The sequence below is a fragment of the Marmota marmota genome, unplaced genomic scaffold (assembly GCF_001458135.2).
Source record: "Marmota marmota marmota unplaced genomic scaffold, marMar, whole genome shotgun sequence".
NCBI classification, from domain to species: Eukaryota; Metazoa; Chordata; class Mammalia; order Rodentia; family Sciuridae; genus Marmota; species Marmota marmota.
Window position 1 is genome coordinate 26550286 of NW_026000221.1, and position 72089 is coordinate 26622374.

Consider the following 72089-nt stretch of genomic DNA (forward strand, 5'->3'; position numbering starts at 1 on the left):
TCACCTGGGCACTGGTGACTCCTTGATGCTCCGGGACAGAGTGCTTTCACTTTAGTGAACGGACCCACTGCAACCCTCCAGGGTGCTTCAAACAACACCTGTTACCCACACAGTGGGGTCAACTGTTCTGAAAATCTGCTGCCCTCTGCAGAAGCAATATTCCCAGCAGGCGAAGGGAGCCAGGAAACCTGGGAACCAACCCGGGGCCCCCAGTTGACACAAGGATTCACAGAACTAGGGCTGTCACCCAAACACTGGGATATTTCTGCACCAGCTGGGAGATGACTGCAGCCATGATTCTGTGTGCCTCTGCCTTCCCTTCTGCCCTAATCCCTCCTCGGGAACACCCACGATGTTTCCATGAGCAGAAACTCAAGACTTAATACCTGGAACCGGAGGGGCCCCTTAGGATCTGGCTGTAACAGTGGGCAGTGTCCATCCTGACCAGCCAATACCCACACTGTCCTCCAAAGCTGTGACATCACTGTGACGGCTGCTCTTGACCAGGCAGGTGGCTGTGAGTCACACATAAGTCAACAGGATTGGTACCTCGGATGGCAATAGATGCCTCCTGCATTACAGTCTGGTCTTTGTCAGACCCCCAGGCCCACACCGTCTGTCCCCCACCCCGGCCACCTCACTCTGGGGCTCAGCTGCTTAAAACATTTGGTACTACACGCAAAAGATCTAAGCTTTGGAATATGCTTCTCAAGGGCCTGTGAAAATATCTGAGACCTGAAAAAAAAATATTTCTGGCTCAAAAATACGAAAAGGAACCCACAAAATTAAAATTAATATAGGTTGAAATATCCACAAGCCCTAGCATTACGTCAGCTACTCAAACCCAAGCCAGCTCCGCTTGTATATGGTGATATAACAGCACGTCTCATGTGGACCCTGAGCGGGTTTTCATTTGCCTGGTGTGATGGGGTGAGGCTTTCTGAAGTCAGGGTCCCCGGGGTCGACAGAGGTGCTAAGTGGCCTTGTGCCCAGTACTAAGATACCGTTCCAGCGCTGGTACCCAGGGCAGAATTCTGTGGGGCTGACCCCCCTTGATGGATAAACCTTCTCTTCCGGCCCCAGCCCCTCTGTCCTCGGTGCTCCTGCTTGGCTATTTTTTGGACATTCGATATTTAACCACGAGTGTTTGCCCAGGGCCCATCTGCCCCTCTGCTCCTCCACCCTCACACTCTCACTTTGCAAGATCATCTGTCCCAACAGTGTCAACTGTCACCTCCCTGTGGCCGGCTTCCAAATCTGAGTCCCCAGATCCATCCTCCAGCCGAGCACCAGACCCATATCTCCAAGTGCAGACTGAAGGCTTTCTCTCGGTGCCCCACACATGCCCCCAGCTCAGCGCATCCCAAGCCACCTCGCCTTCACCCCAATGGCTGCCCCCCATGTTCTACCGCATCCTGCTGTGCCCAACTGCAACAGCACCCGACACATTCTCTTAGCCACCTTAGAGCTCTGCCATCTCCAACATCTTCTCATCCTTTCTTCCATGAGCCCACTTTGTACCACTCACTCCTTCCTCCTTCTCTTCTGCAGGCTCACACCTGTCCTTCCCTCTCATGCCCAGTCCCACCCAGCCCAGGACAAGGGAAGTAAGTAGGTTTCCTCTGCACCCCCAACTCTGACCCCCTGGCTGAAGCCACCTGATGCACGGGGGGAAGACGGGCAGGATTGATTAGTGATGTCTGCCATGCACACAGAGACAGGGGAAGGCACAGAGTTTGCCATCCCCAGTCTAAGCCTGGTCAAATTGGCTTCTGACCCGAGGCAGTGGGGACCTGCCTGCCCTCTCGAAATTCCACCTCTCCCTCCCTTCACGTAGTCCTATATGTTAGGAAAACATCATGGGGATCCATATTGCAGTCAGCAAGTTCCCAGACCCCACCCCATTTCTAATTTTTGCCTAGTGTGTGACCAAGCCCTGGCTCCCAGACTGGCAGTGACATCCCATTCGGTTCCACCCCAGCTTCCTTCTACTGTTGATGTCCTGCCTGCCCACATCTTCTACCTTGACCTTCTAGTGTCAAGGCTTCATTTAATGATAGTCAATTTATTGAATCGTCACTCTGCAACAAGAGATTCACCCAGATGAACACATTTGATCCCTGGGATAGGGCTGCGAGGGAAGTATCTAGGATGTATTTACATTTTACAGACGAGGAAACTGAGGCACAGAGAGGTTAAATAACCTGCTTAAGGTCACACAGCTTACAAGGAACAAAGCTGGAGAGAGAACCCGGGAAATCTGGCTCCAGGATGGGATCCTTCCTTGTCACATGACCTGGGCCCTGAATTCTCACTTCTTCCAGATCAACCTTCCAGCCTCCAGCCCTTCCCCCCCGGCATTGATGGCCTGTGCCACCTGATTTGTACCACATGCTGCCTTTGGTCCCCTCTGTGTTGTCAGGTATCTCTGGGGACAAGAACACAGCAACCCCCTGGGCTGGCAGTAACAGTACTTAGAATGGAAGCACTCACCCGGCAAGTCCTTCCTGTGCTAGGAAGTGTGAAGGTGCCTTAAATACACATTATCTTACTTAGTTTTTATTTGAAGAGTTGGGAGGATATGATCATCCCTACTTTATATGTACAGAAATTGAAACCAGAAAAGTTAAGCAAATGGCCAGGATCACATAGCAATGAGCCGTGTCCCCGATCTTCACCCGATTCTGGGCCTACATGGCTGAGCAGCAGGAGTGGGCACAAACGGTGGGCTTCTCCTCTCCATCCATGGCCCATACGACATGTGCCTATGGACAGACCCAAAGTCCAGGGGCTGTCACCTGGAGAAGAGGGACAAGGCAGCCAGGGTCTTGGCTTAGATTCTCCTTTTCTTTTTCCTTCTCCTTCCTCTGGGGTTCCTTCCACCTCCTCTTTGTCCCCTCATCTCACCACGTCTTCTCACTGACCACTCCAGGTGTCTGGGGATCACGCCTGCCAAGCCCTGTCCACGGGACCCACAGGCCCACGGCCACCCCGAGCCAGCACACTTGGGGCAGAAGGCTCTCAGTGCTTTGGGGCACCCTGTGTGCTCCGGGGATCGCCCCGAGAAGGGTCATCTCACAGCAGAGCCAAGGTCGACCTCACTTCCACAGTGGAAATCGCACGTTGTGTTTTTGAGAAGGTGACGAAGAAAAGGAAAAAAAACCCTGTTCCTCCATCCCCGCCATTGACACCAGAGCACTCCGTTCACAAAGTGCGTCCCTGACCTTGCAGACCTGAGGTGGTTTGTGTTACCTGAGTTCCTCCTGAGGTCCTAAGGAGTGCAATTGCCAGCTTCTAAATTTGGGCGTCTGTGGGCGCCTATTGGCACAGAGAAGAAAGACTGTGTTGTGAGCTGTGGTCGGCCCTGAAACCAAGTCAAGCCCCACATTCTAGACACAAAGCTGCTGTCTGCCCAGAATCTGAGCCGGGAAGGTGCCTATCAATGGCTCTTCCCTCCCCACCTCCCCCCACCCCTTCTCTTTTTCCCTCTTTCTCTCTCTCTCTCTCTCTCTCTCTTTTTTTTCTTCATTACTAAAGTGCCAAGAAAGCTCACTGTGAATGAAAATCGGGATGAGTGCAAATTCAAGCCTTCGTTATCTGCCACAGACGATCAGGGATGCGGGGCGGGACCGTGGGCGAGCCATCCGGGCAGACCTGCCCCAGCGCCACTGTTGACCGAAGAAAGGAAAAAATAGAAATTGATCTATGGCGTTGGTACAGGGGCCGGGTCAGGCCGGGCAGAGGATTCGGTTGCCGCTCTTTCAGCCACGCGAAATGCCAGCTGATCTCTATCAGCCCCAAACTGGGGTATCTGGAAGGTAAATCTCGTGTTCCACACTCGAAGCCAGGTCTCTACTTTCCGATGCCCCGGCAGAGAAGGTCCACCACTGAATCTGCCCCGATCGGGTGACATCTCCGGTACGCCAGCAAAGCGGGCGCTCTGACACCCACCTCCCGCATGGGTCTTTTGGCCCCCTGTGGAGGAAGGTATCCAGATTTGTCCTCAACTGTCTCCATCAAGCTGTGTCCTATGGCAGGGGACAAAATCCCCGTGGGGCTGGGTCTTCTCCTTTGAGATGCCCCTCGAGAAAATCACCAGGAGGGGTCCTTGTCCAGGTAGGAGCACCCTGAAATCTAGGGGAGGTCCGCTGAGCACCTGTCTTCACCAGGCACCTCAACGGCGACTCTTTTCATCCTCCCCCGGAGGTGACGGCCGGCGGTCTCCCATTTTACAGATGAGAAGGCTGAGCTGCAGACGACTCAATAGCAAGGAAACCCGGAGCTGGGCGAAAGTCCACCTGCCTTGAAAGCCTGTTTCTTTTCCCCGCCGCCTACCGGCTCTCATCAATGTCAATATTTCTTTATAGTCACCTACATTTTATTCCTGGATGTCTAAATTTATCAACGGGTGCCACCTTGAGCCTTAGCCTCCCCGCCGGGACAATGAGGCTATTGGGACAAAGGCAGCTCTGGCATGTTCTTCCCTGGCTCTGACATTTCTGAAATCCTGTGTCCACGGACACATTCAGCTGCTTTCAGGCAATAAATCACGTTGTTTGGAAATTAAAAATAAGCAGGGGAAGAGGGACTCACAGTGGCTGGGGCCTCGAAGCCGTGATCTATAAAAATAAAAACTGGCTCAAGAGGCTTACCCTTGGCAGGGGAGGTGGCCAGCTCGGTGGCCAGCTCGCCCCGCGTCCCTGGGGCCAGGCTCCCTAGCACGGCTGGACAGATGGAGCTCACTGTGTACGTCGGGCCCCTGGTCCAAGGTGCGCCCTCATCAGGCCGGGGGCCAGGGTGAAACCTGACTTCCTGTGGGATGGCGGGACAGGGGGTTGAGGGCCGCGTGGGGGGTGGCAGTATGCCGCGGGCGGACTTGGCAGGCCTCGGGGTGTTTTCTTAGCACAGAGAGCTCCTTGGGGCTGGCTTTGCAATCCTGAGCTCCAGTCTATGACCCTAACCTTCCCTCTCCCATCCCGCCCCCCTCCCGCTCTCATTGAGTGTGGCGGGAACCTGGCCAACGCTGGGAGAAAATGAAGACATTTCTCAAATGGCATGTTCCAGTGGCTGAGCGCTGGCAGGCAGAGCCTGCGGGGAAGTGGAGCCGATTCCCTGTCCATCCCCTAAATATCCTAAGTATGCTCCCTCCTTGGCCGCAAAACCACAGTAATGTCTCCCTGCCTTCCCCTCCTCCCTCGGACCCCAGGTCTGCAAGGAGATCAGCCCGCCACAAGGTCCCAGAGGCGCCACCACTGCCAAGGGAGAGGCCACGGCCAGCCTGGCGCTTGGCGGGCTTCCGGGTTGGCACTGGTCATCCACGGCGTGTCCTGCCCAGCTTCTGGCCGCCATGGCCAGATCTGCTTCCCAGGGGTAAGTGGGTCTAGGTCACAGGGAAGGCCTTCCAGTCCCCTTGGCACTCCTTTGGGGTCAGGGGACTTCCTCTTCCTTCCCTTCCTAACTCAGACCCCTGGGCCTGCTGGGCACAGGACTGACCTACTGGGCATTCGCTCCCAGGTCCGGACTTATTTTTGGCACTGACTATTTGTGTGATCCGCCGGAAAGCCACTTCCGTCACTCCGTTGGCGCATGAAAACTTGGGGAAGATGAGTGGTTTCAGAACTTTCTTGTGGTAGTTTGGTAGGAAGGGCTCAGACAGGGTGGGAGTGGACTACCAGGGGGACCAGGCCCCCAACTCTCAGGGCCACCCCAGCCTTCTCCTATTTTAATACATCTGCTCCAAGAGCCTGCTTTCCTACACTGGGACCCCAGGTCTGCAAGGAGATCAGCCCGCCACAAGGTCCCATGTCAAGGCCACTGACATCATGGGGCCTCGGGTGTGACCAGGAATAGAACTGAGACCAACAGGGACAATCAGCTGTTGGGTCTAAGGAGGAAGAGGTGGGGGGTCCTGCAGTCACCTGGAAGGAGATGAGCCGTGGGCGGAGTGACTGTTCCTCTCTGTCCTTCCTCTCCAGGTTTGCTAGTGTCTCCTGGAGTCAGAAAGTTCTCCTGAGTTCTTTCCTTTGGATAGGTCTCTCCTGCCCCTCTTTGTTGGGAGAACCTTCCACATTCCAGTCCTCCCAGGCTCTGCCTTTGCCTCCTTGCTCTGTTCTCTCAGCTTTGGTGGGTTTGGTTCCTCTGTGGCTCCCAACCCCCCTTCCCTTGAGTCTCCGGAATCTTATTTTCAGCCCAGTCCATGTGCAAGATCTAGACCTGCAAAAGCAGCTCCTACTCACCCGACCCTGGGCAGCTCTCCCTAGGCCCTTCTCAAACCTCTTGCTCAACATGGCTCCATAATCTACTGTCATCTTGCTCCCAAGACAGCTCTGCCCCGAATGCCCCCATTAGAGGCCACCATACCCCATTAGAGGTACCTCCACGCCCTAAGGCTACCCATGCTCAAGTCTTGGACTTGACTTTGGATGTGCGTGACCCCCCACCACTCCTACTTGGCAGCCCGTCTATACCTCTTTGCTATACTGCTTCCTTCTTCCTGTCCCATCCATTGATACCTCTGCCACTTAATTCATGGCCTAGGCTGTGTCTGGACGCGGGAAGTAGTCATCGTTTGAGCTTCTCCTCAGTTCATTCAGGAAAATGTTTTCTTTCTGCTAAACTGTGCCCTGGATCCACTTCCCGGAGCAGATACTGTTTTTATTTCCCTGCTTCTAAGTCTTGGCTCCTAGGTGTAATGGAACCCAGATGTGGCAGACAAGGATCGTACTCCTGTCCCACATACTCTTCCAGAACCCGTCACTCTCCCATCAAGATGTGAAGCCTTACATCCTCCCCGCCCACCCTGAACCTTGGGAGGAGGGATCACTTCCTGACTACCTTGACAGACAAAGCACAGAAGTGTCCTCAATGACCCCACTAGATTAGGCTAGGTCCTAAAAGGCCATGCCATTTCCACCAGACATTCTTTCTTGGGACGTGTGGTTCTGGAGCCTAGATTTACCATTAAAAAGTTCAGGTACATTGAAGCCACCACGCTAGAGAGGTCACGTGTGGAGAGAGAAAGAGGCCTGAGGAGTCCTCAGCGTTCCAACCCCATCTGTGTGAGTCTTCTCAGTGCAGAAGCCACCACTGTCCTTTGTGACTGAGGTTCTTCAGATGACTCCATCACCACCACCTGGTGGCAACCGCTAAAGAGAGCCAGTGAGAACCGCTTAGTGGACCCCGGTCAGCTCTCACCTCCTAGACCGTGAAATAATAAATGGTGATTGTTCTTAAGAGTCACCAATTTTATGGTGGTTCATCCCATGGAAGTAGGTGAGTGGCACATCAGGCCCTGGTCTCTTAGGCGAGCCCAAGACGAACAGCCGTGGCCAGGTCGCACATCTTTCAGAACTCCCCGAGGTTCTCCATCTTCAAAATGGGAGCCACGACACCTGCACAGTAGGCTTGCCTTGGGGTTCCCAGATGATATGGGAGATGTCCAGGGCCACATCTCTGACCTAGCTGGCTCCTGATGAATGACAGCTGGTAGTGTGACCCCCACTTAGTAGTTCCTCTGAGGTGTCTCCAATATATCAGGCTCCGTTTAGCCAAATTCTGCCCTGCTCGAAGCCTTCCCCCATGAGGATGCTTCCCCAGCCTTTCTGGCTGTGAGGAAACTATCTCATCACAGAGCTACTGGATGTCATCGAATGACACTTAACACCTGGCTTGTCCTATGGGTATCTGGCATATGGGAATAAGCCTTTGGTTTGCCTCACCTCCCAGGGAATCGCTGTGAGCCGGGGCCACAGGTCATGACTGGCTCTCTGGCATCCTCTGGACGTTTCCCTGCAGAGACACCACGGATTGAAATCACTGTCTCTTCACCGTCACCAGGGTGAAGGGACAGCAGGGCGTTTCCTTCCGGCAGCTGCTATTCCCTTCTGACCTGAGACCCTTGTGCTTCGGAGTCTTAGCTGCTTCCCCTGGTGCCCTCCCAGCCCTTGCTGCAGTGACCCCCCCGTACTCCACAAGGCATCTCACACGATGCCACAATCCACCCCTGAGCAACACCAGCCGCCAGTCAGCACCTCCATCAGGCAGGACATGCGTGATGAGAGAGGCGCAGATGTTCCCGAAGTGTGACGGACCCATGGTTCAGACTGAGGCTGCACCAGGCAGGCACTGAGAAAGATGTCATCTCAGAACAGGGAGCAGTCTGCCCCGGGAGTGAGCGGAACTTGGCCAAGAAGGAGATGCAGTTCAGAGGTCGGGGTCTCTGGGACCTTGACATCCCTCCATGGACATCATCCTTCTATTAGGTGGACAGGAATGGAGGGTCAGTCACGGACGTCAACACCTTGCTGGGCCAAAGACATCCTGCCCACTTCTCCCCACCAAGTCCATCCATCCATCCGTCCGTCCTTCCTTCCTTCTTTCCTTCATCAGCCAACATTGGCCTCAGGCCCACATAGGGTCAAGTGTGTGCTTGGGACACAATAATGATCAAGGTACAGGTCCTGCCTTGAAAGAGCTGCAGTCCAGTTCCTGTGTGGGTGGGGGCACAGGTAATTCAACAAGTGGATGTCACACCAGGTGGGTAAGTGCCAGGCACACAGAAAAAGCTGCCACTGTACCTGGGGACCCAGAACAAGCTTGCCCAGGAGACGGCAGCTGGACTGAGCCATGCGCAACTGGAGAGAGATCAGAGTGCAGAGTGGGCGCTGGGCAAGGGCACAGCAAGCCACAGCGACAGCAGGTACGAAGGCTGGGGGTGACAGAGGGCCTGGTGTGTATGTGGGACTCACAGCCACCAAAGGCTGACCTAGTGCGGGTGGGAGAGGCGGTGGAGAGGAGCTCCAGACTGGCCTCACCGGGGGCCACGGGGGGCGTGGGAGCCAGCTTAGCTTCATCCCGGACTCCGGGGGCCCTTGCTCCTGCAGGTCACTTCTGCATGTTAGAAAGACCCCCAACAGGGTGGAGAATGGACCGGTGGACCATGACAGGTGCACGCCCATAATTAGGAGTAAGGGTGGTCACTCCAGCAAGCATCTGAAGTGGTCGGACCAGAGACGGCTCAGGGTTAGAGGGGAGGCCAGCCCTTGCCCAGGGAGGTAGAGGAGACCGAGCACACGTGGGAAGTTGTCGTGCAAACAGTGTGAGAACGAAGAGGGGGAAATCCAAAGAGGAGGCAACAGGCATCCCAAGGAAGGGAGGGGTGACATTCCACTGGAGCCTTCAATGGTAAGGACCTGTCTTCTTCGTCCCCTGTTTCTAACTGTGTGACTGTCAGGAGACACAGGGGTGAGGTCCTGGAGGAAGCAAGAGACCTGGATCCACCCCCACCTCCAGTCCTCCTGTGTCCAGGCTGGGGACTCTGCCAACACCCATGCGCCGAGGCAGGACAGCTGGCACTGGCCCCCTAGGGTAAAGGGGCCCTCCAGGAGCAGGCAGTGTGGAGGGGAGGAAAGGACCTTCTAATGGCGCTCCCTGTGTCACGTGGCTTAGAGTCTAGAAATGAGAGGAAGATGAGCGGATGGCTCAGAGGTCAAAGAGGGATTTGAGGTTGTGCCTAATGGTTCAGCGATTCTAGGTGGTTGCAGGCCCCCGAATGTTCTGACTCCTTGCTCAGCAGTGGGGCCTCCACAGGTCAGGGGTGCTGGCGGGGCCGGGTGGCCCTTGCTCCCAGGGCTGCTGCCTTCCCCTTACCTAATGGACTCCAGGGAGAGAAGCGGCAGGCTGAGGGCTGCTGCGTGTTCAGAAAGTGCTGCCAGAGGCCTGAGCCGGGAGGCACCTGCCCCAGGGAGCCAACAGGAGTGTCCACATGGGTGTGTGGCATGTGTCGCATCTCAGCTTGTCCCTAGGCTGTATAGTAGGTGTACACGCGTGTTCATGTGCTATTATGTACATATGTGCTGTGCGTATGTGTGTATGGCCACCAACGTGTGTGTGAACTTACTTTTCTGTGCTTTTGTATACAAACAAGTACAGGCAATGTATGGGGGCCCACGTGCAGCACCCATGTATGTTTCTGGAAGACACAGCTCCTGTCAGCTCATGCTGTGTCACAAGTCATCCTGAAACTTAGCAGCTTAGAGCCACACACACGTATAATTTCTTACAATTCTGAGGGCTGGGGAGGTTCTTCTGGTGCAGACCAACTGAACTCTGCTGAGCCTATTCATGTGTCCCTGGCAGCTGGTGGCTCTGCTAGGGGCAGCGGGGGGCTACAGGAGCAGCAACAGTTGACATGATGTCATGGAATGACTTTGCTACATGGTCTCACCCTCCAACAAGCTAGCCAGGGCTTCTTCATGTGGTGGCCACGGGGTTCCAAGCACAGAAAGAGCAAACCTCTATGTGCAAACCTTTTTCAATCTATGATACATTTTCTATTGTCCCACTGGCCAAATAAAATGAGTTGGGATGGGGAGAGATTACCAAGGGCATAAATACAGGGAAGGGACTTATTGCTCCTCATTTTGCAAAAAAAAAAAAAAGACAGAGAATGACTGTGGTTCCTGCCCTTGTACCCCTGTATGCACATGCAGACCTGTTTGTGTATGTGTGTACATGCAAGTGTATGGGTATGGAAATGTGCATGGTTGTCCCAAGGAACAGCTGCCAAGAGCTGTTTGTGACCACACCTGGTGTGCCTTCTTGTGTGGGGGTGTACACACAGTATGATTGCTCAAGAGAGCAGTAGCTAATGCACACATGCGAGCAAGCCCTAAGGCCTCTCCAGATGCCCGTGTGCATTCTTCATGGTATGATGTGTGCGTGGTGTGCATGTGATTGCCTGGATGAGCAGATGCAGGAGTCTCTGCACGACCCTGCACACACATGCATGTCCACATAGCTGGGTGTACATGTATATGCACGTGTCTCAGTCTGTTGTGATGTTATAACAGAATACCTGAGACTGGATAATTTATAATCCACAGAAATTTGTTTGGCTTATGCTTCTGGATACTGGGAAGTCCAAGATCAAGGGGCTGCATGTGGCAAGGACCTTCTTGTTGCACCATAACAAGAGCAAGAGAGAGAACAAGAGGTGTGGGGCTCACTTTTATAACTAAACCACATTTCTCCAACTCCCTCGGTCTTACCGCCACTCACCTCTCACACAGGCCCTATTTCCTGGCCCCCAACCACATTATGCAATATGCACTCACCCATATCAGTAAAAAATAATAAAAATCTCCCAAACTAGGTGAGATGAGAGGCTATTTTTGCCTAGCATGAGCCAGAGGCAGGAGAAATTGGGAAACACCTGGAAATATATTAAATAATTTCAAAATCACAATAAAATGATATGACTAATTTTTGCATCACATTATTAAGATATTGTGTAGAGTTTTATAGGTATTTTCTCTTTGTGGTCTACAACACAATGGCATGCACTGCAACCATTAGAGTCTTAGATTAGATGCATTATGGCACACGCTCCACACTTCCATGTTATATCTCATTTAATTCTCTCCAGCCCCCATGATGTGAGTATTGTATTATCCCCTTTTATAGATATTACTGAACCTTAGGCTCAGTGACTTGCCTGAGATCATCCAGCACATAAGCAGGACGGCCATCTATTTGACCTCATAGTCCAGGGGCCAAATGATTCTGCTTGCAGCCAATAGGGACTGAATGAGGATAGAGACCCGGTGATCTACTCACATCTTAAGGTCCCACCTCTCAATGCCATTGCATTTGGGATTAACCATGCAACACATGGACTTTGGGGAATCCATTAGAAACCTAGCATGAGTGCTGTGTGCCTGGGTGCAGGTATGATTGCCCAAAATAGCAGGTGCAGAAGGCTGTGGTCCAAGGACCTCAGTGATGGGGCTGCTTGTCACTTCCCAATCAGGAGCTGGATGGTCTGTGCTCTGTCTGGGCTTCACTGGCTACAGGGAGGTCAGGAGACCTGAAAGGTCATGTCCACTCTACTGAGTTCTATAGGGTCCCCTAAGCCCAGAGTGCTCTGGGGGCTAAGAAAGTTTACTCAGTCTTCCCCTCTGTATCTCACTTCTGGATGGTGAGCAGCAAACCACCATCTGAATAAACTCCCTTCTAGGAAGTTTACCCACAATCGTCAGTGATTTGAAGACAAATAATATCCTATTTTTGCCATATCTACCTGTTCTCTGCTCTTGTTTACTTAAATGATTTTTTCTAAGTCAGCCTTCTTTTCATGTATGTGTCTGATTATGCTGCAGTAACAAACAATCCCACAAATCTCAGGGGCTTATAATAGTATAGGATTCCAGTCTGAGGTGAATGACCTGTCAATCCAGGAAAAGATCCCGTGGGGGAGGCACATAGTGGATAAAAGAGTAGCATTTAAACCCAAAAGAAAAAAGGAGAAGCTTCCAGGTAAGGGGGATGCAGTCTCAAAACATAGTCACCTCATGTGTCTAAAGAGGAACATTGGTCATTTCTCCCTTTCCTCCTATACAGCCCCATCAGAATGCAATGAGATTGTACTGTCACTTGAAAACGTTGTTTTGGAGCTGCTCTAGGCAATCCTGTTTGTGACCTACCCACACCCTTGGGTTAGTTACTATTTCTTCTTGCCCTGACCAGCTCCCAACTGCTAGTTTCCGGGTCATTTTGTTTGAAAGCTGTCCCAAGACCTTGGGAAACCACTCCAGCTACACCTACGGGGACTGGAGGCCGCAGACTCCGATGACGAATGGGGGGGGGGGGGACTTGGTGTACTTTCCCCAGCTCCCTCAGGTCTTGGTGGGGTAACTCTGACTTTGCTTCACTCTCTGGAGCAGAGGGGTTAAGTGCCTGTGGTCCCTGTGGCGACGAGCTAAGAGAGGCACCCTGCATTGGTGCCCTTCCTGCCTTGCACCCCGCTCCTGCACTCCCTAAGTGAATCACCTGGCTCAGGGTTTGTTCCTGAGGATGCCCAAACTAGGAGACCTATGAGAGCCCAGCCCCTAGGCTGGGTGAAGGGGCGCTACTCTCCTTAAGGTACCCCGTGGAGTCCAGCGTTGATTCCTGCTACCTGCTTTCCAGGTAAAGACCTGCTGGAGGTCAGCACCTCAGTCCCCTGCAGACTGAACCTGGAATCTCGGGGGGTGGGGGTGGCTGCAGGAACAGGGGTGAGGTTCACCCTAGCTCCCCTCAAAGACCTGACCTGACGGGCCCTTACAGCCTCAGCCCGACTCCAGCCTCACAGACAAGGACTTTGAGACCCAGAGAGACGTTGCCCGAGGTGGCCAAGCTGCTTCAGTGGGAACCAGGAACCGGGACACCTCAGGACGCAAACCCACAAACAACTGGTCAGGACCACCCCTGCAGCCCTTCCGTTTCTCCAAGTTCAAGATGCAGCGCGCAGTGGAAAAAAAGCCCCTTGTCCGGCCCTGATGCTTGCTCTGGCCTTTTATAAGGGAGTCCCCTGCTTTCTTCTGGCCTTCTGCAAGGCCAGCCTCTGCTCACCAGTCCTACCTCTTGTCTTGCTGCCCTCCTCTCCTCACAAGCTCTGAAAAGAGTCCAGGCTCTTCATTTCCCAAAAAGAACCATTCCCTGGTCTTCCTGCCTGGTCCTAGCCTGGGTGACCCTGCCCCATGCTCATGCACTCCCTCCATTTACCCTGCTTTGCCCACCAGCTCCTGAAGGTCCTCAATCCTTCTGCCCAAGCATCACCTCCTCCAGAAGGCCTCCCTGGTTTTCCCTCACTTGAGCCCCCCACTTTGGCAACTCTTGTCACCCACATGACATGTGTCTGCCAGATCACAGGCTCCCTTCCTGTGAGCTATGCTGGCTCTCCACCCTGTCCTAGTGCCGGGCACCAGCCTTGACCCACACGGGCGCTGTGGAGCCAGCAGGTGTGGGCCAGGCCAGGCAGCCCCACTGAGGCAGGGGCCAGGGGTGGCAGGTGTCAAGACAAGGGCAGGGGACAGAAAACAAGATCCTCTTTTGATTGAGCTAATGAAGTCACTGGTGAGAGAGTGAACCCAAGGAGCTATAAATAGCCTTGGAGATCATGCATATTACATTAGGGGTGTTGGTGACAGCTTAAGTATATTTCCATAAGGTTCCATTATATTTACATATTAGTTAATGGATACTTAAAATATTATGTTACCGTAATGCTCATGTTTTATTAGCAAACTATCACATCAAATGGAGTTGCTAAGTGTGATGGAAAGTTGGCTCTGCAGCTAGATTTCTGTATTTTCACACTGAATTTTTGATTTCTAACTCCCCACCCACCCATCCACCCACCGCTGGTAAGGAGGTGATTTTCTTCAGAATACATGTGATCTCTCTCTGCCTTGCACTGGGCCAGGGGGTTGGGAGCACAGAAGGACCCCAGCCCCTCACTGCAGAGCATGAGATTTAGCTTAGGGCTTTTTGTTATTGTTGTTGTATGTTTTTATTAATTTCAGCTTAGTTATTAACCTGCTGTGTGGTATTGGGTAACTTTCTTGCATTCTCTGTGCTTTGGTTACTCTGTTAAGTGGAGAGTTTAACTTGAGGCTCTCTGTATTAGTCAGGATTCTCCAGAGAAACAGAATCCATAGAGTTGTGTGTGTGCCTGAAGGTGGTGGGGCGGGGTTGGTCATGAAGTTGTCGGGGCTGGCAAGTCAGAAATCTGTAGGGCAGGCTCAATTTGGGGGCCAGGGAGGAGTTAGTATTATAGCTTGAGTTTGAGGTCATCTGGAGGCAGAATTCCCTTTTCTTTGAGGGACCTCATCTCATCTTTTAAGGCCTTCAACTGATGGGATGAGGCCCAGGACATTATGGAAGTTTGGCTGATCAGTGTCTACTGATTTAAATGTTAGTTATATCTTTAAAAATATCTTCTCAGCAATATAGAGACCGGAGTTTGACCAAAAACCCAGTATCCTGGCCAAATTGTCACATAAAATTCATCCTTAGGATCTCTAAGTTTCTTAGGACTCTATGGGTCAAATTCTGGATTATCAGCAAGGACACTTCAAACTCTGCTGCCCTCTGGGCAAGAAGATGGCTAGAGGCATGTCAGGACCTCCCCAGGGTGGCAGGACGGAACTAGGATCTTGCCTTCACGGTCTTCAGCGCTTCCCTCTTTCTGGAGAGCCACAGCCCCAGACTGGGTTTCAAGCTTGGCTTCTTACTGCCAAAGCAGTTTCCAAAAGACCTGCCAAGAGGCTAACGTTGTTTTTCTGCTTTATCCTTCGTTAAGGATGCGAGGAATCTGAAATAGAACAGCCTGGGCAGGAGCTGGGGTGAGAAAGAGCTGGTGATAGGGGGTCGGGGCGGGGCCTCGCGAAGGGGTGGGGCCTCATGAAGGGGTGGGGCCTCATGAAGGGGCGGGGCCTGGAGACACCGGGTAGGAAGAGGCATGTTCAAGACTTGACCCTTGCATCTCAGTGGCCAGCCAAGGGCCTGGGGACCCCGGAAGTTGTGATCCTAGAGACCTGATTTCATTCTTCAGAGGCTGGTGAGAGGCAACTTCTGGGCTCCCCACCTCCCAGACAGGTGTTCCCAAGGCCCCACTAAAACGGTCAGGCTGGAAAATAAATGGGCTTTGAGGAAGAAGGTTCAAGTTCACATTTGCTGTCTGTTTATATCTGAACTGGTTTCTTCACCTGCGCCCCCCTGGGGGGACACAGGATCAGACCATCTTCTATGCTGGGGAAAAGGGTTCAATAAATTAATACATTCAAATAAATGAATGAATAAAACCACCAAGAAGACTCAAGTGTGAGTTTGGTCAAGAGCACTCGCTGGCTGGTGACCTTGTACAATTCCCAGTTTTCCGAGCCTCGGTTTCCTTGTCTGAGAAATGAAGAAATTAACAGCGCTTGCTTTAAGGCTGCCCATTCATCAAATATCCAGGAGTGGCTATCACCCTGTGGATACTGGAAATGCAAGTCGTGCACACAGCAGGTCAAGTCCCTGGTGTTACACAGCTGATGTTCTAGTGGTGGGCATGGGAGCGTCGGTGCTGTTATTATTAAAGACATAAAGAGTCAAAAACATATTTCCAAATGTGATCAGACTTACAAAGAAAAACCAAGTCAGACTGGGCAGAGGGATGCCCAGAGGTTGGTTTGATTTAAAATAGTCAGTGAAGCTCTCATTGAGAAGGTGACATTAGTTCAACCACCTGCACAGAGGACTGATTGAGCAGTCCTAAGCAGGTGAGGCCAGAGGGCCAAATCCACCACCGACATTCCTTTGGGGATTTCCCACCACTGTTTTTACATCAGGACAGACTGGGAGGTGGCAGCAGAGATGCGACAAGCTGAAAATATTCACCATCTGGCCCTTTTCAGAAAATGTTTGCCAACCACTAGCTAAAAGCATTGCACAGACCTGCTAGACCCCAGAAGGGCTCAATAAACCCAGTATTATTGCTATTGCCGTCAGGTGACAGTTGAATGACGCTGCAGCTGAGGCGTTAGGGAACCAGGATCAGAGGTAGTCCCTTTCCCTGCACGAGGCCACCCATAGAGTCCCAATCTCTGGTCTCAGAATGGACAGCATCTCTGCAGACACAGCCCTGAAGCAGGAATTCCAAGTTGGGAGCGTCAGCCCCAAAAGCCTGGGAGTGGGAGATGACAGATTGCGTTTGGAGAATGGTTAAGTGGCACACGGAAACAGACCTCCCGTTTCCACCTCCAAAAATACCTCTGCCCCGCATGTGGCCAGCAGCAGGGCCCAGGGCCGGGGACCCCCGGCTGTCAGCAGGCTGCTTGGCCGTGGGCTGGAGGTGTTGGGAGCGGCATTAGTCGCTTGATTGAGTTATGACAGCTCCTCGCGCCCAACGGGAAGCCGGGCAAGGCAGTCCTAGCGGGGGCCTGCAGACAAATGATGATAAAGTGCTCACTTTAAGGAACCATCTCCATAATATTTCATGCTCGCGGCAGGGGGAGGGGGCGGGCAGGCTGCCCTGGTGGTACAGCTAACTACTCCATCAATGGGTTTGATTCACGGCGGCAGCTACTCCCAGTCATAATATTTCAAATAAATGGGGCCGTGGATAGAAATAATATCTGCATCAATATTAACCCTGAAAGAACTAATGGACATAAGCTATAATTTCCTGGACACCCTAATAACGCATTTTGACCATCGCTGCCGCAGGACGATTTTTCTTTCTCTCTTTTTCCCTCCTCTGCTCATCTGTCTCTCGCCTCCTTCAACTCCAGCAGATCGGCTGTGTTCACCCCCAGCCCGTGGTCTGGGGACATCAGGGCCCTTGTCCCCACCTCCTGCCAGCCATAGGACTCCGCAGAAAAGGAACGAGAGGGAGGCCAAGAGCTTCATGGTCCGTTTATTCTGAGCCCCAGGAGCAATTCCCCAGCTGAGGGGGAGTAGGGCTGCTTGGCAGAGGAGAGCTGGCCTGGCAGGGCGGGTAGAAAGGAGGCCTGATGGTCCTTTTTCTGGCACTTATTCAGTCCATGGATATTTATTGTGCACCTACTATGTGCTGGACAGTTTACCAAGTGCTTGAGATAAATCAGAGAGCAGAAGAGAATAAAACCTTCATCCAGTGGCATTACATTATAGTTGGGGGGAGCAATTGGTAAGCCCCGTAACACAGGCAATAAATCATGCAGTTCAGTAGCAAGGCTAAGGTCCCCCACGTCCCAGGGTTGCCCTGTTTGCAGACCCGCAGGGTGAGGGCTCTCGAGGACTGGGAAATGGAGACTTCTTAGCCCGTTCTTTCCCACAGTGGGGGAGGAGCAGTTGCTGGAGAGCAGAATACAGACCTTGGAAGTGTTTTGTTTGGTCGGCATAATATTTCCTAAAAATTTGTGGATAAAGTTTAAAAAGCAGGAGATTTTGCTTGGAAATTCAGTTTCCGTCTTCTGTTTAGAAATGGGGAGATCCAGCATTTGCTGTTGTGGACAGGTGACAGGTCAGTGCTGCTCCAGGAGTCTTCCCTCCCAGAAGCAGCTGGCGAGGGTGCTGCGTGTCCACCTCTTGGACCAGGTTCTTGCTAGCACCTTGCCACAGTCCCCACTGCTCCCTGCTGCCGGAGCCCAGCTGGCCAGGTGTTGTCATTAAGGTCCTGTGGGCATCTGCCCTGTGGGCCTCTGGTTTGCCCTCAGAGCGGTCCCTAAACCTCCCTGTCGCTGCCCAGGCCCCTCTTCCGTGGCCCCTCCTCCTGGACATGCCGGCTCTGGAGCCTTTTCTCTCTCCTCCCCACTGCCTTTTCTGGACCATACTGTGGCTCTGTCACTTCATGGGAGCACACATGCAGCCACTCTCATTTGCCTAATTACAAACATCGTGATTAAATGCATCGTGATTTCAAGAGTTGGAGGAAGCAGAATTTGTAAGAGTGACCCAGGTGGATCTGGGTTCAACACCCTCACTATCCCTGGGTAGCTATAGGACCTTGTGCCCTAGTTTTCTCCTTTTTAGGAAGGGGACAACAACAGGACCTTTGTCATAAAGGTGGTTTTTGTAGAAATACAATGAGATAAAATAATTAATGTATATTTATGTTCAGGAACAAGAGTACCTAGTTATTCCTTCTGACGCCACAGTGACGCTCCCTTTGAATTATTGTCCTCGGGGAAGCAGGATGGGAGGCGAGGGTGGGAGATACACACTCCTTGGAGGTGACCCGCAGGCAGCTGCGTTCCTGCTCAGGCCCCAGTGAGTTCCAAAGTGGTTTCCTAGCTGAGCTGACCTTGCTTCCGAATGTCCACCTGCTGGAGAGAGGCTTTCCCTGCAGTGGGGTGGGCAGACCCGAGGGACCCTGGGAATGCAGGGCACACACTTTGTGGTGCCAAGACACTGTCCTCCTAGACCAGGGGTACCCATGCTTCAGTGTCCATCAGGACCCCCAGGATGGGCTTGTCAAAGTCCATATCGTTTGTGTCCAGTGTCAGAGTCCAGGAATTCATTTCTACTGTGTCCCCAGGGGATGCTGAGTGCTGGCCCAGGACGCGTTGAGAACCACTTATTAGAATATGGATGGCACGGCCATCATGCTGAGGAAGGGGGGTCGGAAAGATGGTCCTGGAGGAATGTAGGGAACCAAACAGGGTCGTGCCCTTCACTGTCAGCGCCAAGGACCACAAGGACAGGTGGATGAGCACATGTCCCCACTGTTGGCAGAGCCCCAAGCTCCTGTATTTCTCAGTTGATTTACCCACACGACGGTGGCTCAGGAAGCACAGAATGGAGTCACCTGCTGGGACCCCAGTGACTGGTATCAGGAGCAGCGGAGCCCAGGGCAGGCAAGCTGCCTGCGGAGTCTTCCTGGTGCTGAACGTGTTCCTGAATGGGGGTGGGGGAGGTCTGCTGGGTGCTGGCCCACATGAGATCTTCATTCCCACCTGATGGGACATGAAGGTGACAGCCACCCTGCACGTGCCAGAGTTCCCCACGGCAGGGCCTGCAGGGAGTTGCTAATGGCTGCTCCCATTTTCCTCTCTGGGCTGCAGATGCTCCCCCCCCCACCCTTGTTAGGAAGGGGAAGATCTACACAGCAGATGCCACCTGAGGGCCACCTGAAACCTCTTAGCCTCACCGTCCACTCCAGCCTGTTCTATGCAGGCTGCCTGGTGCCACCTGACTGCCCTCACCTGGCTCCATCTCTGTGGGTCCCACTCCTGCCCAAATGCTTCTAACACCATCACACCTGCTCCTCTACATCCCGACCAAAGAGGAAGGAAACCAAGGGGTCCTTAATTTTCCCCATGTGGCCGCTTTGGGTGGCAGCTCTGATGTCTTCAAGCTGGCCAGAAGGTCCCAGGGATCAAGCTCAATTGTTCATCTTGGTGGCTGACCCCACCAAGCAGCCTCACCACGGACCTTCCACCTGCCTGCCTCCCGCCTCCTTCTTACACACCTGCTCCCGTTACCACTTCTTTAATAAATTTCTTCAACATAAGCCTTTGTCTTGGGCTCTGCTTTGAGGGGAGACTTTATTTGCTTAGAGAACCTCCTCGAATCAGATCTGAGACTCCAAAGTAAGGGGAGATCGTTCACTATCCAACCGGTTGACCAGTTCTGGCTTTGACACTGGCACTGACGCACGCTGGGTCCTAGAGATGCAGCAGTGGACAGGGCCATGAGTGGGCTACAGATGCTGACCTCCAGGAGCTCATGGTGCCGTTAGGGAGGAGCTGGCAAGTCAGAGGACGATCCAAAGGCCAAACGATGCCCCAGCCAGAGTGGGCGCCCCATCCACTCCTCCTGGACAAGTTGATACCTGGGATCTGTCACTAGAATGGGACAAAATCCAAATCTTTACTTTTCAAAGTCCACCCAGGGTGGGGGTAGAAATTGGATTCAATCAATGAATGTAATTTACCATATTATGCTTTCTAGAATACACTAGAATTTTCTGATCTGCTCTCAAGAATGCCCTCCGTTGAGTCTAGCAAGAGCCTGACCACTCCTTTCTCCTATTCTGACCTTTGAGGGCTGGACAGGAGCAGGTCCACACACCCAAAAGAGCTGGATGTGACTTCAAAAGAGCCCTTGCAGCCAGGAGGGCAACCTTCTCTGCCTCTCTCCCTTCTGTGACACCTTTCCTCTCTTTCTCCTCCTGGGTCCATTCCCCTCCAGGGTCTGGCACAGCGCTGAAGGAGAACCTGGTCCTCGGGGCATCGGGATTGTAGGAGAGGTGTCTCTTGGGAGGACCATCAATCTCCCCAGAGAGATCCCAGGCTCTGCCACCTCGGGACCAGCCTTTCTTCCCTCAAAATAAGAGTAAGAACTCTTGCCCTCACTCATTCTGGGAAACGTGGGTGCCAGCTCTTTCAAGGGATGTGGGATTTGGCTCTGGGTTTCTGCTGAGAGCCTGCATTTCCCGGGGTTGAAACTGAGCCAAGATCTCTGTGTGGCACCACTAACCCTCCTTTCTCTTTGGCTCTCAGACCCCCTAGGTGGTGGGGTCAGCAAGGTCAGCTTCCTCCCTCCCCTGGCACCAGAAGAACTTGGCTGAGGACAAACCAAGGTCCGGTGGCAACCAGCCCAGCCAGAGTCAACATACTCCTTGGTGCAAATTCCCTAAGGAAGAAGGTCAAGCTCCCAGGACAGTCTAGTTCGGAGACTGACTTGGCATCCCAGAGACCTGTCCCAGCTCTGGTCCTCCCCACTGTGTCACCTTGGACAAGTCATTTTCTCTCTGTGTGTCTCTCAAAATCTCCATCTGTAAGATAAGCATGCTAGGACATCTCTCACATGTCAAGATATTAAACGTGATGCCAAGAGATAGAGATGATAGATTGATAGATGATAGATTGATAGATGATAGATAGATAGATAGATAGATAGATAGATAGATAGATAGAGGATATCTATAGATGAGCACAAGTTTGGGGGAGGGACCTTTGCAATCCTGCTGCCTGCAGCACCCTTTCTGAGAAAAATAATGGATTCAGAATTCCAAGATCAGGAAGGTTCTTTATTGCTGAAGGGGGAAAGGTCCGAATATTGCTTAGCAAATTACCATCTGCTAGGGGCACCATTATGCCTTGACACAACCATTGGTCAGCAAATTGGTCACATTATTGGTTAGTAAATTTGAAGCTGCAGAATTATTTATTGGCAAATTAGAGATGGCAGAATTATTGGTTGGCGAGGCCAGAATTGCAGCGATTGGTTAGCAAATTAGAGATGCCTGTTTTGGTCTGTGAATAAATCACGGCTGGTCAGGGTATTGGAGGCCAAATTAGAGGTGGCTGGGTTATTTATGGCCAAGGCAGGAAAGCAGAAAGTGCCTTTGCCAGGCAGAGTGGGGGGCCAGTGCTCAGCACAGAGGGCTACCCCAGGGGAATGCCTTCAGGTTGGCACTTTTCAAAGGAACGATCATCATTTTGTAAGCACTGATGACCAAGTGGCACGAGCTGGATCTTTATTCTGCACCTTCTAGCCCCAATCTCCACGCCTGGCTTAGGTCACAAGGTCTCCCATGTTAGGGCTGAGCCAGGGAGCAGATGTGACAAGTTCAGCCCAGGAAAGGGGTCAGAGTTGCTGGCTGAAAAGGAATGCAGGTCTGACTCAGAAACCTGCTCTCAGCAGACAAGACTTTGCATTGCCCTCTAGCTCAGTCTAGGATGGGGGATCAAAGGGCATGACGTGCTCTTGACTTCAAGAGTCCTAACGGTTCTGGCCAGACCCCAGTTTTCCGGGAAGGCCACCTCTCCCCGGAAGCCTCCAGGGGTCTGACTCCTGGTTGAATGCTTTCTATCTGGACCACTCATTACTCAACTACATTCACCCTTCTTTAAAGTAGCTTTTGACTCTGGTTGAACTTTTCATAGCCCCTCTGCTCTGGGAAAAGATTCCAGAGGACAGAACTCCTATTGTTGCTCCACTCACAGATCTTGGAGCAGGATGCAGCTTATATAGGTACCTAAACCTGCATAGATGGATGGATAGGTGGATAATGGATGGGTGGATGATAGATGGATGAAAAAGATGGATAGATGGTAGCTGGATGATGAATGGTTGGATGGATGAACGATGAATGGATGGAGAATAGATCAATGAATCGGAGGATGAACAGATGAATAAATGAATGAGGAATTGGATAGATGAGTGGACAGACCAATAGTGTTTAGAAGGTTGGCTACAAGGATGGGTGATTGTTGGTGGTGTTGTTTATAAGAAGCCAAAGATTCCAAAATGGGGCACTAGGAGTTTCAGGGTTAGAGGGGATTCGAAGCCATGCAATCCACCCTTCTTTTTCCTTGGCCAATTTTTTAAATTAAGTAAAAAATTCAAGGATTGCCATTGTGACTAGTCACGTATCTGGAACAAGGGAAAGTCAGCCAAGGTCTTCTGGGCACCCCACCAGCAGTGAACCCCACTCATCCTCAATCTGAAGTAGAGAGCAAGCTCTAGGGAGAGCTCAGGACGAAGCTCAGGGCAGAGGAACACATGGCTCTAGAGGAGCACAGGCCTGTGGGGACATCATGAAGTCCTAAATGAAACAGGGTCTCACCACCCTTGGAATCATGAGCTGAGTCTTAGCCATCTAACTCACCTCCATTCCTTCCCGTCATCCTGGAGGGAGCTTCAGTCCACAGGGAAGGAAGCTGACGTTCAGAGGGAAGGAGGGCTCTGCTTAGGAGTCCACAGTTCAGAGCTAGACCCCGGGTCCCTAGCCACTGTCCCTGGCCCACCCACCTCTGAGGTGCCTTCTCTTTCCCTTTCCCAGTCCTTGTTGTTAATTTATTTTAAAACTATAGAGGTTTATGTGGCTTGTAGTTCTAGAGGCTGGGAAGTCCAGCCTCTGCTGGGCATCGGTGAGGGCCTCCTTGCCTCAATAAAACATGGCGGAGGGCAGCACACAGTGAGACAGCAAATATGGCCGCCCTTTCCCAGTTCTTATGCGTCACGTGCACACTCTGCGGCTAGTGTCCGTCTCTCCACTCACATGGCAATTCACAATTGTTCTGCCTTCTTCCCTCTCCCTCCCCAATGATACCACGACCGTCTGACGTCAGGGACAGCATACGTTAAGGGCCTGTCAGCAGCATCAGGCCAGCACGGGCTCCATATTTGGTTGAATAGAGAAAACTGAAAGATGATATAATTCTATTCCAGCTCAACACGAAGCCCTCAGTTGTTGTTGTTGTTGTTGTTTGTTTGTTTGGCCTTTCAAAGAGATCTGGCTATGTCATTACCTCGAAGGACAGCTCAAGTGTCATCCAATGGTGGTTATTCTGTTGGCCCTCTTCCCATACCTACCACCAGCTCTGCTCTCCGCCCTAGGAGGTGAACTCTTGGGGACTGCATTATCCAAACACCCCTGCCCCCTGGTTTCTGGTTAGGATTGACCAATAGGAGGACCAGAGGGAAATGAAAAGGTGCAAAGAGAGAAATTGGGGCGTCTCTTCCCTGGTCCCTCTATGCTTTTTTGCTGGGTCTTTGCTAGGAGCTTTATCTCTTCACAATATCAACTCCTGACAAGTGACCCCTCCTACAATTCTAGATCTCACCAAGTTCCAGAACTGCTACTTCTTCTCCTTAACCCTTTAGCTCTAGGTGGATAACAGGGGGAAACGTATGAATGCATGGGTGAGGAGACAACTTTTCCCATCCCTTCCTAACTCCTCTAACCCCATGTATCAGTTGGTGGAGGATATATTGGTCTTTCTTTGCTATAACAAAATGCTGAAGGCTAGGTACTTTACAAAGAAAAAAAAAACGTTTATTTAGCTCATAGCTTTGGAGCTAAAAAACTTGAAAGTACAAGATTGAACTGCTCCCTTGATTTGTTCTCTGATGAGGACAGCCCTGGGCTGGGTCATATCATGGCAAGTGGCATCACAGTGGGAAAATATGCAAGAGAGAAAGATCACAGGATGAGGCTGGAAATCACAGACCCACTGAGATCCCAGGAAAACTCTACCCCGGTTTTCCTTTCACTAGACCCCATTTCTTAAAGGTCCCACACAGCAACTGAAGACCAACCTTCCAACCCCAAGAAACCTTGGGAGCCAAACCACATCCCAAAGAGCACATAAAACCGGTGTCAGCATTTGGCTATTTCCTCCCCAAGGTTCAGCTCCAATGGGGGGTGTTGATGGTTCTCTGGGCACTGCCTGCCATCTTGGTCTCAACAACCACAGAAAGTCACCCCTTGGGGAGAAAGTGCTTCTACTTGGCAGCTTCCTCCACCTCAGCCAGCACCTCCCGCATCTCATCTGTGCCTGGTGATTGGATTGTGATAAACTTACCCAGGGACCCCCCAGCTGGGGCCTCCCCCACCCGCCCTTCCTTTCCTCTTTTAAATGAGGAGTAACCTGTCATGAGGCTTAGATGAGATGATGTGTGCAGTGTCCCTATAAAGAAGGCACTCAGTGAGAGAGGCACATTACCACTCTTAGTGACAACTCTCCCTTTGTAGTTGGACATTTTAGTTACTTCAGCTTCTCTCCACTGTGACGGACGCTGTGGTGAGTAGGTTTGCAGATGCAGCGCTTCCTTGGTCCCAGCTGACGTTACCCTCCAGGTCACTGGTCTGACTGTTGGTAACTTCGCCAACACAACCAGACTAGTCCTCCCAAATGCCTTGCTGGGTGGGTTTTAAGAGCAGCATCCACCATTTATGAAGTGCCTACTGTGTGCCTGGCACTGTGCTAAGTATTGACATGGACTGAGCGACCCCCCACGAGCTAGGTCCTTCATTATTCCCCTTTGACAGAATGAGAAATTGAAGTCCCTGACTTGCCCAAGGTCACGGAGGCTATTCATGGGACCACTGGAGACCCAAGTTAGAGTCCACTGGACTCCAGAGGTCCTCCTTTCACAGCTTTCTGCCAGTGGGTGGCCCACCACTTTCTCCTTGGCACCTGTCCTCGGCTGGGAAAAGTGCTCTCCACCGCTCCCTTCAGTTATGGTCAAGAAAGAGGCTGTGTCGGCTCAGGAGAAGGGAGATGGTCTGGGCTCTCCCACCCTGGGGCACTCCAGCTTCACATAGCTCCCGGGAACCCAGGTGACAACTCTCAGTTAAGATCAGGAGGGACGTGGCACAGCCCTGAGGACAAGTCCTTTCACACTTGGGAAACCAGAACCACCAGTTCTGAATTTGGAGAGTTCCATCAGACCAAGGAGGCCTTCTGCCGGTGGCCAGGGTCCTTGACCCCACTAGACTTGCCGTGCTCTGCTAAAAGGCTCACTACGCAGATTTGGCCACCAAGTCCATGCAGACACAGATATCGGACTTCTGTTGAAACGACAAGGACATTTGGCCACCCAGGCACGCACCCTCATGGCAGTAGGCATTCAGACCCGGGTTCCAGCTGCTGTCTATGGACAGGGCTTAACTCTCCAGTCCACTTAGGTCCTCCACCCCTACATACACATGCTTCATCTATCCCTGGACGGGGCCACTTTCTTCAATTGATGGACTTTGCATTTGGCTGCCTGAACCACAGTTGGTCCTACCTTTGATGTCAGGTGACCAATGGGAGGGGCCGTCAGGACAGAAAAGAGTCCATGCTTTGCAGAGCTGCAAAGTTGTGATCAGGGGTCCATGCAGCAAGCATTCATACAGAGGGCGAACCCCTTGAAGGAGGCAGCATCTAAGCCAGGCACCCAGTGACAGTTGCAAGGTCAATGTCTGGAGACGGGGAGCAGCCAGTGGACGCTGGCAATGGTGGGACTTTTCAGGATAATATCCATGAGGATGCAGGTGGGATGAGAAGGGGCAGAGGACAGGTCAGCTGTGGGAAGCTGTGAGCTACAGAGGGGCCCTGAAGTTCCTGCACTGGCCTTCAGAGGGTATCTCAGTTTGGTTGGGAAACCTGGATTCCAACCCCCGCTCTGCGGCTTCCACCTATGCCAGTTTCTTGGCTTCTTTACTTCAGTTTTCCTGCCTGTAAGATTATCCATCTGTATTAGTCAACGCAGGCTGATGTAACAAAATACCCAAGACTGAGTGGTTTAAACAGCAGAAATTCATTTTCTCCTTATTCTGGAGTTTCCAAGTTCATGGGGCTGGCAAGGTCTGTGTCATTCTGAAGACTCTTCTCTTAGCTTGTAGGCATCTGCCCTCTCACCTGGGCGCTCACATGATCTTTGCTTTGTATGACCCTCTGTCTTCCTCTTCTTAGAAAGGCCCCAATCCTATCTGATTAGAGACACATCCACGTGAATTCAATGAATCTTAATTACCTCCTTATAGGTTTTAACATCCAACTACAGTCACATTGGGGACTCCAACATACACATTTTGTTAAGATGCAATTCAGCCCATGGAAACGTCTAGTAAGTGATGGTGAGGTTCCGACTAGATTGATATGTCAAGCACCAGAGCGTGTCGGGGTAATGCGGAGTGGTAGGGAGTAAGGCAAAGTGCCATCTCAAGCCTGGCTCTACTGGGGGACCAGCCCACGTGCTCTCAGTGTGGCCTCCGCTTGCACTTCTTCAAGGAGCCAGAAAATTCAAGATTATTACACAAAATTACTAAACGAGAAGAGAAGCATTTACCTGTTACTTCCTTTCCTTTGCAGTCTTTTCTGAAATAAAACCACTTCTCTGTGAGGTAAGGCAGGAGACCCCCACAACCACGACAAAGTATCTTTTCTAGTGGTTTCCATAGGGACCCAAGTCCAGCATTCATAGTCCTTTGTTCAGCAAAACCTGTTAGCTGGTGAGCAGTTTTGTTGGTGTCAAGGTGGGCTGGAGTCTACCCTGGGCACAAGCTGCACAGAGGGTTTGCAGACATTGAGCCCCGAGCACAGAGGTGGGGTCCCCACAGCAGAGGAGCAGACCTGTTAGAGAGGGAAAGTCCACACATCCTGGAATAAGCAAGGAGCACTTAAGAGAGGATGCAGACATACACAAGGAGTTTTTCTCAGCCAAGAAGAGGTTATGGCACTCACAGAACATGGATAAACTGGAGAACATCGTGCCAAGTGGACGGAATAAGCCAGACTCAGAAAGTCAGGGTCATGAGTTGTCTCTCATAGACAGAATCTGGTGAGGGGGGAAAAAGGGAAGAAAAGGGATCTCATGAAAATAGAAATGAGGGAAAAGGGTCGGGGTGGCGGGGGGGGGGGGGCGGAGGAGAGGGGAGGTGCCCGGGAATAAAACAGACCAAGGACGCTACATGCAAATACGAATCCATCACAATGAATCCCCCCCATCATGTGTAATTAGAATGCATCAGTGAAATGTAAAACCTAGATGTGTTGAGAAGCGAAAATAAAGAAAGAAAGAAAGAAACCAGGAGACCCAACATCAGTGTCGTGACAGTTCCTAGCACAGGGTTGTTGAGCGGATTGATGAATTCACGCCCAACAAAACGTGCACCATTGCAGCTGTACGTGAGGCACAAATTTAAGGACTAGCCTCTGTTTGTGGTTTGTTTGTTTGTTTGTGGTTGAAGCAGAAACAAAAGTAAGTAGGGGTTTCTCATCTCTCAGAATAAAGCACCCAGGGAGCGCCGTTCCGAGTCACAGGAGAATCTGAAGGTGATGCACAAAAATCACAGAGTTCGCGACGTCCAGAACCAGGCACCGTGGGGAGAGGACGGTGTTCCTGGTAATTCCGAGCCGTCCCAACGTCTCACCACATAGCTGTTGACCTTGACAATGAGCCGACACGGTGGCCCAGCACCCTGTTGTCATGTGGATCTTTGGAAATGATGAGTCCTCAGATGAGACCCAGGGCTGTGACTGGGCTGGAGTCAGGCTTCCTCACAGCCTCCTTACTACTACATGAAACAATAGCTTCTCGCACCTCAGAGAGACACTCTCTTACTCCAGGAACTAGGAGTTTTCTCTTTCTTTATTTTTTTAAAATTTCTTTTAATTAGGTATATATGACAGCAGAATGCATTTTGATCCATTTTACACAATTGCAACACAACTTTACATTTCTCTGGTTGTACATGATATAGCATTGTACCATACAGTCATACATATATCTAGGGTAATGATGTCCATCTCATTCCACCATCTTTCCTACCCCACACCCCCTCTCCAGCCATCCCTCCCCTTTGCCCCATCAAAGTTCCTCCATTTTTCCCATGTCCTCCCCATTTTGGATCAGGATCCACTTATCAGAACAATTGGCCTTTGGTTTTGGGGGATTGCTTACTTGACTTAGCATGATATTCTCCAGCTCCATCCATTTACCTGCAAATGCCAAAATTTTACACTCTTTTAATGCTGAGTAATATTCCATTGTGTGTGTATACCACAGTTTCTTTATCTAGCAATCTATTGAAGGTCATCTAGGTTGGTTCCATAGTTTATTTATTGTGAATTGAGCTGCTATAAACATTGGTGTAGCTGAGTTACTATAGTATGATGATTTTAAGTCCTTTGGGTATGGACCAAGAAGTGGTATAACTTGGTCAAATGGTGGTTCCATTCCAAGTTTTCTAAGGAATCTCCATCCTGCTTTCCAGAGTGATTGCACCAATTTGCAGTCCCACCAGCAATGAATGAGTGTGCCTTTTCCCCCACATCCTCACCAGCACTTATTATTGTCCATATTCTTGATAACTGCCCTTCTGACGGGCGTGAGATGAAATCTTAGAGTAGGATCTAGGAATTTTCAATGGCAGTTACTGAGCAATTATAGGCTATGATTTACACTACTTCCTGTCCTTTGGCAAAAGAGTCCCTGTTATTAGTCAGACAATAATAAGATCTGGAGCAGTGATCGGACTGTTGGGGTTTCCTCCTGGCTTGTCCCCAGAAAGCTGTCCTGGATGTTAAGTGATTTTGATCCCAATGGGTCCATTCCAGAGCCTTCTAGTTGTGTGTGTGTGTGTGTGTGTGTGTGTGTGTGTGTGTGTGCTGGGGGTGTCTTCTCTGAGTTCTCATGGGGACCCCAGGCTCATTGCTCAGCTCTTGTGCATTATTCTACAGCTGCTGGTGACGGACCACCCAAGCCACTATCTCCAGACTCTGAGATCCTCCCAGATTCTCACTGAACTTCTTCCCCAGGGCAGTACGAAGGACTCCAACAGGTATTTCAGGACCCTCCCCCACTTTCCCTTTTTGGCTTTATTCCATTTTTATCTATTCGTTTTCCCTGTTTGCCCTCTGGGTGGGTTTCTCTGCTTGCTTCCTTGCAGCCTAATTATTACTACATGAAAAAATAGCTTCTCGCACCTCCAAGAGACTCTCTCCTACCCCAGTAACTAGGAATTTCCAGTGGCAGTCACTGAGCAATTATACGCTGCAATTTACACTATATCCTCCTGTCTGCTCCTTGACAAAGAGAGTCCCTATTATTAGTCAGGCAATAATCAAATGCCTAAAATAGGCTTCTAAAAGATCTCTGAACCGCAGGAAGGGGCTGTTACTGAGAGTTATGATACAGTGCAGGAGCAGGTTTCCAGCGAAACAGGCAAAACGCAAATGTTCCCCCCCTTTTTTTTCTTTTTGGCTGGGAGAAGCTGCATAATACAGGAAAGGAAAGGGTCGTGGGGCTGGGAGTAGAAAACCACAGCCCGATCAAGTTATAGTTCTTCACCGAGGGCAAAGCTTCCGGGGCCTAATACGCTCTTCTCCACAGTCTTTTGTGCACAAAGGCAATTTGTTGGGCCCCGATCAAACTTCATTACCCAGGAAACCACTTGAAAGAGCCAGAATCCTGTTTTATCACACTCTGTTTGAGGAACTCCTAGACTGGCTTCCTCTCGCTGAACTGTTCTGTATACCCTGATGGACAACAGTGTACCCCAAACTTGTGCTCTTGTGCTAGTGTGTGTGTGCATGTGTGTGTGTGTGTGTGTGTGTGTGTGAGCTTCACAGTTTTCTTCATGTCCACGCACTTCCTGTACTAGGTTAATGAACTGTCATCTCTTTTTAAAGGGACTTGTTCCAAATAAAAGTTTGAATTCACTTTTTTTGGGGGGTGGGCAACTTGAGAACATTACCCCTCCCCAGCTAAAAACATGTGCTACTTCTTCTGCCCTGGCCTCCTGCTGGCTGCTGCAGACAGGCCTCTGTCCCTGCCTCCTTGTCCAAGGCATCTTCAGGTGACACTCTCCCCTCCCCACCACCTTCCATGAACTCCCAGCGGGCTCCAGGGTTACTTGGTGGAATGGAGAGACTGATCGGTTGGGCCACAATGAGAATTGACACCACCCATGAGCAGATGGGTGTATCTGCGGGTGCCCTGAATTTCTGTTCATTAATATGTTTGTGTTTTTGTTGTTATTGTTGTTTTAGTGCCAGGGATTGAACCCAGGGGTGCTTAACCACTGATCCACATCCCCAGCCCATATACGTGTGTGTGTGTGTGTGTAACCCATTATCAGTAGGTGTAGAGGGTGCATCTCCCCCACTCATTGTTCCCATAGTTTGTTTTCACTTTGTCTTAGTCTAGAAAAATCGCTAGGGAAGTAGCCACACCCAATTAGAAGTACGCTCCTTCACATAATCCCTGAAGAAGACCTTGTTTGGTTTCTGTCGGGTGGGAAATTGGCAGCAGAGTCCCTTATGGCTTGGGAGCTGAGACCTGAGGAGCTGCCATCTTCCTCTAACCTGTGCAAGCGAAGCAGTAGGTGTGGGGCCCAAATTCTTAGAGAACAGATAAATGCACCAGTGCTTATGTCATCCAGGAATTAAAGTGTCTCAGCACACTCCCGTCTCCCAGTTCCAAGGCAAGGTTCAGATTCCAGCTCCACTTTTAGGAAAATTATTCAAGCCCTTCACCTCACTTTCCTCACTGTGAAATGGGAAAGGTGGTGGTGTTTGTGGCTTCATGCCACAGGCAAGGGTTTCTTTTGAGGATTAAGAGGGAGTGCACCTTAGGCTCCCAGCCTGCTCCTGGGACATGGTGTGGACTCCCTGCTCCAGGACGGCTCCACGCTCGGCCCACTCCACCATCCCCCTGGGCCATCTCTCACCAGCTGTCGGCAGGATTCACCAGTCTCCAGCTTGGATAGAGAGCAAGCCTTCACCCCATGTGAACCCCTTCCCAAGGGCCTTATGTTTGTGAGCAGAGTCGTTGCTCTTCCCAAGGCCTGACCCAGGTCAGCCTGACCTTGGCAGCTTCCACAGGGCCCAGGGCTTCTGGGCTGTCCGCTCATTGGCTGTGTCCCCTGACCATGTGAGCAGACGTGGATCTGCAGCAGCCCTCGCCCCCTCCAGGCCATCCTGCCAGAAGGTGCTTCTATCACAACCCTCACCAGAGCAGAGGTGGGTGAGGCGGGTCCCCGTCTCCCACCAGCCCATGGAGCCTGCTGGCATCCCCAAAGTCTCCCAGAGGCAGGCCCAGTAGCTGTGAAATGTTAAAATGCAGCTCCGGGGGCTGGGGTTGTGGCTCAAGCGGTAGCGCACTTGCCTGGCACGGGCGGGGCGCTGGGTTTGATCTTCAGCACCACATAAAAATAAAGATGTTGTGTCCACCAAACACACACAAAAAAGAAAAGAAATATTAAAAATTCTCCCTCTCTCTCTCTCTCTCTCTCTCTCTCTCTCTCTCTCTAAAAAAAATGCAGCTCTGGGGGAAAGCTTTTAATGGGGTGGGGTATTGAAAGCACTGGTTCTAGTGATGTCTCCGCCATAGACCTAATGCAAATGAATTTGCCAATTTTCTGGATATTTTGTAAGCATTTCTACCTATAAAATGAGATTTTATTTCTATCTTTTGTTTGAAATATTGCCTTTCAAATTTTACTCTGTAATCAAAATCTTAAAGTATTACACACAGAGAAATGGGTTAGGCTACTATTCTGGAAGGAGCCAGAGAGGATGTACCACCTCTGTTGCAGCTACTCCCCTCTGTCTTTGTAGCATGAAAATGGTCACAGACCAAGTATAAGTGGATAAGCATGGCTATGTGCCAATAAAACTTTATTTGTAAGAATAAGCAGCAGACAGTATTTTGGGGGTGATGCTGGGGATTGAACTCAGGGGCACTCCACCACTGAGCCACATCCTCAGTCCTATTTTGTACTTTATTTAGAGACAGAGTCTCATTGAGTTGCTGAGCACCTCGCTTTTCCTGAGGCTGGCTTTGGACTTGTGATCCTTCTGCCTCAACCTCCCGAGCTGCTGGGATTACAGGTGTGCACCACTGCGCCCTGCAGCAGACAATATTTGGCCAGCTACAACCAAGTGCTATGGACTGAAAGTTTATATTCTCAGAAATTCCCAAGTTGACTCCCTAGTCCTCGACATGATGGTGTTTGGAAGTAGGTGGGGCTTTAGGAAACAACTTGGGTTACATTTAGGTGAAGAGGGTGGGATATTAATGATGGGATTAACGTCCTTATAAAAAGAGGATAAGCAAGGGGCCACTCTCAGAGGATACAGTGATAGCTGCCTGGGCCTGACACCTTAGACTGGGCAATTTATGGACAGCAGAAATTGGTGGCTCACAATGATGGAGCTAAAACATCTAAGATCAAGGGATGGCTGGGTGGCTGTCTGGTGAGGGCCTATTTCCCATAGATGGTGCCTTCTCTGTGTTTGCACTTGTCAGAAGGGACAAATTGGCTCCCCCGGCCTCCTTCATAGGGCAGTGATCCCATTTATGAAGCTAGAGCCTTCATGACCTAATGACATCCCAAGGCTCCATCTCTCAATACCATCACCCAGGAAGGAAGGTGTCAGACACGAAATCTGGGGGGACACAGACATTGGAGACCATAGCAGCTGTCCATAAGCCAGAGAGAAGGCCCTCACCAGACACCAACTCTGCCGATGCCTTGAACTTGGACTTCCAGCCTTCAGAACTGAGAAATAAATGGTGGTCACTGAAGCCTCCTAGTCGGTGTGATGTGGTCATAGAAACGGAGCTGACTAAGGCTCCAGCCAATGCCTTATCACAACATGAACACACCTGTACAAGCTCTAGCCCGCTCAAGAAACAAAAGATCATCGTCAGTCAGGAGCCCGCGGCCCCCCTTCTCATCCACTAGACTCGGTTTACTTCAGAGGGTCCCCAGATATTTTTTGTATAGTCTTTTAATTGTGTATGTGCCACCATTCCTCTTTTAGTTCTAATATTTACCTATAGGAGAGATGATGGTGACATTATCATTCAGAAAGTGGCTCAGACGCTTTCTTGAAACAGCAGAAACCTGTCTTCAAGTGAAACATGCTGACGTTCCAGTACCTTCTATGGATGAAGAGCACAGCTCTGGCTGCACTGGAGGCAGAGACCCAAAACTCGTCCATTCTCCATCCTTGCTCCACTCTGCTCCTCAGTGGTAACCCCTGAGACTTTCTGGAAACCGTGATGTCTTTTCTGAACCCAGTTTGGAAAGCTCTCCCTGGAATACTCATGAATTCCCCCAAGTAAAACAAACATTGCAACTCTAATTCACACAGATGACTGGTCTTCTCCAGGGTCCCTGGATGAGGATCGGAGCCAAGCCAGGGGTCTGCAGCGGTGGTGGGCACCAACTACACCCAGCGGGGTGGGGCTGTGTGGGATGCTGAGGTCCTGCACCATCTGGAGGAAGCAAGAGTGAGCAGTACCCAGGTGCTGGCCAAGGAGGTGACCTCATCCACGTCCTCACTGGAGGGACCAGGGCAACTCAAGTCCCAGGAACATTCTTGGTTATAGTGGATATTTCTAAGAGCAGAAGGCACCTATTTTCTTTTCTGTTCCATTTTGCTGACCAAGTCCTGCCCTTAGGACGCCAGGCACTTTGTGGTCATTTCCCTCCTCTAGGATTTAGACCCCTACTGGAGAGGAGAGCTGAGGGCAAGGGGCAGGGCTACGGAGCATGCAGCTTAGGAATACTCATCACCTGCAGGCCAGGAGGAAGCTTCTAGAAGGTGCCCTGGGTTGGTGTCTTCCCTGTTTCCTGTTTATGGCTTCCTAATGGCCTGTGTTACAGGGCTGACCTTTTCAGGGGGAGCCATAGGCACCTGAGAGAAGGTGGCCCAGGAGCAGGAAAGTGGAGTGATCTGGGGAGAGGGGAGATGCGCACTCCTAAGGGGGAGCCATGGCCATGCCGACCAGTCTAGGCCTGCGGCTTGGCCTCTCGGCTTGGCTCCTGTTCGGCCTCGTGAATTTCACTCAACCTCTGCAAACATACCATGTAAAAGGGAAGGTGTGTTTGTTCAGATGCACGGTCAGAATTTTGTACTGTTCAGATGGGGTCGTGGGAATAAATGTGCTTTCTATAGAAATTCTTCTAGTTACCTTTTGCTTGCTGTGACCAAAATACCCAACAAGAACAACTTTGAGGAGGAAAGATTTATATGAGGCTCATGGTCCCAGAGGTCTCAGTCCGTGGACAGCCAGCTCCGCTGCTCTGGACCCGAGGACAACACATCATGGGGGAAGGGCCCAGCAGAGGAAAGCTGCCCAGCTCATGGCGGGGTCAGGAGGCAAGATGAACAGGGCCACAAGGAAGATGTACCCTTCCAGCAGGTGCTCCTAGGCACCCCCTCCTCCAGCCATGTCCCACCTGCCTACAGTTATCTCCCGGTCAGTCCATTTGAACGAAGATGGACTGATTAGGTCATAACCATAATTGCTCTCATAATCTCATCACTTTACCTTTGACTCCATTAACAGGAGCTTTTGGGGGACACCTCATATCCCAGCCATAACACCGGTGGTCCTCAACTGCGGGTATTTTGCCCATTCCACTCGCCCCCAGGGGACATTTCAAATGTCTAAAAGCACTTTTGCTTGTCACAACTTGGAAAGGGAGAAAGGGCTACTGGCATCTGCTGAGTAGAGGTTAGTGATGCTACTTAAATGTCCTACAGGACACAGGACAGCCCCCCACCATAGTCACCAACCCAAGCGTCAATAGTGCTGAGTTTGGGAAACCCTGCATTGAGACAGCCATCAATGGACACTTTAAGGCAGGTGACCAATAGTGGCACTCTGTTCTTGCCTGGGGATGAGGTGACAGGGAAAAGGTCTCAGATCCCCATGGCTGGACCTTCTCTGGATTTAGAGCCCAGAGCACTTGTTGACTATGGACAAAAGAGGCGTGGCCCCTTTGTAATTAAGGGCAGCGACCTCCCCAGCCGGTAGCAGGCAGTAGCAACAGCATCAGCCCTCAGAAGAAATTCATTAATCACTGGGCTCTCGGGACCCAAGCCTCCCCGCTCGAATTCTCCCCCGTCCCTGAGTCCTGACACCCCTGACACTCAGTGGCATGGCTTCCACTTTGGGTTCTGAATAGGCCGTAATCAGCCATGTGGGGACCAATCCATGGCAAATCACTGGAAGATCAAGCCCCCCAATATCTCATATGTCTTGTCCCCAGACACCCCCATGTGCTGGCTGCAAACAGAGCGGATCTGGTTTGGGGTGATATCATTCCATGTCCTCAACCAGAGACTTTGAGATAATAACTTTCCAAATATTGTCTTACTAGATGCTTATCACTGTAAAACAATATTTTGTCACCAAGCGGTGAGCAAGCTACAGTATCATCTTGCAGAAACACGCAGGTTGGTGAGGGGAGGTCAGGTCATCGCCCAGGGCGGGAGGTAGAGAGGAAGCCGTGATGGGGTGAGATGGTGGGGCTCGCGGGGATTCAGAGGTCTGTGAGATTGTGGGGGGCTTTGCCAGAGGGGGTGGCTTTCAGGCTGCAAACAGTGAATGCCAAGTCAGGGGGAAGGCAAGCTGCTCTTGACATGAGATGTGGTGGGGAGCATGTCTAGGGAGGACCCCAGCCCTGCTCTCAAGGATTCACAGTCCAAAAGGGAAAGACCCGAGAAGCCTGTGGAAGCCAGGCAGACCCTGGGTGGGCCCAAGCGAGCTACCAGGTCGCCTCGTCTCATTGTGAGATGATCACTGGCTGCCTAACAGTTCTTTGGCAAAAATAAGATCCACAGTGAAACTCAACCATGTTAAATGCACATAGTGGTTAAAAGACATGTTCATCCTCTGGCCTCCAGTTTCCTGTTTGGTAAGAGGAGTCTCGACCCAGGTAATCCTCTAGTCTGTCCGTCTAAGATTCTGAGCTTGGAGACAGAGAAAAACAGGGGCTGGAGAAATAACCATAGAGGATAGAAGGGGACCCATCTCCATGGTCCTCCTGTCACAGAGCTACCCCCCGGCCTAAGGCTGTCCAACTCTGTCCCCCTCTGTCATCAGAACCCCTTGACTAAATCCCAGTCCTTTATGAGACCCTAGGGAGATTCCCATGCAGATGGAAATATAAAGGAGAGGAAAAATGCTAGTTTTTTGTTTGTTTGTTTGTTTGTTTGTTTTATTTTGAGGATTTAAGGGAGAGGTATTGTGGCAGAGTGCTGCTATGACACTATAAGCCAAGTCCTTCATGGTCCCAGAGTAAGCAACAGGTGTAGGGAAGGGCAGGGCATCCTAGCTTAATTGGCTTCTGCTCCAACTCTACCATCTGTTACTAGCTGTGTGATCTTGAACAAGTCCCTCAACTTCTCTGTGCTTCAGTTTTCCCATCTTTGAAATGGGAGCATGAATAGCGTTGTGTGGGGATTGAATACAATCATCTCTGTGGTGGTGAGGGGTAACGGGACGATGCACATAGTCCCAGCATTTGCAGGGTTATCCTTGCCTGTGCCACGCCCAGGCAGGCAAAGCCACTGTGTTTGGTAGCTTACGTTTCATGTTTTGCAATACTTTAAAAATATCAATTCAAATCCTGGGAAAATGATCCTCGCTATGGCAATGGGGGAAAACCCAGGGAAACTTTGTCAGGACTGTGAGCCGGTTTAGACAGAGTAGCTGGGCGAGAGCGCAGAGTAGAGGGGTGAGAGTGCCAGCCCTGCGGACAAGGGGCCCGGGAGGAGAGCTGTCCCAGCAGAAGCCCAGGAGCCCAGGCAGGGACAGCTGGTCTAGGAGGCCTGTGCTTGACCGAGAGACGAGGGCGTGGCAGGGGCTGTGCTCAGGCAGACAGCCAGTGGTGAGGGGCCTTATCCACCCAGGGCAGGACTTCAGGTTTTATTCTGGGCATGTTAGTTTCTTGGGGCTGCTGTAACAAAATGCCACTAACCAGGTGACTTGAAACCACAGAAAGGTACTGCCTTACAGCTCTGGAGACTAGAAGTTGTCACAGAGGATGTGCCAGCAATGAAACCCCAGGTGGACTCCTCCCCTGCCTTTCCCCCTGGTAGCCGTTGGGCCTTGGCTTGCAGCCGCATCCCCCAGTCTCTGCCTTGCCCCTGCGTGGTGCCCTCCCGTGTGTCTGTGTCTTCCAAGGACACCAGTCATGCGGAGGAGGAGCTTGACTCCACTGTGATACTCCACTGTGACCTTATCTCCACTCGGTGTTAACAACGATGACCGAGTTGCAAATAAGGTGATATTTGGAGGTCCTGGGGTTATGACTTCCACCTGTCTTTTGGAGGGGGACAAGTTGGTACAGGAAGCTAGGGAACAGCTTTGAGCAGGGTCAAGACCTCATCTGATTAAAATATCATTCCACTTTCTATTGGCAGAAAAGACCCCAGAGGGTTGAGATGGAAGCCACCAGAAGACCACCCAGGACGCAGAAGCCACAGCGTGGACCGGGAGGGGAGAGTCCAGGAGGGGAGAGGGGCTGCCTTCAGGATGCACTGGAAGGAAGAGCTGATACCATGCCAATGGACTAAGGAGTGAAGGCAGGAGGTCACTGTTGGCAGACGCTGGTCTTTTGACCTAGGTAGCTGGCAGAATTATGTGGCCATTTACTGACATCAGGCCAAAGGGCAAAGGCAGGTTCATGGTGAGGAGTGGAATGGTGACTCCAGAGTCCTGTTTGGCACAAGTTCAAGCTGCCTTTTAAACATCCAAATGGAGAAGCTGCATAAAGAGCTGAACCCTCAAACTCTACACATCCACATCTCTCCAGGGCCTCCCCTTCCCAAGCCAGCCCCCCGTGACATTTCCACAGCTCACTTACGGGTCCCACTACCCACCCAACTGCCCGAGCTCGGAATTCTGCAGCCCCCAACCTCCAAGTCGTGGGGATTCTGTGTAAAGCATGGCCCAGGCCCACCTGCAGCTCTCCATCCCTACTGTCCTCACCTGGGACATTTCAGCTGGTGGTGTCAAATAAGCTTGCTTAAGAAAGATTGGGCAGTATTTTGCCTTGTCATGCAGTTGTGTGTGTGTGTGTGTGTGTGTGTGTGTGTGTATGTGTGGTGCTGGGGATTGAACCCAGGGCCTTGTGCATGTGAGGCAAGCACTCTACCAACTGAGCTATGTCCCCAGCCTTGTCATGCAGTTGGGAGGACTTACTTGGGTGACCACGTCTATAGCACAAAAGTTCTAGACCTTGAAAGCCGTGGTCCCATGTGCCAGTCCTGACTCCTAGCACCCTTGACTGAGCCACCGTGGTTGGGTCCATAAACTGGTTCATTAAGGATGGCAACGGGGCGGTTTAGACGATGATCCCAGAACAGTAGGCATACATTGAACCGTTGTGGGTTGACCACAGTATAAACTTACCCTTGATGTTGAGTAAGCCACAGAATCTCTCTGAGCCTCCGTTTCCCCGAGGATACAGGAGGATGGCCATGCCTAACGTACGGGGTTGCCTGAGGATGGAATGAGGCCACCTGTGTGCCCAGTGGGAAACCTGACATAAAGAGGGTCTCGCCACACCTAAGCCAAGGAACCCCTTGAACGCCAATGTCACATACAGCTCCGCCAACTGCTCCCTGTACATTCAATAGGAAGAAGAGCAATTTAGAGAAACTACAGTCATTTTAAGTTCTCCTTCATCATTATTAATTTTTTGGAGAGTTATTTTGTGGCTCTGAATTTTTTTCCTTCTTTTTTTTTTTTTTTTTTGGTAATTAGATGCTGTAAAAATTTTTTAGTGATTTTCTCTTCTTTGTAATTAGAAATAGCGATTAGAGTATCTTTTATATTACATGGCATTTTTCCTTTAAACAATTGTATACATTTTGTATTCTTTGCTTTTCTCCATACAGACTTTAATGAGAATGGATTCATTGTGTACCATAATTTGCTATTATTATAGTGTGTCATGAAAATGAGTTATTTCCGTCACAGAAATATAATGCCCAGTGTAATGTATTTTTGCTGGTGGCTTTTTTTTTCTTTCTTTCTCTCTCTCTAGGGACAAGGAGAAATGTGCTTGCCAAGTTTGGAATCCACTTGAACCTGAAAGTCTGTGGAATTGCAAAGTGTTCTCAGGAGACTCTGGAGTCTGAAATTCCCCTCCTGCCTCTTTGGGCTGCACTGGGTAAAGAGGCTGCGGAGAGGTAGTTTTCTAGGTTTTATTAAAAACATACTCACAGGACTCTGAACGGTGTGTTCTGGAATCTTCTTGAGCCGGGCAGGGGAAACCAGCCCCTCGGGGCTGCTTCTTGAGACGTGGAGAGGGGCAGTGGACGCAGCTTGGCATGTCAGAAGCCCTGGGTTCCATCTCTAGTGGCACCAGCAGCCTGGCCTACTCACAAGGTCCTAGTGAGCTTCAGGGCATGTGGCCTGTCTGCTGCCACCTCCCCCCGGATGTAGCAGTCATGGCGAGGAAGAGGAAGAGCAGCGTCCCCAAAAGACACAGCAAGGTGGTTGCCCATGGCTGGGTTCTTCCTCAAACAGGCGCCTTGCAAAGACAGCATGTTCCAGCAGAGGTCCCTCCGAGGGGCGAAGATGGAATCTGGACATGTTGTCCAGGTTCAGTGAAGGGGTGGGGGTAGACAGACATAGACGAGGCCTATTGGGGGTTTCTCTGTGCTGTGACATCTTAGGGCTGCTGTAACAAAAACTCCTAACCAGGTGGTTTAAAACCACAGAAAGGTACTCCCTCACAGCTCTGGAGACGAGACGGTGTCACAGAGGATGTGCTGGCAATGAAACCCCAGGTAGACCCCTCCTCCGCCTTTCCCACTGGTGGCCCTTGGGCCTTTGTACTCTGGTTAGTACAAAACAGGAGCACAAAGGGACAGGCCCAAGGGTCCAGTTTCCTGTGGCCCCCTGCAGGAAACAAGTGGTCTGCTCCCAAAGGAGCCTGGAGAGCCTGGGACAGTCCTCCCCTGGGGGTGGCTCCAGCAGCTCTGGGAGCACCCCAAGCTCCAGGGAGTGGGGAGCCACCTGAGCCTGCCGGGCCCTGTTGTGCCTGCAGAAAAGGCCACCCCAGGGGCTGGCCCTCTTCCAACAGCCTGGTGAGGGAAAGAGAAAACTGGGTGCTCACTCGGTGGCCTGAAGCTGTAGCTGGTCATCGGGTGAGTGCTGGCACCTCACGGGCGGGGAGCTGACGGAGGAAGGTAGGAGGGGACCCGAGGCGGCCCTCGCCATTGCCCCCTTAGCAAATCCCCGTCAGCCAGCCCTGATGGGGCACAGCCTGGCTAGACACCAGGATTTGGCGGCAAATTGCCAGAGTTCAAAACCTGGTGCTGTCACATGGTGGCCATGACCTTGGGCAAATCATCTACCATCATGGTGCCTCAGTCTCCCCATGGAAATGGCAATGAAATGACCCCATCAGCTTCATGGGGTTGCGATGAGGGCTGAATACGCTCCCTAGGGAGCCCGCAGATGGGTGTGGACAGGCTCCTGCTCCACCATGTGGTGCACACAGGTGCCGGTTCCCCAGTGAGGAGGCTGCAACCCAGAAGCCTGGTGGGCTGGGCCTTGTACCCATGAGCTTGTACCCACCCCGATTGGGTACCTTCTCTAACGCATCCATCTGGAAGAGGGCTGTGACAGTTCAGATCTGGAATGTCCCCTGAATCCCACGTGTTATGGGTTAGTCTCCAGGTGGTGCTGTTGGGAGGGGCAGAACCTTTGGAGGTGAGGCCTAATGGGAGGTCTTTAGGTCTTTGGGGGCGTGTCCATAAAAGGGATAGGGGGGCCCATGCTTCCCCTTCTGTTGCGCTCCCTAGCCATGTTCCCTCACATGCTCCCACCATGATGTGCCGTCTCACCACAAGCCCAAGGCCACGGAGCCAAACTGTCATGGACTGGAACAGAATAAACCTTTTTACATAAGCCTGTTAATGTCATTATTTGTTACAGTAATGAAAAACTGACAGAAGTCCCTTTAGCCAGTTCTTAACAAGATTCACATTGGCTAGCAGCGGTGGTTCTGGAGACAACACATGCATGGTGCCCGATTAGTACTAGATACTGTGGTTTTCAGCCCCTGGGACCCTCCTCTTCTCCCTGCTCAACTGTCCTCTGGAAAGAAGTGAAGCCATACTCAGTCACTAAATAGGGAGGGAAATGTGGCACATGGCCAAAGTCACCTCCATGCTGTGTCCACAAGACAGAGCCTTAGATGGCCCAGAACTTGGGCCTGGGCTCCTTTGCTCTCAGTCTCCTGGTATGGCCCAGCCCCCCATGTCCTGATTGTCCATGCTCCCACCCACCCCTGCAGAGCACATCACCCCCCCCAGAGGACCCTCCCCCAGATCCTTCCCACTCGCTTCCCCAAGTGGATTTTTGACTCCCTCCCCAGCTGAGGACTCTATTGAAACAGACCAAAGTGACATTTCATCATTAATACCTAATGCAGAGCCGCTGGATTGTGTAAACACGCTTCCCGGGCAGAGTCCCGTCACCCCCTCTCCTGGAGGCCGCCTCCTTTCTAATTGTTTTACTCCCCTAAATTCAGATGTAATTCAAGTTGGAGAAATGGCGGCTGGATTACATCTGCAGGCAGGGAATTATTAGTATGACTTTTTGGCGGCGTGACAGTGATGTTTCGACAATCTATACATATTGATTTAGGTCGATAATAAACAATTTGATTAGCCTTCCCATCCGTGGGCTGTCATTTCAATCACCGGCAGGAGCCAGCAGAGTGGAAGGGAGGCGGCTCACACAAGTGGCAAGAATCCTCAAAATAAGAAACTCGGCCCTGATTAGAGACCTGGCTTCAGTGAATTGGACAAGACAGCTCAGCTGCCACGTTATTAACTCCCTGGGAAAATACTCGGCCGGTCCCCGGGGCCAGCCCGCATATTCTGATGTGGATCGATAAGCAATCTCCGGTGTATATGGAATTCAGACTCGAATCATTTGTCTCTGGCTCCTTTCTCCAAAGGGAGCCCTGTGGTCCAGACCCGGCCTGCAGCCCCAGCACCCCCACCCCACCCCCACTCCCCTTTTAACTAATGACCCGCCAAAGAGGAGGCCAGACAGAGAAACCTCTTCCATCATCCAGAGGGGCTCTCTCAGGTGGGCCTAATGAGGGTAATGGCCTCCTTTCAATTTTTTAAAAAGGATGCCCACCCTGACGTCTTGGGGGTGAGTTTGTGTAAGTGATGGGCATGCCTCTCCGTGACAGATGTCCAGGTAATGGACAAGCTCCTCAGCCCCACAGTGTCCACACCTGATGGGGATGCTGGGCAAGAGCAGGAAGGTGACCCTGTCCCTGTGGGGGAAGTGGGAGGGCGGCTGCCTCTCAGGAGTGCGGGTGGCTAGTTCAGGAAGGCTCCCAGCTTCCCAGCTCCTTGGGCCTCGGTAACTGATTGACGGGGTTCTTGAGAGCTGCAGGAACCCTAGGTGTCCACTGGAAACCTTTAGTCAGGGACTCTGGGCCTCCCAACTCCCACAGTAGGGAGGGCAGTGTGGTTTAGTGGTTAGGACATCCAGCTGTTACTCCTGGTGAGTTACTTCACCTCTTTGAACTTCAGTTTCTCCACGTCACATGACGCAATGCCTACCTTGCCTGTTGGTGGTGGGCATTCCATGAAATAACATAGGTAGGGGGCCTAGCACAGGGCTGGGGGCATAGTAGGTGCTCAATAAAACTACTTGGAGCATCGACATTGAATAATGAGTGCGATGAATTGTGCACATTGTCACTTACACATTTTTATTATTTTTATCATCAGATAAAACTTTTAAAAAATAAATTCTCCGTGGGGCTAGGGGGTTGGTAGCTCAATGGTAGAGTGCTTGCCTAGCATGCATCAGGCCCAGCTTCCAACCCCAGCATTAAAAAAACAGAAAAGCAAAGAAATCCAACTTGTGACATCGACAAGCGCCGCTGCCCTGCCTCACCAGGACGCTGGAGAATCCGGGCTTTGCCCACCTCGCCACACCTCTCTGATCAAGCCCCCTTTCAACAGCCCTCATTTCTGTGGAGCCCCTAGGACTTTCAGAAACCAGCCCAGAAGTTGCTGGACAGGTGACGATATCAGAGGCAAAGGCTCCTCCCCAGCTCCAAGATCCAGGACTCTTCCTCTCTTCAGGTGTTGGTTCCCCGGCCGAGTGAGTGACCGCAGCTCGGATTTTGTGCATCGGATTTTTTGAGAAGTCCCTGTGGTCGATGGAGTCCCCCAGAACTGAAGGACCTTGAGGCCAATACCACAGGGCCACGGTGACCCCACTGTACGTCACGCGGAAGGGCCTCGGTGGCTGCTCGGGCAGGAAGAGGTAGGGGGAGGCGCCCTGCACCCCCGTCTCCCCAGAGTGGCCTGGGCCTCCACCCTGGGGACCTGTGTCCTGAAGAAAAACAAGCAAAGGGCAGTGTCTGCGAAGACGGGATTTGACTGTGAGAAACAAAGACCTAAAATAACAAGAGCTGGACAAGATCAGGCTTTATCTCTCTTCTACATAAAAGCCGGAAAGTCGGCCAACGGGGCCTGGTGTGGCTGCTCAGCTGCACCGAGTCCTCAGGGACCCTGTTTCCTTCCAGCTCACTGCTCCCCAATCTTTAGGGTCATGCAGGCCACTTGTCCCCATGTTCCAAGATGGCGGCCAGCAGAGCCATGATCCAGGAAGTAACATGGAGGAAATGGCAGAAGAGACTGGGACGAAGGATGCATGCCCAATCTTTTTCCTTTTTAATATTTTTTCAGACAATATCGTTGTACAAAATAAATGTGATGCTAGTACAGAGAGACCTGGTACCTGCGATTCAGTTTCCCCTGTTATTAACATCTTACATTAGTGGGGTTCATTGCTCAAAATTAACAAACCGGTATTGATAAATTTTTAATTAAAGTCCATACCTTATGAGATTTGCTTAGGTTTTAACTTTACGTTTCTCTTTTCTCTCTTCCAGGATCTCACCATACCACGTCACATTTATTCGTCCCCCTCTCCTTTGGCTCTTCTTGACTGTGACAGTTTCTCAGACTGTCCTAATATATTTTGGATAGCCTCACCAATTTGGAGGCATACTGAACCAGATGTTTTAGAGAATGCCCCTCCGTTGGAATTTGTCTGAAGTCTTCCCCACGATGAGACTGAGTTTGGGGGGAGAAGACCACAGAGATCAAGGTCATTCTATCATGAAAACATCTTAGCGGTGTCCAATTGTTTGATAATTATGAAGAAACCTGCTGCTAACACTTGCACACGTGTTCTTCTGTGGCCTACCAACTCTTCCTGAAAGAACGTTCACAAAGACCATTTCAGAAACGAAATTTAGCTGGCCACATTTGGCTTCCAGGGAGGCTGGTGATGGTGGGCACCACCCTGGGCCCTGCTAAGATACAAAGTCTTCCTTACTGTGGAAGAAGAAGGAGGAGAAGAGGTATTGCAATGGTCAGTGGTCTCAGCCAAGGGGACCTCTTGGGCATAAAGGAAGAGAGCGAACTTCAAGTACTCCGCCCCTGTCACTGAGGGTTCCAGGAAAGCATGGCCAGCTGTCCCCGAGTCTTCATGGCACAGAAAATCTCAGTCACTCACACAGTCACCAAGACGGCTTGAGCCTCTCAGGGATCAAGGTAAGAAGGGTCCACGGCCCTGCTGAGGTTGACAGCCCAGTGATGGGATCTGACCACATTCCAGATTTTGCTTTTATTTAGTGAGGAACTTATCCCGTAAGGAAGGGGCAAGTTAGAGTCTTCCTAAACTCCCGCCTCCGACACTCCTGCAGGGTTGACTGTCACATCGGAGGGCTGGGATAACCGTGCTCACCAACATAAACTACAGGTTGAGCGTGCAGACCTCCAGAGCCTTTCTCCAGGATGAAGGGTGTGGCAGGGGAAGCCAGATCCAATCCCTAGACCAAGGTCCAAAAGGGGGTGGGGCTCAGCTGGGTAGCATATCAATACAAATAAATTCATACAAATAAATACTGTGCTTGCTGGGGAGCCTGAAAAAAAAATTTTTTTTAAGTGGGGTCCAATTATCTCCAGAAAGTGAAAAAAAAAAAGCACCTGATCTGACATATCCAACTCTTCCGTTCCTAAGTGAAAATTTATTCTCTTTGCCTCCTTATTGCCCATAACTGGTATTCACATGACAATCGCAACACTATTTCCTCCTGCTTCGTCTTATGATGAATTAAGCACAGGTTTGGTCACCCACAGGATGTAACTCCTCAGGGGACATGGGCGTGGTTTCCTTTGCTTTCTCCGGGGGGTCTCCTGCATTCAGAACAAGGCTGTGGTGGGCAGCCTGCAGGTTCAGCTTTCCACGCCATCTGGGCCACCAGGGCACTCACCAAGCCGTGCCTCGGTGGCTCATCTGTGCAATGGAACCAACAGTCTCCCAGAGTCAGCCTAGAGATATAAGGGATCCAAACGCCCTGGTCCATGCGTGGCGCTCAGCAAACGCCCAGAAAGCCTTGGATGGATATAAAAACAGATTCACTTGGGTGTCAAAGGCATGAATTAACGAGTGAGTGTGTGACTGTTTCTCTCTGGGATAGTGCAGACAGTTAACAAGGAAAGCCTGGAGTTATGTTAATTCCCATTAATATCCTCACAGGGTGTGGGGGGAGAAGATGGACTAGCCAGCCTTGAAATGCAATCAGATCCTGTTTTTATCTCCTTGGCTACAGCTTTATTGTAGTGAAATATGTTTGCTTTAGCAGAGGGCAATCACCCTAAATAGACAATACGAGAGGCCCCGAGATGCCAGCAGGAATTTCCAGAGCCTCTATCCCGGACGCCCAGCTCCAGGCCGTTTGGGTTTATGTATTAAAACCGCCCACAGATGTGATTGTGCAGAGACCGATGATGGATATTTGCTGCATTAGACTCAATTTATCCCCCAGCCCTCATTGTTGCTATTGATTGATTTTTAAATTAGATGAAGGCAATCAGTAAATACCACCCAATCAAGTTCTAAAAACATACAGGAGATTAGACAATTTAGGGTAATCAATGGAAATATTCCTTGATTTGCTACCACTCAATTTTGACCATAAATTACAACTATAACTTGCAAGTTAGTAAGCTATAAAGCAACTGGATGTGACAAGAAAAACTATAAGAAATGAATTAAGGGGCTGAGGAAGCATCACTGACATTGTCCTATAACAAGGCGAAATGGCTCTTCCTTCAGATTTTGCATTTCGGGTTCGGCCTCATCAACAGCCATAGGTCAAGGCACAGAGGAGAGAGCGCTCAAGATGTGCCTGTCCTTTAAAATATATATATATATGAGGGTGGCGAATCTGCATGTAGTGGGGATGAACCTAATTGCCATTCTTCTCCCCAACTGACAAATGTGAACAATAACCGATCAACCTAATTTTGTGGTTGCGAATAAATGTCATATAATTTTAGGCTCAAAACCCCACAGTTTCTTAAAACCCTCACCTACCTCACAGACACTTCCAAATGCTAATTTGAAAGTCACACTTCGGTGCTGCTATTTCCTACAAAGTCTAAAATGTCACAATAATTAAATGCAGTTTTAGACCACAAGTTCATAGTCTCCCAGTGCTATATTTGTCCGCTTGTACAATCTGCCCGTCTTCCATATTCTTCAGGGAAGCTCATTCAGACGACGGGCTCCTTATTTCTCTTTCTCTACTCCACAGGCCTGGAATTTAGAGGTGATGGATTTGCTTTCAAGGGCTCATGGCTTCTCAGCAAAGGCAAAGACTGCACAGCAGCTTGTATGCATTCATTCATTCGCTCATTCCCTCGTTCATCCGTTCGCTGGTGCACACTAACCACGAAAGAGACCAGGTTGCTCTTCTCATCTCCTTTCCTTGGTTTAGCACTCCTGGGAGATTTGTAAAAGTGGGAAATGAATCATCAAGCTGCCGGGACCTGTGTCCTGGATCATTGAGGGAACACCAGGGGACAGCCTTCCCTCGGCTACTGTGAGCAACAAATGACGTCCTCTTTGGGAAAGTGTCATGCACAATGTAGAGCGTGTGACACAAGCAAAGGTCTCGTCAACCAACTGCAATGGTGGGAGCGAATGCACTGCACCAGAGAGTGCTCCTGGTGGGGCTGTGGTCCAGATTTGCCTGGCTGGTGGGTTCCCGGTGGGTTCCTTGTGACCTGAATGTTGTTAAACCTTTTTTTTTTTTTTAATTAGTTGCTAGTATTTTAAAATCAGGAAATTTCAAAGAAAAAAAATTCCATATTCCCACATTCTCTGGGAAAAGTAGAAGATAGGCCCAGCGGTCCCCCATTCCAACATGGTGGCCATTGCTGGGTGTGAGCAGAGGACACCTCCTAGACACAGGAACGTGTCCTCCAGGGCCCAGGTGTCCACGCCACACGCTTTTGCATCCCGTCTGACCTACCTCGTTCATTGGCCCTGCCTTGGTGGGAGTGTGAGTCCCCCCCACTCCCTGAATGTCCCAGAATGTAGGAGTCAGTCTGTTTGCTGCCACTCGAGTGTAACTCCACAGGGGCCAGCATCAGCCCTGCTGTGTCATGGCTGTGTTCCAGGTGGCCCACGCAGAAGGAGGGACGAGAGTGTGGCACAGGATGACTGAAGAAGGAGACACTGGGGCTCCCTGCATGAAGGTCCCATGGGTGCTGGTCAGGGAGGCCAGGGCCTGGGGAGGTAGAGCCAGTCACAAGCCTGCGCCTCCCCACAGCCTTCTCTGCTCAAGACGGACGTCCTCTGTCCTGCGGCAGAGGGAGGGTGGCTGGAAGGCGGGATCGTCGATTCTACCTGGCAGCCATTCCTGGTTGTTTCAGGTCTCATCACGTCCCTGGGAGGTGGAGAGACTCGGGCAGGTGGCTCGGCTGGCGTCTCAGTGTGTGACAACGAAACTGCTGAGCTTTGTCCTGGGACTCCTGGTCACAACGTCACGTCACCAGTGGGTTCCTCCACCCTGGGGATCTGCGATGGTGGGGAGCCCGCTTCCTCGAGGTTTCCCAAGAACAAAAACAGCGTCCAGTGTGTGGGGGGGTGTCTGAGCGCAGACTCAGAGGCTCTTTCTGCCTCTGGTTCTAGAGTTAGCACCTCTGAAAAGGACCAAAGCAGCCATTTTCTCCCAAGGAGACAGAGTCAGGGGCTGGAGTGGGGAGCCCATTGGTTCAAGGCTCAGAGCTCAGCCTGTCTACCTTGAATTCCAAACTTTCCTTTTAATAGGAGCTTCTACGGTTTACTTAACTCTCCGTGCCTCAACTTTTCCTACCTGTGAAATGGGAAGATTAATGGCGGCTGCCTCTCGAGGTGCCGAGTGATATTGATACAGTCATCACATCAGAAGTTATAATCTACTGAACACTTGCTACGTGACAGAGGGTATTCTAAGCCCTGGACATGCATGCACAGTGCACAACACCTAGTAAATACCTATGAGTGATTGTCATATTCCTCTAACCCCATGAAGTGGGTTTCTTACATCCCCATTTGATAGATAAGGAACCTAGGCATAAAGAGGTTCTCTACCTTGCCCAAGACCAGGCAGCTAGTAAGTCGAGGAGCTGAGATCCAAACAAGGCTGCAAGGTCACAGCGCACATTCCTAAACTCTGTCTGCCCCCCTCCCGTTTTCCAAGGGCTTTGCCCGTGGTATTTCTGAACTTCGTGAAATGGTGGTTTCTGAACCCCTGGAAAATGATGCACAAGCCTATCCCAGGCTGCAGGTCTGGGCTCTGGCCCCTGGCCGGCCTCCCGGGGGTCCTCAGAGGGCCGGGGAGCCGTAGAGGGATTGCCTGGGAGGTGACGAGGAGAAGTGAGCTTTACTTTATCATGGTACAGAACTAAAAGGGCAGACCAATTAATCATGGAAGTTTCTAAAAGTGCTTTTATTTTGCCATTTAGTATGCCAGCGAGATCATTTCCCTTAATGTATACTCCTGATATTAACACGCCTTAATCCATCACACCCTGTATTATGAAATTACTGGGTTTTACTCCCGGGTCCCGCTGAAGATCATTAACCCCACCCTCCTCCGGGCCATACATCATCAGAGGGATTACCTCACGGGGCCAGGGACCCCTCTCCCTGGGCTACGCCGCAGGGTGGCCCGGTCATTTTTTCTCGCCCGTCCTGACAGACGAGGCTGTTTGCATTAGTGAGCAGATGGCTCCTGGGTGAGCAGTAATGTCACCTCCCACTCGTCACCTCTCCTTCCAGTGACCCAGGTTTCCAAGGGACACAGCCAACAGGGAGGCTGCATCCACCCAAAGTCAGGGGCTGTGTTCTTTTGTCCTTAAGCCTGTCAGGGACATGGGCTGTCAGAGATCCCCATCCTTCGGCTCATCTCTGGGGGGCTGCTCTCTGGAGTCGGGGAGGCCCAGGGTGTCATGTGGCTCCCTGAGTCAACCACCTGCTCTGCCACTCCGCCTCTGACACGTGCCTAGCCCCATCTGCCTTTGCCCCACAATCCACCTCAGTCTTGTTTTGCAGGAACCACCCAACTATTTTCCATAGTTTACTGCACCTTTTTTTGGGGGGGGGATGCCTAGGGATTGAACTTGGGGCACTCGAACACTGAGCCCCACCCCCAGCCCTATTTTGTATTTTATTTAGAGACAGGGTCTCACTGAGTTGCTTAGCACCTCACTGTTGCTGAGGCTGGCTTTGAACTCTGGATCCTCCTGCCTCAGTCACCCGAGACACTAGGATTATAGGCGTGTGCCACCGTGCCTGGCTTATCATTCGTTTTTCATTGACAAGGACAACTTGTACCTATTGATGGCATACAGCAGGCGGAGGGCTAACTCAAGCTATTTAGCATGAATTACTTCACATAACTGGTGCCTGTTTGTGTGTGCCTGGTGAGAACACCGAAAACCTCCTCTCAGCAATTTTAAAATATATAGCACCTTGTTATTAACGGTGGTTAGCGCGTCCTACATGGATCTCCTAAACTTATTCCTCTTGCCTAACTAAAATTGTGTATCCTTTGACCAACATTTCCCCAGTGCCCCTCCACCCAGCCTCTGGAAAATATCCCTCTGCTCTGTTTCTGAGTTTGACAAATTTGGATTCCACACCTAAGTGAGATCTTGTAATGTCTGTCTTTCCATAACCTAAATTATTTTACTTAATGTGATAACCTCCAGGCTCATCCATCTTGCTGTATAGTATTTCTTTTCTCCATTGATCCATTGATTGATTGAGTACTGGGGATTGAACCCAGGGGCTTTACCACTGAGCCATATTCCAGCCCTTTTTTAATTTTTTATTTTGACACAGGGTCTCACTAAGTTGCTTAGGGCCTTGCTAAGTTGCTGAGGCTGGTCTCTAACTTGGGATCCTCCTGCCTTAGCCTCTCAAGTTTCTGGGACTACAGGCATGTGCCACCATGCCCGGCTCCGTTTTTCCTTTTTAATGCTGAGTACTATTCCACTGTGTGTATGTACCACACTTTATCCGTTCATCCCCCGGTGGACACTTAGATTGATTCCATGTCTTGGCGATTGTGAGCAATAAGACTGGGAGAGCAGATACCTCTTTGCACGCTGATTTCTTTTCCTTTGGACACACACCCAGGAATGGTATTGACAGATCGCATGGTAGCTCTGTTTTCACTTGTTTTGGGGAGCCTCCACACTGTTTTCCACAGTGGCTATTCTAATTTACATTCCCACCAACCGAACGCAGGCCCAGCCCACTTGGGAAGCCCAAACCTAATATCCGTGTCTTCTATTCTCTTGCTTTCACCCAGCCCAGCCCAGCCCTCGGGAACTCCTGCTGCCTCTACCAACAAAAAGCCTCTCAAGTCAACCCTTTCCCTCCTTGGCCTGCGCCTACCCTCCTCCCCGCCTGGGTCCCCACAGTGGCCTGCACCTCGGCTCCCTGTTCATCTCCTCCATGAAGACGGGACAAGGCTGGCTTCTTCAGTGTTTGCCCTGCTGCCCGCTGAGGGCACAGAGGACATGGCCTCCGCCCATCTGTGTGGAGCTGGTGCCAACCCTGGAGAACTCAGCCAGCCACACCTTGGCCTCGCTCCATGGGGACAGCGCCTGGGCTGGGTGAGGGGCCCACTCATGACATGCTGGTGTGGGGGGAGGCCCCAAGGTCTCCTCAGAGGGCAGCTGACAGGATGTGAGGCTCTGACAGCACACGGCTCACAGGAGGATCAGTGCAGGGGCTTCAGCTGAGGGGCCCTGGGTCCCAGAAACTCCGGCAGGCGTTTGGGGTCAATCTGCAAAAGGGGACCCTAGTTGGAGACAGATAGTGATCCCAGGAGCGAGGCAGAGAGAAACCAAGTCAGGTAGGGAGGGGGGACAGTATGGAGTGTGTCAGGGTGCTGGTGAGGTCCCGAGTGACTGGGCCCAGTCCCACCGGGGCCCCCTGAGGAGACGTGCAGAAGACACCTGGGTTCAACTCCCAGGAGGACCAAGAGGTGGGGCCACTTCCCCACCAGCTGCCATCCCCAGGGACGGAGGTTGGCCCCTGTGTCCTGCTCACCACCCACACACGTGCACACACCCACACACGTGCACATGCGTGTGCACACACATGCACACACAAACACACATGCTACCTGGTTAGATGCTGTCATTTCCTCCAGCGTGCTCCTTTGATGTCCGAGGGAAAGAGAAGGAGGTGCATGTTCCACCCGCCTGGAAGGAACCCTCAGCAACTGCAGGTGAAAGGTTGAGAGGATACAGGTTGGGTCTGGGCAGAACCTGCTATAGAGTCACCATGGACGTAGACTAGGGCCATCATGGGCCCTCACACTGCAGGTCAATACCCCCCTGTGACCTCCAGGTGGATCTGCATGGCAAGGGCCCCAGGTAGCCAGACAGGCGCAAATCCAAGGAGCCCTCCCAGCCGTCTCCGCCTGGGCTCACCCACTGGCCCTTCAAGGCAGGGCTTAGGACCTGGATACTGGGGGCATCGATCCTTAAATAAAAATCTTTATTCGTATTTGCTTACCTTTTCCTCCACCTGAAAAAGGGTGTGCTACTGCGTTTCATCCTCACGGGGGTGCTAAGTGGTAAGTGCCACAACTGTCCACTTTAAGTGGCCTGCCCACTGTCCCGTGAGAGAAAGAGCACACCCATGTTCACAAGCTCTGAGGATCTGTGAGGACGCTCCCTCCCCACAGGACAGCCTGCTAGGCCACCATGCATATGCACCACAGACCCAAATGTCATCCCGAACACCTCAACTATCCAAGGGCCACACTCGCTACTGACCCAGTACCCATCCACTCGAGCCCTGCAGAGGGTTCATGCCAGTCACGTTCCCAAGCCCTCCAGAACGTGAACCCCTGGTCCAAGAGGAGGGAGGGAAGGCCTGGGGCCTGCAGAGATGGGCCTCAGGCAGCTGCTCTGACCGAAGGCCACGGTCAGACCGAAGCATGCCAACTGTGGACGCGTAACAAGCCCCAAGTCAGGACATCTTTGCTCTCTTGCCTTGGAACTCAGCCGGGCATGTCAGAAGCGCGCTAGTTTGGCCGCCCTGCTCCCAGGTCTGCATTTGACTGAGACAGATGGGTCATGGCCACAGCTCCTTTCCCATGTCTTTGTCCCTGCCGGGTCCTCTCCAGGGAAAGAGCAGGGCCTCGGGAGATGCTAGGAACCACCTGGAGCAGCTGACATCCATACGCCGCTCAAGAGAGACACATATGTGATGCGTTGCTTTACCGTTAGCCCTTTGCACAGAGAGTACGGGTGGTTGTTCTCCCCAAATCAACAGGGAAATGCCTGGTTATAGATTAATGGCCAAAGCACAAGTTGTTCTGGAAAATTTTGGTTGCAAAGTCAGAAACCACATTGTAACCAGCAGCACCAAAGGTCAACGGGCAGCTGGCTTATCAATAATCCAAGATTGCACTGTTCTTGGAAGAAAAGACGTGAATGAGGGTTACTGCACTTTGTAACACTAATACCAAAATGACCTGGCTCATCAGGGTTGGAAAACCCACAAAGGGGCATGCAATAGAAGCTGCCTTGGAGGGGCCATGAGTTAGGCTAACCCTTCTGGGATTTCCATGAACAGGATAGATGAGCTGTGGCTTGATGATTGGAAGAGGCCAAGGTCAAGATCAGACCATGGATTGGTCTGTTTTCCATTAATATAACAAAATGCCTGAGGCTGGGTAGGTTATAAAGTGAAGAGGTTTCTTTAGCTCACAATTCTGGAGACTGGAAGTCTCAGATTGGGCAGCCCTATTAGTTCAGCCTCTGGTGAGGGCCTCATGGTTCCAGGCTTCATGGTGGAAGCACAGGAGAGGGAGAGATCAGACGGGGAGAGAGGAAGTCAGAGTGCAGGAGCCAGACTTGCTCATTTGTCACAACCCTCACTTGAGGGAACTCACTGGGCTTCCCCAAGAATCATGTAAATCCCTTCCAAAGGCAGCACCCCCAGTGACCCAATGACCTTGCAGTAGGTCCTGCCTCTTAAGGGCACCACCTCTCAACATTGCCACGCTGGGGACCAAGCTTCAGCACATGAATCTTTGGGAGACAAACCACATCCAGACCATGGCAGGCCCCACCCTAAGCCCTCCACATGATTGAGAAAACTCTGTCTCTCTTGGCCTCAGTCTCTCCCACACAACAAGGGACTAATTGTGAAGCAATGTATCACACATATTGGACATGGCTGGACACAGGGAGGTATTTATTCCCCTCAGGTAACATTCTAGACAATGAAATAGTTTACCCTCGCTGGATGCCAAAATTCACCTTTTTCTGGCCAAAGTCATGGAAATCTTTTACAGTTTTATATAAGTCATTTTGGAGACATCAGAGGACACTCCTGACCTCTTGGCAGTGGCTCATCTATTGTGGCCAGGGCTCGAATACTGAGTGGGCCACTTCCTTCCCTGCGACCTTGAGCTCGCATTTGAGCTCACATTTAACCCCTTGGGCTCCTCAGACACCAAGAGAAAGCAGAAGCTCGTGGTGTGGCTTGCCTCCAGCAACTCCACACAGGTGGCTGGTGAATGAACGGATCCCAGGTATCTCCCCCTTGCCTGAGTCTGCCCGTGGCTGCCCTCCCTGATTTCAGCTTAGATGTGGTCCTCCCACCAAAGCAATCTCTGACCACTGTCTAACGAGGACTTCCCCATGAATCTCTTTCTCTCTCAGCATCGTGTTTATTTACAAAATCTGAAGTTTTTACACAGCTACTTGATTGTTTCCTTACCTGTCTGTGATCCAGTATTCTCACCAGACTCTAAGCTCTTAAGGGGGAAGACTTTTTGTTATGTTTTGCCCACTACCATGTAACTAGCCAGTGCCAATCACAGGGTGGGTGGAAGGATGGATGGATGGATGGATATATGGGTGGATATGTGGATGGATGGATGGATGGATGGATGGATAGATGGATGGATGGACAGATGGATAGATGGATATATGGGTGGATATATGGATGGATAGATTTATAAATGGAAATGTGGATGGATGGATGGATGGATAGATGGATATATAGGTGGATATGTGTATGGATGGATGGATGAATGGATGGATGGATGGACAGATGGATAGATGATATATGGGTATATGTGGATGGATGGATGGATGGATGGATGGATAGATGGATATATAGGTGGATATGTGTATGGATAGATGGATGGATGGATGGATGGATGGACAGATGGATAGATGATATATGGGTATATGTGGATGGATGGATGGATGGATGGATGGATGGATGGATGATATATGGGTATGTGGATGGATGGATGGATGGATGGATAGATGGATATATAGATGGATATATGGATGGAAGGATTTATAGATGGAAATGTGGATGGATGGATGGATGGATGAAAGGTCATTGTGAGGAGCATTTGAGAGATCAGGTATGAAAATGCTTTAGAAATTATAAACTTCAACATTTTTACTGTTATTTGCATGTGCATATAACATACTTTGATCATATTTTGTGAACATGCCAGCCACTGTGATAAATGCTTCACAAACGTCATCGTCTCCCGTCCCCCAGATCTGCCCCAGGGATGTATCATGCCATTGCAGAAATAAGAAACAGAGCTCCAGTGAGGTCAGTGAAAGGCCCTGCGATCCCAGAGCTGGTGAGGATGGGACTCAAGCCCAGGTAGATCTGCCTGAGGGCTTCTACTCCCCTCAAGATCACTACAAACTCATCATCAGTAAAATGACTGTGGCGAAGTCCTCATGGTCAACACCAGTGTGAAGCCAGACACCCTTACCCCGAGTGGCCTTGGACCAGTTCCTGAGCCACTCTGTCTTCTTTCTGAAGCTGCATCTGTTCTCTCTCTCGGTCAGTTGTCCCTTCTGCTGTCATTGAGGAACTTCACCTAACATTAATCCACCTCTAACAAACCACTTTTAATATGAAACTGATTCCTGTTAAAATTGGGTGTGAAGTGGGAGTCAAGCTGGGGATGTGGCTCAGTGGGTAGAGTGTTTGCTTCACCTGCACAAGGTCCTGGGTTCAATTCCCAGAACCACACACACAAAAAAAAAAAAGAAAGAAAGAAAGGAAAAAGAATCTTCCTGATTTCCGTAAAGGAAAAAAAATTTAAAAAAAAAAATAAAGCCGGAGTCAAGAATTTCTTAGCAGGGAAGAATGTTCGTGAACTAGTAGCAATCTCCTCTACCATGTTTTTAACAAATTCTTTTCTAATTTCAGGAAGTTAATCCAGAGAGTTGGAATTTGGGGGATAGGTGGTATCCAGATAAGCAAGGACCATCTTGCTTATTTTGTAGGGTTCTTTAAAAACAGGTATAAGAGAACAAAAATGAAAGTACTTTGGAGAAAAACATGGAAATTTGAAGTTCCAAATACTTAATATACTACTACTTAACATTTATTGCAAGTTCAATATGGTGCCAGGGTGATTTTACCACATTTTAAAGTTTAATCCTCATCCAACCCTCTAAGGCAGTGAGTATCAATATGCCTTTATTACAGAAATAAATGCCAGTTCAGAGAGGGTAAGGGGCTTGCCCGGTTGAACCTGGTGCTCTGGATCCCTGAGGCAGAATTGCGATGCTTATGGCTGCATTTCCCAGAGTTGAAACCCAAGATTCCCCTGGAGGAACTCACCGTAGACTATGATCCTTATAAAACCCACTCCAGCAGAAACACGGCCATAAATGACCCAGAGAGGGTAGGGCCAGCTTCAAAGTCTTGTGATTGAATTCAAGTCTATGCCCATTTATGACTGAGTTTGGATCCAAAGGGTCATTTGAATCTTTCTCTTCACCCTGATCACAAGGGGTGAGGCTGAAAGCCAAGAGTCCCCAGAAGAGCAGATTGTATATGGATCCTTCTCTTCTGGGAAGGGGACACTGAAATCCAGATGGAAGTGGTATCCACAAGTCCTCAAGCTTGTGCAGGAATTTGTTGTAAAAGGCAGATTCCTGGCCCACCCTTAGGCCAAAGGAGTTATAACTTTTGGGTGTGGGACCTAAAATTCCACATTCTTCATGAGGTCCTCAAGAAGGATTGGATGATTGGCCAGTTTGGAAAAAGATTGGTATAAAAGAGAGAAAGCGTAGGTTTGGGGTCTGAGCTAGGTTGAATATTAGGTCACTTTAAAATTAATGACCACCTGGAAACTCTATGCATGACCTTATCCTAAAATAGGGTCTTTGTGAGGATAATTTCATTCAATTTCTTTTATTGACCATAGTTAGGCTCTGCCGAGTAACCAAAACACTGAACTAGAGAACTCTGAGCCCATACTCCTAAGGGGGAGTAGAGGGTGAGGATCCAGGAAATTGTGGTGACGATGTTTTCTGTCAGACAGCACTGTGCAATGTAGGGTGTGTGCTTTACGTGTATTTCTCTTTGAAGACACCTTATTTAGCACATATTGTTGGTTCATTCACAATGAACTCATGGCCAACAAGTACACAACTATGCCTGAGTGACGCTTATCTAATATTCATATTGGTGAGCCAGCTTTCCATTCCTGTGGTCAAAATACCTGACATGAGCAACTTAGATGAGGGAAAGTTTATTTGGGGTGCTCCATTTCAGAGGTTCAGACCATGGTCAGATGGTTCCACTGCCCTGGGCCCCAAGGTGAGGGAGAAGGGCAGGTGGAGGAAAACTATTCAGCTCACGGGAGCTGGGGCAGAGAGAGGGGGGGAGTCAGGGGCAAGATACATCATCCCCAAGAATATGGCCCTAGTGACTTACTTCTTCCAGCCACATCCTACCTGCCTACAGTCCACCAGTAATTCATTCAAATTATTAACCCCTCAAGTGGATGAATCCACTGAGATTAGGTCGCCGTTCTCACGAGAGAATTGTTTTACCCCTGAGCATTCCAGCATTGTCACATGAGATTTTGAGGGACACCTCACGTCCAAACCATATCAGCCATCTTGCCCTCACGAACACCACACTTCAGTACTAGGGCCATTTTTAAATAGCAAAATCACCACTCGAAGCAAAAAAAAAGTGCAAAAAAAAAAAAGAAAGAAGAAAGAAAACCATGCTACTAAGTAAGCTTCCAAAGGGACACTTGTTAATGAGGGCTGACCAAGAAGGCCGGGCATCGCCTTCTTTGGCCTCAGCTGGGACTTTGCACGCTGGGCAGCTCACATTTTTCACGGCTCCGTGCAGATCTGCAAATGACCACGTGTATTGATTTGGGGGTTACGAATAAATTTTCATGAGTAGTTAAATAGCAAATACAGAATCCACAAATAATAAGGATTCACTGTAGTTAAGATAAAGTCATACCAGATTCAGGTGGGCCCTAAACCCAGAGAGGACACACAGAGGTTAATAGGCAGAGGAGGAGATGGAAGAAGGCCGTGTGCGACAGCCGCTGAGGCCAAAGGATTGAGTTGCAAGCCAAGGAACCCCAAGGCCTGCCAGCACCCACCAGGGCCTGGAGGAGCAAAGAAGGACCCTTCCCTAGAGCCTGCCCAGGGAGCATGGCCCTGCCACTCATGGATGCCAGATCTGCAGCCTCCAGAGCGGCAAGAGAATACATTTCTGTTATCCGAAGCCACCTGGGTAGGATACCTCGCCCTGGGAAATCAGCACAGCTTTGGAACAGACAGGTGCCAGCCTGACTCCAGGAATGAGAGGTGGTGAGGTCCCAGGGAGTCCCTTCCCACTGGGGGACCCATGCAGCTGCCAACCCTACAGCCTTGCATCAGATCAGAATGTCTGCAAAGAATCTGTGGAACCAGAATGTGTGATATCAGTTCAGCGGGTTATTATTCGAGACTCCAGGGTCCCAAATCATGTTGTAGCAGCCTCACAGCAAGCACTGGGCACAGGGCTGTCCCCACATCCCGGCTGGGGCTGCTTCCCAGCCTTGGTCTGCCAAGGAGATGGAGATTTTTCTCTTCACTGAATCCTCAGTAGTATAGAGGACGCTTCTCTCTGGTGTCCCATAGATTTTGCCTGTGGAATTACAGGTGAATGTGAGCTCCGTATCCACAATTCAGATCTTCCAGGGCAGAAACATCCTGGTCCAAGTTGGTGGCAGCTTCCTGGCACATGGAATTGCTTAGTGAATAATCTGGAGTTATCCAGGCACTCGGTGAGGCGGGGCAGGTCCTCGAGGACAGGGAACTGTAAAGGCCCCTTCAACCTGGACATCTGGGCCCTGGCAGTCTGAGAGGAATGAATGAGCAGGTCAGGGTCAAGCCCCTCCTATCACAGCTGAGAGGACAGGAACAGCAATGGTACAAGAGCAAGCAACCCCTGGGTGCGGAGCCAGGAAACAAGCATGAGGCTACCAGCTGCTTCTGGGGGCTTCTTCTGGCCCCCTGCACATCTGCATCAGGCCCCTGTGATCCCTGTATCAACTTCTGCCCTAGGGCAGGTATGACTGCCCACTGCTTCTTCTGAACTCGGGTTTTTTTCCATGTCCCCTGGCTCCGCATTCCTTCAGAGCAGGCTGGCAGGTCGTGAGCGAGGTGGCGGGCACCCCTGAGCACCTCTGGGCTTTGGTGGGTCAGAGGGCACAGACAGGACCCGACAGCTGGAAAGATGCCCAAAGAGTTAGGAGACCCTCTCCCAGGAACCCAGAGCTAGGTTCTCATGGGGAGGACCCCGCCAGGTCCAGCCCTCCTGCCTACCCCTTCGAGAACCACAGAATGGCAGAATAGGGAGGACTCCAAGAGATGGCTAATCCCAAATCCCACACTCAGGTCCAGGCAAGTCACAAAGTGTGTGACCACACCAGGTGGGTGCCTCCAGGGGGTGGCTGGCCTGTGGATGCACCTGGATGCACCAAATTCCAAGCATCTGGAGACCAGCCTCAGCTGGTGTGTCCATTTAATCCAGTTCCCTTGTGATCCTGATGGAAACTCTGGCTCCTGGATAGAGGTAAGGCCCCAGGGGTAAGGAGAGGCAGCTCTGCTGACTCACGAGACCACCGTCTTTGGTTTATTTTTATCAGCTCTGGAAATCTGAACAGAAAAGAGCTCGAAAGACCTTACAGAAAGCCCCTCTGCACAGGCAGGGAAACTGAGACCACAGAGAAGAAACACACCGTGCTCATTTGGAAAGTGGACAGTGTCAGAGAGATCAAGGGATCAAGCTGAAATGTGACCTGTGTGTGAAGGTGTGTTGGGGGTGATTGTGTTCCCCTCTTTCAATCATTCTGTGAAGGCAGAACTGTACCTGGCTCATAGTAGATGCTCAGTAAATTAATGGGTTTTCTGGTGATTACAGATTTAGAGAACCTGTTTTGGAAACTTGCAGGCTAACAAGGTGTCCACCTGGTATCCATTACCCCTGGGAGGCTTCTGAACTGTCAACAATTTTGTCCCAAATTCCTGAGCCTTCCCAAATGGGCCAAGTCCAACATGACCTCTCCAAATTCATAATGAGTATGGGATAAACAGAAAGCAGCTCAAGGTGAGTCATTCATTGATCATAAACAAAACAGGTCCTGATCAAGGACACATCAGCACACACCATAAAAAAGAAAAGGCAGGCAAGAGTTGCCCAATCGCTTTATTTAATATTAACTGTTATGTTTTTTCATCTGAATTCTGAGAAGGATTGCTTCCCACTCTTGGGTTTTATATGAATCTGATCCAAAATCAATTTTCCTTGAGTACACGAGTGCCTGCTTTGTGGATGCTGCGAGGGAGACAAGGGACCACCGTCACTCACAGAGAGGACAGAGAGGACGCCCAGCCGTGCAGCATGGAGGGGACTCTGTCCTGAGTCACTTCTTCAGTGTTGCCTAAGGCATTCGGGGGAATGCAGACCCACACCCTCTGGGCCTGTCCTTGGAGAGTACCCACCTCATTGGGATAACAACAAGAGCTAGCCGGGCGCAGTGGCGCAGGCCTGTAATCCCGAGATTACAGGGATTTGATCGAGAGTTCAAAGCCAGCCTCAGCCAAAGCAAGGTGCTAAGCAACCCTACCCCTAAATAAAATACAAAATCAGGCTGGGGATGTGGCTCAGTGGTTGAGTGGCCCTGAGTTCAATCCCTGGTACCCTAAATAAATGAATAAATAAAGCTCGTGAGTGACCACGTAACCCGCCCTCTGTTGCCAGTGCTGGGCTGAGGCTGCTGGGGGCCTGCGTAGCAGGCGCACCCCTCCCTCACACTCGGGCTGCTTTGGTTGCCTCCCGCCATGTGTCCTATAATGCAGGCAGGTCAAGGGGTACAATTCCCCACAGACACGCTGAGTCTCAAGGTGTGGGTGATGCCCACCCTGGGCCTCTTGGCTTGACCGATGCCCGTTTGCAGTGGACAGAAGGCACCATGCTTCTCAAAGACAGCTGCTGTTTCATGACTGAACATCTCTCCTCCAAGGCCACTTGTCACAGCGGAAGACTCTGGGTTTGCCCGACCCCGCCCTCTGTGCTGGCCGTGATGCCTGAGCGCCTGTCTCCTCCCTTCTCCACCAGCCCCCGACTCTGAGGAAATGCTGAGCCCCACGGTGCTCCCCGATGAGCGGGCAGCTTCCCGCTCAGGTAGCAGGGCCCGACTGGCACGGGCACGCCCCCCGCGCAATCTGCACAGCGTGGGAGACTCAGGAGTTTGCGCCCCTGAAAGCCCAGAGATGGAGGGAAAGGAGAAGGAGATGAGAAGAAAATTTGACACAAATTACCTGCTGCTTGCTGGAGCACAATGAGGTGGTGGAGACTACCAGGGCGAGTCTGGCTGGTACCACTGCCACAGAGCAGGGAGGCTGGCCTGGCAGGCGGGCCTGGGCCGGGGAGAAGCTCAAGTGCGCTTGCCTCGGGCACCATCTGGAAACCCCAGGATGTCCGGACGGGACTGATCCAGAGAGATTGTCTTGCACAGGAATTCCGAATTCTGGGGACCAGCAGGCTGTGTTAGAATCACCTGGAAGCTTACGAAAAGTGCAAACAACTGGCCCTTACCCTCCATAACTCGGGATCTGACAATCGGGGGTGCCGGCAGGACAACCATATTATTTTTTTTTCACACCAGGCATGACCTTGGTGCAAAGCCTGCTGGGAATCACTGTTTATTTGACAGCTTCCTCATTTGACAGAGGAGGAAATTGAATCCAGGGAGGAAAAAGGCTTTGGCCAAGGTCCCACAGAGAGTTGAAAACAGCCTCTTGATTTCTCCCTTCCTTCCTCTCTCCTCCCTCTTCCTTCCTTCTTTCATTCATGCATTCATTCAACAAACGCTTGTTGAGGACCCACTATGTGCCAGATACTCTGTTAGATACACAAACAGCCCTGAGCCTGCTCCTGCTAGAACAAATACCAGATCAGCATTAATCAAATAATCACGCCCACAAATGTAATATTACAACTGTGACACAGGAAAGGCACAGGGCAGGCGATCTGGGGGGACTGCGTAGATGCTGTGCAGAGGCGGCCTCAGTGTCCTCATCTGTCAAATGGAGTCTCTTTGCTGGCCCTGCTGACTTCGCCACCTGCACAGCCCACACAGGACGATAGCAGGGAACGGACTTATGTAAACATAAAAGTAATTCTGCAAATGCTGGGCTTATCCTGACTCTGATAGGCATTCAATAAATGTTTGTTGAATTGAATTGCTGAATTGAATTATTCTACAAAAATAAAGCAAGGATTAGCAGGAATCCCCAGCACCAACCCAGTGTTCATTCAATTTTCCTGTTCGTGCTGATAAGACACAGGCTGGGTCTGCCAGATCTAAGCAAAGACCAGCAGAAGGACTGCCTTCCACAGTCAGAGCTGGAGGGACCCCAGGTATCATCTGGTCCTACCCCTGTCAACGGCACCGAATGGGAAAGTGAGGCCCCAGCAAGGGAAACAATTATTCCAACCCACAGGGGCAGGACCCCGGCTTCCTGGGTCTCAGAGCTGTTGAGTAGAGGATATAATAAGGGTCGATGGCAGAGAAAGAGAAAAGTGGATTTGTCTTGGGTACCCAGATGCTGAAGGCTGTTATTTTGTGTGTGGAAAATCCTAAAGATGGAAACAACTTCCATGTGTCAATTAATGTTCTACTGTAGGATCAGTCCCCCATTTCCCAGGAGCATTTTTTCCACAGGTCACAGCCAAGAGTAAATGTGTGTGTGTGTGTGTGTGTGTGTGTGTTGCTTTCACCATTTTCCATTCTGGTAAAACCACCCGGTTTCTCCTTGGGGAACCGCCCTCTCCCTTCCCATTCTTCAGTTCCCCAGGGAGGTTTAGGTACGGGAGACTCCACTGGCTTCCAGGGAAGGTAGGCGTCTGTCTGAGGCCCAGCCAATCAGCTTATTCCAACTCCTTGGCCACAGAGATTGGTTCAGGGAAGGACAGGATCCTCAAGGTGGTCCAATAAGAGTCAGCCCTGGGATTTTACTTGAAGCCCTTGGGAAACGTGCATGGTATTTCCACTGGTTTTGGTAAGCTGGTAAGATGTCATCCTGATGCTCCTGACATCTGTCTCGCTTTGAGGATCTTTTTTCGTTAATGAGTCAATGGGACTTGGGAAGGTGGGTAAAGAACTGAGGAGAAACAGACAGACAGACAGACAGACAGACACACACACACACACACACACACACAAACCTGGATGCAGCTATTCCTAATGCTAAATGCTCTCTACTCTTTAGTCATGGGTGGCAATAATCTCCTTGCAACTGGCAGAGACTTGTGGAGTCTATGTTGTGAAGCAATTGCGCAGCCAAGGACAATATTTCCAGCCTCCATTACTACTAGAGGGTGCCATGCCACTGAGTTTTGCCCAATTAAATTGGAAGCAAAATGAAGCATAGAATTCCACCCAAGCCCCCCACCCATGCAACTTTTCACACTCTCTTTCTTTCACCCACAAGGACCAGGATGATATTGGGAACCACGAGACCAAAATGGTATTAAGACTAGGTCCCCAAATAAGAAGTAAATTCCCCTATATTAAACCACTAAAATGCTGGGACATTTTGTAATAACCAATACCACTGTCTTCATTAGTTCACCTAGGGCTTCAATCGGCAGTCTTCGTTACAAGTACTAGAAACCAACCTGGCTCATTTAAGTTGAGGAGATAGATTGAAAAGACGGTAACTGTTCAGACATCCATGAGAACAGGAGAGCCAGGACTGGGGGTTAGATATCTCAGAGCGATCCCAGATTCATGCCCCAGACCTGGAGCTGGAGGTCACCACTGAAAATGTCACCGCATACCTTCTTCTCACCTTGCTTGTTGGCACCCCAATGCTGGGTCCTGATGCTGCCCCTAGAACTGCTGCAGCTTCAGCCTGAGAGAATTGGGTAGAATTGCCACCTGGCTGCCATTTTTTTTTTTTTTGCCATCAGCCATGGGACTGATCTACCCCATGGCTTCCCTGCATCCTGCCCATACCTTGATAAAGAGACCCAGGATTAAGCTGTGTTGATTAGCATGAATGTTCCATCTATTTTCATCCAAGACCAACTGATAGAAGGAAACTTGGGCCTCAGTAGGAGACAATCTGCTTCACGATTGTGAAAGGCGATCTGGAATGGATTCTGCAAAGCTCCTGCTGCTCCACGTTGAATGGAAAGTCTAGTTTAGGTATGCCTTATTGGTGGAGTTTGGGCCATGTGACCATACTCCAGCTGCAAAGGAGGCTGGGAACATGAGGAGATGGCATTTGCCCATGACTATAGTAGCAAATAGGCTGCACTTCAAAAGATGGGGAATTCTCCAATCATGGTCAGGGGCTCAAACATAGGACTTTGAAAAATGTCTCTTTCAGCCAACTTGAGATGAATTTCTATCCCTGAAAGGGCCAACTGATCATTTGCATTGTTATCGTTCAAATTTTGTGCAAATGAAACGTAGGCACCTTCAAGAGATTGTGCTAAGCAATAATGACCCCAAAGCGGGTGGAAACTACTGTGCTCATTTTACAGATGAGGAAGCAGCTGAGTCCTAGAGAAGGAAGTTAGTCGCCCAAGTCCACACAGCAGGGAGATAGAATCTTCTAACACAAAGATCGGGGTCCCATGACAGTTCCTAATATAGCAGGGCTCGCAGCTTAAAACGACACAGGGATCCAGAGGGATCTGGAAGACGGATGGGGGGTGCTCGGGCAGGTCGTGGCTCACACACTCTTCCTAGCCCTGTGGCTGATCTACCCCATGGCTCCCCTGCATGCTGCCCATACCTGGATAAAGAGACCCAGGATCAAGCCATCTCGGTTAGCGTGGGCGTCCCGTCTACTTTTATCCAACTGATAGAAGGAAACTTGGGCCTCACTAGGAGACAATCTGCTTCGCGATTGTGAAAGGCAGTATCATATTCGATTTGGCATCTTTCCTTTTCATTTTCTTCTGGAAAACACGCCTGCCCCAGGATGTTGGTGGGATTTTTATAGACCCCCCAACACCTGCTAATCTTGGTGCCGTATTCTTGTTACTTTTGGGCCCTGTCCAGTTGGCCTTAGATCTGTCACTGTTGGGGAAAATGCCATAAACCAGGGAGTTCTTACAAATGAAAAGGAAAAAAACATCATGGAAAGAGCCACCCCAGGGCCACAAAACAGCAAAGGACACCAAATCACTAAAACGCAGGAAAAAGAAGAGGGCCAGGGTGGACCCTTGGGCCCCCAATCCTCACTTGAGCTAGTGGGGGTGTCTGCTCCCACCCTGGTACCTGAAGGCAGTTCTGGGCATCTGAGTAGTCCAGGGACTCCAGGCACACGGTGGAGGGGACACAGAGGACAACATGTCACTTCCTATCCCATCCAGGGAGAAGGGACCGTGCACACATTCCCTGTCGATGAGCTCACAGGTGTCCCACCTGTTTTTAGGACAACAAATACACCCACTTCAGGCCCACAGGGGAGTGCCCAGAATCTCCCCTCCTCGCAAAGGCCAAGGAATGACTCCTGTCACGTGGTCCAGCCTGGCCACGTTTCTCTGCTAGGAATTTCCTGATCCTCCAAGCCGGTATCCAGCATACTCAATTTGGAGACTGCTCACTTCCAAAACACACCCCCAGCCAGGAGTCTCCCGTGACCAGGCCCTGCCACCAAGGGAGTGCTCATGTGAAACCCCTAGGGCTCGATGCTTTGAGCGATGGTCTTAGAAAGTAGACCACCTGCACAAGGGTCAAGCCTGCATCTCCCTCTGCTCAAGGATATTTACTCCCCAGGTGTGACAATTCAGCAAGGGTGGGGGCAAGAGCCAAGGCAGAAATCATCTGAAAAAAGAGAAAGCTAGTTATGACCCCCAGATGTCCCCCAAAGGGCCTTCATGTATAGCCATGCATGATGCCCAATTGTGGGGGGTATTGTTGACCGCATGGTCATCGTAGGTTAGTCCAGCTATTGTGACCACTTTTTGGCAGGTGGCAATAAGTGAACTGAGGAAGGGGCACCTGTCTGTCATTCATCTGTCTCATCAGGACCCAGGCTGACTTTTGAGATCCCAAAAGATTGCAAAGAACACGGTTTTGGAAACTGCTCCTTTCTTTGTTATTTGAAAAACTGTGACACACTCCCTTGGGCATCGGTGCCACCCTGAGTCCTCTGATGTGGCCTCCCCCTTCCTTCTTCTTTCCCCACCCAGTAGCATAGGCACCCACAAGGCCTCAGGGTACCACTTCATAAATTCTCTTTTCATTGGAGGCCCAGCAGATAATAATTTAAAGAACTAGTCACTGCTTGCAATTAAGCACAGAGAAAATAGATCAGGCCCATAATTTATGTCTGTGCAAGGTTGGGCCGGATTCGTAATTAATGTTTGCTCCCTTTAATGAAATACTCCAAAGGTCTGCACTTCTGTCATTCATGAAGGTAATTTTTCAATTGATTAGTAAAATAATACTTGAAAAGTAAATGCACCTGCTTCTTCCCTGAAATGTCTCAGTCAACCGGACACACTGGTTGGGACACTAAAAAAATACCACTGCAACCCAGTGGAGACCGGAGTCTGCACCATCAGCATGCAGAAAGCCCGAGAAAGAGGCAAGAGGAAAAAGCAATTAGAGCAGCCACGGTGACCAGAATTCCTGGGTGGCCCAGGGCTGCTGAGCAGCTGTGGCCGTCCTGCCCAGCTCCTGCCCGCCACCGAGGGGACAGGAGGGATGGGAAGGAGTGTGAGGCAGACTGGGCCAGAGACCCCAAGCTTTCTGGTCTCAACAGCCCAGGTCCTCCTGGGTGCAGGCCCGGCTGGGATGGGCCTGGGGTCAGGGGTAGAGCAGAGCCCAAGAGGAACAGTGTCTAGTTTGCAGGGCACCATGGTAGCCGGGATGCAGGGTGGCCAGGGCATTGGGCAGAGCGCTGGGTGCAGAAATGCTGCTCCCTCGTAGCTTCACTGTCCGGTGGTCAGGTTCCTGTGAAAGTCCACATAAAATGGGAATCAGCTTTGCTGAATGGTCAGTGGACAAAGCACCGGACCAGGGCCTTCTCCTGCAAACTGAAACTAAAAGTTATGAAAATGACTTCATTTTATTTCCTAGGAGATAAAACATAGGCAATAACTAGAACGGTTAGTTTTCAGGATAAAGACTCCAGTATTGATTTTTCTGTTTCGTTTTGCTGTCAAAACTGTTTTAATGGCAATGGGTACCATCCTCCGTCTCGTGACAGGGCTTCGCACACGGTGGGTACAGAGGGCGATTTGGGTAAAACTATTCCAAGGCTGTGTCAATTTTTCCAAAGTCACTTCTTCCTCTTTGACACTTAAAGGATTTGATGATCAATTATCGAACATCACATATTGAGTCACTTAGCCTGTGGCCGTCCCTGACGATGCTTTCCTTCCCCTTGCAGGTCATTATTTGCCAGTGGCGTGGTGTGGATTTCCAATATTACTTTCATAGATGTTATGAAATCCTACAGCTTGAGGACGATCAGCTCTTTCTGTTAACAACGTGGTTTATGTTTGAATGTTCAATGTTCAGTGACAATAAATGGATGCCAATAGTGATGAGAAGACAGGGCATTCTGGGCCCTGATTTTAGAGGGGGGTCAGCTTATTGATGAGTGTCTACATCTCTCTGAGCGGTGCCTGCTCATCTCTGCCACCTCATAATGGTGGGGACCTGGTGGCAGACAGTCTAACGATGAGGACTCCTGTGGACCGGGTTCCTACTGGACGAGGTGGCTGGGATCAAACTTTGGAGGAAAGTGTATCCCTTAGGATCCTAGTTGCAATCACCTAAAATCGAGTGGCTAACTGAAGCAGAAATGGGATTGTTATAAACATGCTGTTCAAGTCACAGACCCCCCTGGAGGGCTGGGGAATGCGGTGTGGAGAGGGGGCAGGAGCGGAGAAGCACGTTTCCACCACATCCAGTCCAGTGTGACTGTCCGTGCCATTACCGTGCAATAACAAAGGTCACGGCTCAGAACACGCTCAGGACGGTGGGCACTGCTGAAGCGGTCGGCCCCTGCTTCATCCTGGTTCCTATTAATATTCGTGGCAGAGGCAGGTCATTGGTCAGGACTAGGTCATGTGTATCTGCCCCTGCAACGGGGTGCAAGAAATTGTTAGCCACTCTGGTGGGTGGTGGGCTGTGTCCCCCAAGCCTCAATTGGAGAGGAATCTTGAAGCATAGGAAGAGGATGCACAAATGGGGATCTCCTGTAAAAAGAGAGGGCGCCTCTACTGAGACCCATTTAAAGCACGCCCTGACTTCCCTTCCCCCTGACGTTAACTGAGCACCTACTGTGGCAGGTGCTCTCAGGCACGTTTAGTCGCTGAGCCGGCCCTTGTGAAACAGGACTAGGATTCCCATTTCCATAGGGTGACCCTGAGATTCAGAAAGATGAAAGGCCTCGTCCCAGACCACAGACTAAAAGGACCCAAGTCGATCTTTACTTTGTTTCTGTTCTTCTCATTCTAGCGCCATTACTCCAAAAGACAAACTTGCAGAAGGACCCTGGGAAGGTGGATTTCCATCTCATGCTTCATCTTGATTTTTGCCGCAGAATCCAGAAAGCGGAGGGTTGGTTATGCTCCTCATCCTGCTAATTAGTAGCCCATTTCCTGGCATCTAGCAAAATCTCCAGCATACAGGAGTGCAAGGAATAATCTTCCCCATTTTTGAGACCATTTAGGAAGAAAAGAGTCTCTCCAGGGCTGTGCCAATTGTCAGCTATTAATATTTTACCTTGGCTGAGAATAAAATTGGAATGTGAGTCCTGGGTCTACCATTAACTTCGCCCAAGCCTCTGGGTCCTCTTTGACCCTTGTGTTCCTCTTTGGCATGAACCATGTCAGAGGTTGCAACGGGTGGCTTTTGGCTCCAGATTTTGACCCAGAGAAGTTCTGTTTGTCCTCGTGGCGCAAGCCTCCACTTCTCCCATGGTCTCCCAGTCCCGAGGCCACCACTCACCAGAGAACCAAGGCTATTATTTATCTGATGTGTCTCCAAAATGGGAAAATCAAAGATGGGCCAAGAGGGCAACATGTTGCAAGAAAAATGAATTTTTTTTTTGCTCAGTTACCTAATAAACCTTGCTCACTGGACACCATCTTTCCAGATGCTGAGGACACACGAGTCCATGTCCCCTGTAGGAGCTGGTCTTAGAAAATGATCTACTAGGGCCTGCCTCTTCATTGCCCAGTATGGAAGTCACTAGCCACAGGTAACTATCGGAATCTAAATTTAAATGCATTAAAATTAAATACTATTAAAATTTCATCTCTTTAATGACACCACCCAAATTTCAAGTCTTTAATAGCCACTTGGGGCTAGTGGCTAGTTTCAGAACTCTCTCTCAGACAGCACTGCACCAAGTCCCCATGGAACCCCGATCCCTCCCTGGTGCCCAAGTGTCCCTTTCCAGCAACCACCTGGCCTAGCGCGGGCTCCTGAGCTCCAGGGCACAGTGACCCGGGGCTGGCCCTCCTCCTCCGCTCCATCGCCTTCCGCCTCCTTTCACCGATGAGACTAATCTATATTTGCAGATCCTTTTCTTCCCCCGAACAATGAGGAGCAGCCCTGGGAAATGGCTGGATCACTTTCTCCAGCTCCTCCTTTCTGACTCCCTTAATAGGTGGAAATGCTTGATTATTTCAAATGAATATAATTACAAAATCCTCTACTTAGAGTAATGCTCCTCCTTTGTGGAAAGAAGACATCTCTTTTCTCTCGTTATCTCCTTTTTTGAGAGGTACTTTGCTACTGTGAAATTCAGCAGTCTCTGCAGGGCCACCTCTCCTCCCTCGGCCGTGGGGGCGCAGCAGCCATTCATGGAGAATGATGCTCTGTGGCTGCGGAGGGCTGCCCATCTGGAGGGCCAGCCACTAGCCCCCGGGCTGCCAGGAACATTCTCGCCCTTGTTCTGACTTAGCCCAGGGTTGCCACCTGGCCCTCTGCACCTAGACCCAGAGGACAGCTTCTGCTGCCTGTCAGCAACCCCCAGGTCCCCCTCGGTGCCCGCTCACCTGGGATCTGACCCTCCTGCCCAACTCCAAAGCCCTCATCCCCGGTGGACTCGCAGCATCCAATAGGCCTGCTGACGTCACTGAGGAGACAGCGCAACACTGCGGGGTCAGACGGACCGGAGTCCAATCTTCACTCTCCTGGGAGAGTCTTTGACAAGTCAATCCCCTTCGCCCCAAGGCCTCCAACTCTGAAAAGGGGGTTTGATCCATCCTGCAGAGCGAGGCACACCCTGAGGCTCCACCCCATGGTATTGGTCCAACCATGGGCATGTGGCCCCTTTCCCCTGGATGAGTGGACATTGCACAAGAAGGAATCGTGCAACTGTGAGACGCCCCAGCCATGTTTTCACCGGGTGCAGAAAAATGGTCACACACACACACACACACACACACACATGGAGGCTGTCAGTCCCCAAGGCCATTTGGTTTTGTTCACTTACATGTATTCAGATCTCATCAGAGTGCCTGCCCCGCGTGGAGGAGGCGCTCAGCAAGTGCTAGCTGCCTTGTTGACCAATGGGACACAGAATCCAATCCCTCAGTCCCACGGTCCTTAGGCGCAGACGTATTTGAGGACTGCCTTGGAATCCAAGGACAGAGAATGAAATAGTCATGTTTTCAGAGCTGTGATCAGAGAGAAGGTCCAGGGGTCCGGAGGCCAGGTACCAACCACAGACAGACACCCCTCCTCCTGGGTCCCCTCCAGACACGTCCCGCACGAGTCCCCTGTGCCATGAGCTCCTGTCTCCTGCAGGATCTACTCACCGTCTCAGGCGTGACCACAGGACCAGGAGAGTGTCCACCGGCACCTAACTGTTGCATGTGGTCTGCACCCAGGACCCGGTTTGCTCTATGCATCCGACCCAGCATGGTTGGTCTGGGTCCCTGGTCAGTGTTCAAGTCCTAATTTTGGAGGTCGATGCTGTCACTCGCTGGTTGTGCCACCACTAATGCCGACTGTGCCGTGCACACAAAGGTCCTCAAAAGATGAAAGTGGAAGAGGACCCTGCCCCCAGCTGAATCTGTCATCTGAAGGGCACAGACACATAAGGGCCCCAAGCAGGCCCAGCATTGGCATGACCCGAGGGTCAGGGAGGGCTTCCTGGAGGAGTGGTCATTTCGCCAGACATTTAGCAGAGGACTGGGATCTTCATGGATGAAGCAGGGTTGGGGATGCGAGGGGAACAGAACACCAGGCAAAAGGAACAGCATGAACGAAATGAAGGAAGTGATCTTTTGAAGAGAGACGCAGAGGAAGTCTCTTGACTGCTGTATTTCTTGTCAGCAAAGTGGGCCCAGAAGCGCCGAGGAGCCGTCACTCAGTTTGACTCCTTCGCTCCTCCTGAGCTTACTTGGACCCTCCCAAGATTGACCTTGACGCCATCGAGGTGGAAACTGAAAGCCAGCCACCTTCAGAACTGTTTTGTTCCTCCTGGGGAGGACCCAGAGGTGGGCAAAGTCAAACGCAGTCCCTGCCCTTGAAGAGGGGAAGAGATAGCCAGGGAACCACTAAAGCCCAGACCAGATGGGATGTGGGGAGCCTGCACTGGGGGGCCAGGAAGACCTCTCCAAGGAGGGGACCGTGAATCAAGCCCGAAACTCCTGAAGGAGCCAGAGCCCAGAGGGAATGGGGGGAGCGGATATTCCAGGCAGAGGAAGAGCCAAGTTCAAGGCGTAGACAGAGGCTGGTGTGAGGACTCATGTGGTGGAGGGGAGGGGGGCGCAGGTCATGGTCGAGGGGTCCTGGGTTTTATCCTGGGCCTCAGCCTTGACATGAGGCAAAGGGTCCTGAAGTTATGTGAGCACACGCTTCCGCCCAGCCAAGTGGTGGGCAAACAAACGGGGTCACCGCGTCTCTTCCTGCAGCCCCCGTGCTGAGAACGGCTCTTACATTTTCAACAGCTCTTACGTACGTGCCTAACTTAATACCCTTGATTTTTGCCTCTTGACCTGCGAGTCCTGTAGTATTTACTCTTCACAGAAAAAGCTGCCTGGTGACGAGCCCAGGATGA